Source organism: Oncorhynchus tshawytscha, linkage group LG32 (assembly GCF_018296145.1).
Source record: "Oncorhynchus tshawytscha isolate Ot180627B linkage group LG32, Otsh_v2.0, whole genome shotgun sequence".
Lineage (NCBI taxonomy): Eukaryota > Metazoa > Chordata > Actinopteri > Salmoniformes > Salmonidae > Oncorhynchus > Oncorhynchus tshawytscha.
This window is the reverse complement of record NC_056460.1, coordinates 1,912,658-1,973,605: the sequence shown is the minus strand read 5'-3', so window position 1 is coordinate 1,973,605 and position 60,948 is coordinate 1,912,658. Positions and strand designations below refer to the sequence as shown.

Sequence of the window (60,948 nt, the reverse complement as noted above, 5' to 3'; positions counted from 1 at the left end):
CTCCGTCTCATGCTACCACTAGAGTGAAAGCACCGCCAGCATTCAAAAGTGACCAAAACATCAGCCAGGAAGCATAGGAACTGAGAAGTGGTCTGTGGTCACCACCTGCAGAACCACTCCTTTATTGGGGGTGTCTTGCCAATTGCCTATAATTTACACCTGTTGTCTATTCCATTTGCACAACAGCATGTGAAATGTATGTTCAGTGTTGCTTCCTAAGTGGACAGTTTGATTTCACAGAAGTGTGATTGACTTTGAGTTACATTGTGTTGTTTAAGTGTTCCCTTTATTTTTTTGAGCAGTGTATATCACTTTCAACAGGATTTTTATTTTTTAAATCACTGGAGGATGTCATGAACCATGTAGAATGGCCTTTTAAAAATCGCACATTACTTCAACAACTTCAGAGTTTGTGTCCCTGTTTCATAAGATAGTACTCACTGTATTTACTGGTGTTAATCAGATCTCCAGTCTTCTCTTTTTAGTCCTCCTCTAATGTGACAGTAATCTCCCCCTCTTCATCCTTCATTCCAAAAACGTCTTCATCTTCTTTCACAGTAACATCCTCCTCTACTCTGAAGGCGTCTTTCACTGTAACGTCTTACTCTTCGTCTTTCACGGTAACAGCCTCACCCTCTACTTGTTTTTGTATTGTAACAGCCTCCTCTTCCTCCTCCTCTTTCACGAGAGCTTCTTTCTCCGTCCAGCAGACCTCCTCTTCTTTAGCAGGAGGAGAGTAGCTTAGTGAACTCATGGTCGGGGATAATAGCTAGTTAGCATTAGCGACTAGACTAGTGCTAACTTAACCAGCCAGCTAGTTGACTTACAACGTAAATATTACATGAAATGGGCAGCTAGTTGTTTGCACATAAGTATGTTAAATCATAGTGGCAAATAAACCACTAAATTGTCTAAAGAACTTGAATGTTCCGACTTTGTTGGCTAGCGAGCTACCGAGGTGGCTGCAGTTGTTGAAGAAGCGTTCCGTCCACTAGATTAAACGTCACACTAGAAACATCGCCTGAAAGACACATATCGCCATCTGCTGTCTGGAGGGAGGAAAGGGACAACTTTTTTTCTTCCTTCATTGAATTATAATATTATACAGAAATTCAGGGAAACGTTTTTGTTCTCCATTAAATAAGAATATTATATCAACACGTAACAAAGAGCAAGAAGTGTTGTTTGATTAGTTCAGATTTTTTTTTAATGAGAATTTAAAACAAACTACATTTACTCCACATCTGTATTTCTGATTCAGTCAAATAACTAGATATCAAAATAAGCACCTAGTTATTGATACCCTTGATAAAGATGAGCAAAAATTACTGTATAAAATAAATGAATAAACTTTACCCACTACCAGGATATTTTAGCCCAAAGCCTGGTTCCCTCTCTGCTAGGAGGCTGAAACTTGGCCATATGTGGATCTTCCAGCAAGACACATCAACAAATAAATTGTAAAATGTATAAAATAATATAACTTCCCTTTATTTTGTTGGTGTAACAATACATTATGTAGATGTATATAATGAACAGACTAGGTCTATACTGCTCCTACATGGTGTAACAATTGGAATTGAAATGGTGAAGCATTTGGAAAGTATTAAAACCCCTTCACTTTTCCATTTTTTTCTGACATTACCATGGCAGCCTTATTCTAAAATGGATTTTTTTTAAATAATTAAATACTCAATCTACACATGGTACCCCATAATGACAAACAAAAACACATTTTTAGATTTTTTTTCTAATTTATTAAAATATACTGAGAAATCATATTTACATAAGTATTCAGACCGTTTACTACGTACTTTGTTGAAACACCTTTGGCAGCAATTACAGCCTTGAGTCTTCTTGGGTATGACGCTACAAACTTGGCACACCTGTATTTGGGGAGTTTTTACCATTCTTCTCTGCAGATATTCTCAAGATTTGTCAGGTTGGATGGGGAGCTGTAGATGTATAGTACTGTTCAAAAGTTTGGGGTCACTTAGAAATGTCATTGTTTTTGAAAGAAAAGCACATTTTATGTAAACATTGTGTGGTCCTTCTTGTTCTTTAACAAAGCTTTTGTAAACAGTGTGTCACGCAATGACCTGAGTATTCTTTGTTTTCTTTATATATTTTGGTTAGGTCAGGGTGTGACATGGGTGATGTATGTGTTTTTGAACTGTCTAGGGTTTTTTATAGGTTTATGGGGTTGTTTACCATCTAGGTGTTTATGTATGTCTATGTGATGTTGCATGTTTGCACTCAGTATTTATAGCGGTCATGTTTGTTTTGATATGTTGTTTGTTTGTTTAGTGTACTTCGTGTTTGTTTTCATCTATCATTAAAAGGATGTATTCACATCACGCTTTGGTCTCCTCAATATGACGATCGTGACAGAATAACCCACCAATAATGGACCAAGCAGCGTGGTAACGGCCAGCAGGAGCAGCGGCAAAGAACGCAGGACTCGTGGACTTGGGAGGAGATTCTGGACAGCGAAGGACCCTGGGCACAGCCAGGGGAATATCACCGTCCCAAAGCAGAGCTGGAGGCAGCGAAAGCAGGCACCGTGTTATGAGGTGGAGCGCACTGTGTCCCAGGTGCGTGTGCATAGCCCGGTTCGGTACATTCCAGCTCCTCGTATCGGCCGGGCTAGAGTGGGCATCGAGCCAGGTGCCATGAAGCCGGCTCTACGCATCTGGTCTCCAGTGCGTCTCCTCGGGCCGGCCTCCATGGCACCAGCCTTACGCATGGTGTCCCCGGTTCGCCAGCACAGCCCAGTGCGGGCTATTCCACCTCGCCGCACTGGTCTGGCTACGGGGAGCATTCAACCAGGTAAGGTTGAGCAGGGTCGGTGCTCAAGATCTCCAGTGCGCCTTCACGGTCCGTTCTATCCGGTGCCACCTCCACGCACTAGCCCTCCGGTGGCAGCCCCCCGCACCAGGCTGTCTCTCCGTCTCATCCCTACAGGTGCTCCCGCCTGTCCAGTGCTGCCAGAGTCTCCCGTCTGTCCTGAGCCGCCAGAGTCTCCCGTCTGTCCTGAGCCGACAGCCAGCCAGGAGCTGCCAGAGCCGGCAGTCAGCCAGGAGCTGCCAGAGCCGCCAGTCAGCCAGGAGCTGCCAGAGTCGCCAGTCAGCCAGGAGCTGCCAGAGCCGCCAGTCAGCCAGGAGCTGCCAGAGCCATCAGCTAGCCAGGAGCTGCCAGAACCGTCAACCAGCCAGGAGCTGCCAGAGCCGTCAGCCAGCCAGAAGCTGCCAGAGCCGTCAGCCAACCAGGAGCTGCCAGAGCTGCCTGTCACGCCGACGATGCTGGAATCTCCCTCCTGTCCGTAGCTGCCAGAGCCGCTCCTCAGTCCAGAGGCGCCTTTCCGTCCAGTGGCGCTCTCTACGATGATCTTCAGTTCGGGCCCCCCTGCGAGGGTCCAGCTCCAGAGGCGCCACCTAAGTGGGCCAAGACTGAGGTAGAGCGGGGTCCACGTTCCGCACCCGAGCCGCCGCCGTGAAAAAGGCCCACCCGGACCCTCCCCTTTTGATTAGGTTTTTGCGGCCAGAGTCCGGAGAGAGAGAGGAACCTTTGTGGGGGGGGTTAGGTTTTTTGTCTAGGGTCTTTCTGTCTAGGGTTTTTTGTAGGTTTATGGGGTTGTTTACCATCTAGGTGTTTATGTATGTCTATGGTTGCCTAGATTGGTTCTCAATTAGAGGCAGCTGTTTATCGTTGTCTCTGATTGGGAACCATATTTAGGCAGCCATCCTCTTTGGGTATTTCGTGGGTTATTGTCTATGTTAGCACTCAGTTTTGATAGCGGTCACGTTCGTCTTGTTATTTTGTTTGTTTGGTTAGTGTACTTCGTGTTTTTTCATCTTTCATTTTAAAAAATGTATTCACATCACGCTGCGCTTTGGTCTCCTCACTATGACGTTCGTGACACAGTGTTTTTTCATGCAGCAATTCAACCATGAAGGCGTGATTCACGCAGTCTCTCCTCCTTCACATCTGACTCCTGATGATCAACCTCCTGATGATCAACCTCCTCCTTCACATCTGACTCCTGATGATCAACCTCCTCCTTCACATCTGACTCCTGATGATCAACTTCCTCCTTCACATCTGACTCCTGATGATCAACCTCCTCCTTCACATCTGACTCCTGATGATCAACCTCCTCCTTCACATCTGACTCCTGATGATCAACTTCCTCCTTCACATCTGACTCCTGATGATCAACCTCCTCCTTCACATCTGACTCCTGATGATCAACCTCCTCCTTCACATCTGACTCCTGATGATCAACCTCCTCCTTCACATCTGACTCCAGTGATCAATCCAGAGCATCTTCTTTCTTGGGGGAATCCCGATGGACGACGTCATCCAATAGGCCGTCATCACCACCACCTCCCACAAGTTAATAGTCATTTAGGTTATCAATAGGAAGAACATTAGCAATATGTCCTGTCTGGTAACTTGTCTAGTTCAATGGATTTATATTGGCAGGTAAACAGGGAGAAACCCCATTAATAAAAACTCTGTTGTATCTTAAACTGCGGAAAAACTTTTGGAAGTCTTTAACTGTATCAAAGTCTGTGGCCTGTGATGTTGGGACAAATGATAGTCCCTTATTATACAAGAGACAAAATTCACAAATTCTACAGCACAACGGCAGAGTCATGTCTTCAGTGTAAAATTAACAATGACTCAATAATCCTTCTGGGAATGTTAAAACGTCCAAAAGTTATGGGAGGTGTTAGAAAGTTGGCTGTCAGAAGTACTGTTATACAATGTAAAATTACTTTTAATCTGTCTGTCTGTATATTTCAAGACATGACATTTGAGTGTGCAGTGAGATACCCCAGAGTTGGACGATACTTTTCTCGTCAATCATCTTAAATACTATACTTAATTAAAACCTGGAAATCAACTGATCCTCTGTTGTTAATTCAATAGAAAGGTCAAATGCTTTATCTAAAAGTTGAAAGTGACGGAGAGAAATAAAATGGTGCTGATGCGGGCGCTGGAGATGGAGGTGTGTTCTAGTGTGCCTGTGCAGGTGTGATGTAGTTAATGGAGGTGTGTTCTAGTGGGTCTGGGCAGGTGTGATGTAGTTAATGGAGATGGGTGTGTGTTCTAGTGGGTCTGGGCAGGTGTGATATAGTTAATGGAGAGGGAGGTGTGTTCTAGTGGGTCTGGGCAGGTGTGATGTAGTTAATGGAGATGGAGGTGTGTTCTAGTGTGCCTGTGCAGGTGTGATGTAGTTAATGGAGGTGTGTTCTAGTGGGTCTGGGCAGGTGTGATGTAGTTAATGGAGAGGGAGGTGTGTTCTAGTGGGTCTGGGCAGGTGTGATGTAGTTAATGGAGATGGGTGTGTGTTCTAGTGGGTCTGGGCAGGTGTGATGTAGTTAATGGAGATGGGGGTGTGTTGACAAAATTACATTTTTAATTTTTTCTTTACTCAAGTTGAAAAAAGTTCAAATAGTTTTTTAGGGGTGTAGGGTGGAAGCTGTCTCCGCGTATGAGGGAATTACTGTCAGTGGTCGTCCTGTATAGGTCTGTGTTAAAGCCACCCCCTTCCCTCTTAATAAAAATGTCCAGGTAACTTGTTCATGCTCATCAAAGGTGAGGATGAATTTCAGATGTTCACTGCTTGTATTGATGATGGAGTGGAATCGATGAAGTTCCTCTGCTGTCCCCTGGAATAGAAGGAACACGTCATCAATGAAGACTTTTTCAGAGCCTGATGAGGTGCTAGAATGGATTGTTAGGGCTGACATTCACATTCTTCTCAAACAACCCCACATACAGATTGGCATAATTAGATGCTATTTTTTAAACTACAATGACCATAATGACCTACTTGTCTTGTCTGTGTTCCTTTTACACCTGCTATGTAAAAGAGACAGAATAATGCACAATGGTCAATGCTATCTGGAATCCTTGGGACATCCCTACCCTAAACCCTAACCTTAACCCCTACCTTAAACCTTTTAAAAGTCAACTTCAACGGGCTAGGGACGTCCCAAGGATGTATCTCTACCTGCAAATACATGATCTAAGTGATTGATAGTTGGTATTCCGCAGTCATAAAGCCTTATTTCCTTGAATGAACTACTAAAATAGTGATTTTGTCAGACAGCATAGACGGCAGCTCTAAACTTTGAGTGACTGATCCATTCATCCTTCCATCCCTCCTCAGCCTTCCTGTCCTCTGAAGAGGACAGAGTGAGGGTGGAGCTGAGTCAGAGAGCTGTTGAGGGACTGGTTAGGAAGAACACTTCTACAGCCAGAGAGGTGAGAGGTCACACATGGTTTAGATGGTAAATATTTATGTCCCCTTAGCAGTTCATCACGTTAGCAAAAGGGAAAGGTTCCATTATCTATGATTATTTACATTAGTGCAAATTGTCCACTGATGTGGGTGTAGTTTCTCACTTCTTTTGGTTGTATGAAAGTTAATTTCCCCTCAGGCACAAACATTTGTTCTTTGATATTATGAAGGTAATTTGTGTAGAATGTACTTTTCCCCACTCATTCACCCCATCTCTTTACGTTGCTTATTTATATTCAGTGGCCTGACTGCATCCAGACTGTCAAAGGCCCATCCTGGTAGATCTGAACCTAATGCAGCTTGGAGTGATCAGATGACAGAAGTCACATTTAGGTGCCAGGTGTAACTGAGGCCATAGATGCTCCATATACATTACTTTTGAGTGTTTTTTATAATATGACTAAATGTGTTTCTTTCTGTGTTGCAGGGGCAGTCAAGAAATGGAACAGCAAGGCCACAGAACATGACATAAGCAGAACTGGGGAGACCACCTCAAGCCCCTGGTAGAGCTGGGGGTGGTGTTTACCATTCCACCACGCCTTCAGCAGGCTGGAAAAGTGTGATTGATACCATTTTTCATACTAAGATGGACCAAGAGTCTGTTGATTGGTCAGTCAATAGGTTAATTTGTTTTGCAATATGTTCAAATCAAATCAAGCTTTATTTATACAGCACATTTCAGACAGGGATGCAACACAATGTCTTCACTAGAAAAAAAACAATGAAAATACAGAAATATTTAGTACACAACATAAGAAGATAAAAAACAAGGTTAACAACTTAAAGACTAATGAGCATCCTAAAAAACTGCCATTGATTAAAATGTTAAAATATCCAAATCAAAATATAAGCTTGTTTTTTAGGAGGGATTCTGAAATGTGGGATGTCCAATGAAAGTTGACTAGGGACAACAACTGGGACTTAAAAGACACCCACCATGAGACCCACTAAATCTGCCCAAGAAGAGGCACCCAAAAGAAAAACCCACAAACTTAAAGACAGGAAGCAAACCAAAAAGGTTGAGCAACTAAAGGTGCTGACTCTCCACATCTATCAAGACAACTGGGCCAGACACTCTTAAATAGAATCTGGACCAGCTCAGGTGAAACACCTTCCCACTAATGAGATGGACAAGCCAGCACAGGTGTAACACATACTGACTAACGAGGTGACACCAATCAGTGCGTTAATTTGAAGAATTAGCTAGCTACATTTTGAAGTGTTGCATTTTGATTCAAGTGGGTCACCAATGTTTTAAGTGGAACACAACTATTTTTTTGTTACTCACTTTTTGTTAAATCACCTAAATAGTTTCATTTCAGAGCCTGGATTTTTCCCCTGAGGCTAAAATCAATAGAACAGGTGGTAAACGTTTAGGGTTCAACATTGTGACGTCATTAAAATACTCCTACTACAATGTTAAAACATTCTACATTGTGACATCTTTAAATACTCCTACTACAATGTTAAAACATTCTACCTTGTGACATCATTAAAATACTCCTACTACAATGTTAAAACATTCTACATTGTGACATCTTTAAATACTCCTACTACAATGTTAAAACATTCTACCTTGTGACATCATTAAAATACTCCTACTACAATGTTAAAACATTCTACATTGTGACATCTTTAAATACTCCTACTACAATGTTAAAACATTCTACCTTGTGACATTAAAATACTCCTACTACAATGTTAAAACATTCTATATTGTGAAATTAATTCATTGATATCATGAAACAACTCCTTTATGTATTTTCTGATGTTTAGTCAGAGATCTTTTATCAGATTATCTCTTCCCACATCGATATCACAAGATATTTCTCTCCTGTGTGTGTTCTCTGGTGTGACACCAGGCTGTTAAGCAAAGTAAAACTCTTCCCTCATTGAGTACAGCTATAAGGATTCTGTCCTGTGTGTCTTCTCTGGTGCAAAGTAAGCTGGCAAGATGTAGTAAAACCCTTCCCACATTTACTACAGCTATACGGTTTCTCTCCTGTGTGTGTCCGCTTGTGTATATTCAGGCTGTCTGGCCGTGAAAAACTCTTCCCACATTGATCACAGATATAAGGTTTCTCTCCAGTGTGTGTTCTCTTGTGTAAAGTCAGCTGGCTAGATGTAGTAAAACTCTTCCCACATTGACTACAGTTATAAGGTTTCTCTCCTGTGTGTGTTCTCTGGTGTGTTGTCAAACATCCAGATGTACCAAAACTCTTCCCACATTGACTACAGTTATAAGGTTTCTCTCCTGTGTGTGTTCTCTGGTGTGTCTTCAGACATCCAGATGTACCAAAACTCTTCCCACATTGATCACATTTAAAAACTTTCTCTCCTGTGTGTGTCCGCTGGTGAACTATCATGCTGTTTAGCTGAGTGAAACTCTTCCCACATTGGTTACAGCTATGTGGTTTCTCTCCTGTGTGTGTTCTTTGGTGTATCTTTAAATAACTAGATGTAGAAAATCTCTTTCCACATTGATCACAGCTATAAGATTTATCTCCTGTGTGTGTCCGCTGGTGTACTATGAGGCTGTTAAGGTGAGTAAAACTCTTTCCACATTGATCACAGCTATAAGGTTTCTCTCCAGTGTGTATTCTCTGGTGTGATTTCAGGGTTTGTAGACGAATAAAACTCTTCCCACATTGATTACAGCTATATGGCTTCTCTCCTGTATGTGTTCTCTGGTGTATAGTTAGATAGCTAGATGTAGAAAAACTTTTCCCACATCGATTACAGCTATACGGTTTCTCTCCTGAATGTCCCCGCTGGTGTACCATCAGGCTGTTTAGCTGAGTAAAACTCTTCCCACATTGATCACAGCCATAAGGTTTCTCTCCAGTGTGAATTCTCTGGTGTGATTTTAGCGTTTGTAGACGAATAAAACTCTTCCCACAGTGATCACAGCCAAAAGGTTTCTCTCCAGTGTGAATTCTTTTATGTATTTTAAGGTCAACTGAAGAATTGAATATTTTCCCACAGTCAGAGCAGCAGTGAGTTTTTTTCCCTGTAGGTCTCTGCTGGTGTTTCTTGAGGAGTTCTGATCTGGAGAGACTTTTCTCTGCCTTGTCAGCATCATGATGTTGTTGAGGATCCCCAGAGGATCCACGATAGTCCCGTCTCAATCCTGTGTGTATCACAAAGTCAGACAGATGGTTAAATGCCCACAACAGCAGAAGTCCACTGTTTCAGGTAAAAGGTGATGCCCAGAGCATTCCCATGAGGTTGAACAACAATTGATGTCTGTTAAATTTGACAATTAAGACAGTCAAGTTAGCAACAAAAGTCATTTTGTCTTGTTTTCACATTAGTAGTAACTAGAAATAAGTTATTAAAGTTGTTGAAATCCTAACAGGCTCGCGTGCGCTCGCATTGCAAAATAAAATTAGAAATCTATATTATTCAATTATTGCACCCACACTGCTTGCACGTGCCAACGAGCATCTGCGTTGCTAAGGGCTAAAATAGAAGTCAGTTCTATTTGTGACGCAGATCGCGCTGCAAGTCCTGCCTCTCCCATCTCCTCATTGGTTTATAGAAGCAGGTACCCACGTGCCATCTCCTCATTGGTTATACCCACATGGGTGACTGAAAGACGAACGTGGTGGTAATGCACCTAATTTATGAAAGTTGCCAATCGTAATATAAAGTCAAGAGAAGAAAAAGTCTGGAAGGAAGAGAGATGACAAGAAACAATTCGGTTGACCATTTAAGTTTGGATTAATTGGTGGAGTAGAGGACCTTGTGCATTTCAGGTAAAATAACAACTCAATGTATCCCAGGACAAATTAGCTAGCAACAGCAAGCTAACTAAATAGGACAAATTAGCTAGCAAGTGCAAGCCAGCTAGCTAAATTGTCATAAATGTCTAATGCTTTTCGACGTGTCCCCAAATTAATATAATTGGTTCAGAGTTTGTTTTGATATTTTAACCTACATGTCGTGATCGTGTTTGGTGTGAGGGGACAAAATACAGGTATGCACGATGGCGCGCAGCCAGTTTGGGTTCCGTGAAACAGTGCGGCAAAAAACTTTTGGTCTCCGATATAGGCCCCTTTCTGTGTTTGCTAAAATTGGCGCACGATGGTGATGCAAATGCAATTTGGTTGAAGAAACTCCTCCCTGTTAATGAGGAAACCGCTAGTTATGGATGTAGTATATCTGCATGGGCCAAAAATGGTGAGCTTAGATTTAAGTTTTCACAATGTATTCTGAATATTACAGCACACTATCAGCGCAAGATCAGGACTGCAACTCAAGGAAACTCACATTCAGCTCTGTGTCTATTCACTAATTCACCACTGTGGGGGAAAACTCAGGGGGTCATCATTGGCTGACTGCAAAAATAGCCTCCATTTTCAGGTTGCTTATGAGTGCATTTCACACTACTTCGGATTATAATTATATGGCTCGCTTGAATCTCCTGCTTAATACGTTTGTGTTGTCACAAATCAACTGCTTTACACTTAAAAAACACTTCAACCAGTAAAACGCTCTTTGGCTAGCTTTGCCATCAGCATGACAATGAGGGTTTGTACACTAAGTGTTTAACAAATTAACCCATAGTTTCACCTAACAATAACATAGACCTACTGTAGGACGCATAACGCCACCTAACAATAACATAGACCTACTGTAGGACCCATAACTTCCCCTAACAATAACATAGACCTACTGTAGGACCCATAACGTCACCTAACAATAACATAGACCTACTGTAGGACCCATAACTTCCCCTAACAATAACATAGACCTACTGTAGGACCCATAACTTCACCTAACAATAACATAGACCCACTGTAGGGCCCATAACGTCACCTAACAGTAACATACACCCACTGTAGGACCCATAACTTTACCTAACAACAACATAGACCTACTGCAGGACCCATAACTTCCCCAAACAATAATATAGACCTACTGTAGGACCCATAACTTTACCTAACAACAACATAGACCTACTGCAGGACCCATAACTTCCCCAAACAATAATATAGACCTACTGTACGACCCATAACTTTACCTAACAACAACATAGACCTACTGCAGGACCCATAACGTCACCTAACAACATAGACCTACTGCAGGACCCATAACGTCACCTAACAATAACATAGACCTACTGTAGGACCCATAATGTCAACTGACAATAACATAGACCTACTGTAGGACCCATAACTTCACCTAACAACAACATAGAACGAGGACTTTAAATCATTTAATATTTCAGGTGAAACATGGAATCTAAAATGTATTTGTCATGACATTTCATAACCTGATCACCAGATAATTTTGTGAATAATCCCACTAGGGTACTCTGTAATGTGTTGTCATTCTAAATGCCCTGAATTAAGGAAAAAAGCTATGTGTGTTGTACAATAGCCTATCCATCAAGGAACAGTTCTCTACACATTAAGAGCAAAGTATCTCTGTTTTCACTAACGAGACCCTACTATAAATCAAACAGACAATAACACATTATTAACACCAATTTGTTAGGGATGTTGGATCCAACGTGGAGCACGGCATAACTGTCTTTACCACAGTAATGAATGAAGAAGCACTTCATGCACTGTTGTTGCATGTCGTGATGTTTGTCATTTGACTGGCATTCAGAAAATGATTTCCTGGATCAGCTGATGATAGTTGAACATGTGACTAACTAAACAGCTACAGTATTAAGAATGATGTAATTATTGAAGAACCGCATTGATGACAGCATCAATTTGGGTGTTGTCAATAAAGTTAAGGTGACTCTCGGTTAGAACCATTGGATTTAGCAAACTCTGAAATTATTTAGGATTTCTGTGCCAATGAAAACTGTTTTCCCAGCGTAACATAAGGAGACAATAAATGTTACGTAGTTAGAGAGCATTTCAGAGATCTGAATACAAAAAACTGTACTAACAGGACAATAACCTAAACCACAAGGCCAAATCTACACTGGAGGATGATCCTTCCGCAAGTTCACCTACGGAAACCTTGTTACGACTTTTACTTCACCTAGATAGTCAAGTTTGATCGTCTTCTCGGCGCTCCGCCAGGGCCGTTGACATTGAATTTTCCTGAGTGGCCTAGTTACAGTTTGGACTTAAATCGTCTTGAAAGTCTCTTGCAATACTTGAAAATGTCTTTTTAGCAATGATCAACAACCAACTTGACAGAACAGGAAGGATTTAAAAAATAATAATTAATATTCACATGAAGATCAGTCACCTATTGGATGACATCACGACTTCCCATCAAGCCAACTACTTGAAGGCCTTACTATGACATCACTCACTCCTTTTTTTTGTATTACCTTTATTTAACTAGGCAAGTCAGTTAAGAACAAATTCTTATTTTCAATGACGGCCTAGAACAACCTTGTCAGCTCAGGGATTTGAACTTGCAACCTTCCGGTTACTAGTCCAACGCTCTAACCACTAGGCTACCCTGCCGCCCCTTCTAGTCTGCAGTTGTCAAAAAAACAAAAACATTTTGCTCAAAACATTCATTTATTTCCCTTTAGTGTGTTTCTACTTTACTGTATTTATATATCACTTTTCAACAGTAAAATGTGAAACATCCCTGGGGGACGTCATGAACAATTCAAAAACATATTCAAGTGTAGAACGCCCTTTTAAAAATCGCACACTAGTTCAACAATTGCAGAGTTTGTATCCCTGTTTAAGATAGTACTCACTGTATTTACTGGTGTTAATCAGATCTCCAGTCTGCTCTTCTTCGTCTTCCTCAAGTGTGACAGTAATCTCCCCCTCTTCATCCGTTATTCCAAAAACTTCTTCATCTTCTACTCCAAAAACGGCATCATCCTCCTCCTCTTTCACTCTGAACGCGTCTTTCATTGTAACGTCGTTCTCTTCGTCTTTCACGGTAACAGCCTCACCCTCTACTTGTTTCTGTATTGTAACAGCCTCCTCTTCCTCCTCCTCTTTCACGAGAGTTTCTTTCTCCGTCCAGCAGACCACCGCTTCTTCAGCAGGAGGAGAGTAGTTTAGTGAACTCATGGTCGGGGATAATAGCTAGTTAGCATTAGCGACTAGACTAATGCTAACTTAACCAGCCAGCTAGTTGACTTACAACGTAAATATTAATTAAATGGGGTAGCTAGTTGTTTACACATAAGTATGTTTAAATCATAGTGGCAAATTAAACCACGAAATGGTCTAAAGAACTTGAATGTTCCGACTTTGTTGGCTAGCGAGCTACCGAGGTGGCTGCAGATGTTGAAGAAGCGTTCCGTCCACTAGATTAAACGTCACACTAGAAACATCGCCTGAAAGACACATATCGCCGTCTGCTGTCTGGAGGGAGTAAACCCAGTTGAGGAGGGAAAACTTTTTTTTCTTCTTCATTTAATTATAAATATATAATTAATAATTATAAATTATAAATCAGTTTCGGGAAACGTTTTTTCCTCTCCATTAAATAAGAATATTATATCAACACGTACAACGAGCAACAAGTGTTGTTTGATTAGGTCAGATGTTTTTTACTCCACATCTGTATTTCTGATTCAGTCAAATAACTAGATATCAAAATGATCACCTAGTTATTGATACCCTTGATAAATATGAGCAGAAATGTATGTATAAAATAAATAAATCAACTTTACCCACTACCAGATATTTTAGCCCAAAACCTGGTTCCCTCTCTGCTAGGAGGCTGAAACTTGGCCACAAATGGATCTTCCAGCAAGACACATCAAGATCCACAAAGAAACGGTTAATTGGGCACAAAATCAAAATTTTCAATGGCCATCTCAGTCTTCGGACTTGAACTCCATTGAAAACCTGTGGTTTGAATTGAACAGGGCAGTCCATAAGCGCAGACAAAAGAAATCAAGGACCTGGAGAGATTCTGTATGTTGGAATGGTCTAAGATCCCACCCAATGTGTTCTCTAATCTCATAAAACATTTCAGTGCCGTTATCCTCCCGAGGGGAGGGTGCTGGAGTATTGAAAAGAAAAGATGGGTGGCAATAATTCAGACCCCTACCTTTTGAGAATTACATGTTAAACTATATCTCTTTCTCTGAGCAATTGTATCAGTATATAATAATATAATTTCCTTTATTTGTTTTTACATACAATATAGCTCAGTATTTGAATTCTGTACTTTATAAAGTCATTTTTGCTCATCTTTATCATGGGTGTCAACAATTTTTCCACCAATTTGTACCTCCATACTGCTGCTACATGGTGTAACGATACATCATGTAGATGTATATAATGAACAGACTAGGTCTATACTGCTCCTACATGGTGTAACAATACATCATGTAGATGTATATAATGAACAGACTAGGTCTATACTGCTCCTACATGGTGGACCAATACATCATGTAGATGTATATAATGAACAGACTAGGTCTATACTGCTCCTACATGGTGTAACAATACATCATGTAGATGTATATAATGAACAGACTAGGTCTATACTGCTCCTACATGGTGTTACAAAATAATTCAAATCTACATTTAACTCAACTGCGTTACCCACTCCAGTCAGCAGGTGGCAGTCTGGGAATTTAAGGCAATGCTGTTAGTGTAACATATAATCTAGTGGACCGAATGCTTCTTTCAACAGCAGCAACAGTTAGTCAGCCACCTCGGTCGCTTGCTAGACAACATAGCTGAACCAATACAGCTCTTTAGACGCTTTAGTTGATATTAGCCACTGTGTTTTAAACCCACTTCTGTCGTCTAGTTAGTTATCCGATTAAATTTCAAATTTACCGTGTTGTCATTCGTCAGCTAGCGGGCTGGTTAAGTTAGCATTAGCCTAGCTAGCTAACATCCTCGACCATGAGGTCACTAAGCTACTCTCCTCCTGCTAAAGAAGATGAGGTCTGCTGGATGGAGAAAGAGGAGGATATCACAGTCAAACAAGAAGTGGAGGGTGAGGCTGTTACTGTGAAAGAATCGGAAGATACGTTCAGAGTGAAAGAGGAGGAGGATGTTCCAGTAAAAGGAGAGGAGGATGCAGTTTTTGGAGTGAAAGAGGAGGAGGGGGAGATGACTGCCACATCCAAAAAGGAGGAGGAAGAAGAGGAGGAAACTGGATACCTGGTCCCGGTTTCCCAAACGCATCTTAAGGCATCCAATGGTTCCAACGGTAACTTAACCGTAAGATGGTTTTGAGAAACCGTTCACTGATTTACACTAGTAAGTACTGTCTTAAATACAGAGGCACAAACTCTGCAGTTGTTGAACTGATGTGTGGTGTTAAAGTGGAAATCTGCAATTGCTACATCCATATTGTGACTCTTAAATTATTTATTTATAGCCATTGATTCTTGCAGAATATAACACATGCCTCATGAGCTTAGTTCAACTGTTGTACCCCATCAGAACCCCAAATAAGCTTTTTTTTAAACAATGTAAATCAACACTGTATAGCCTGAACATGGTTAAAACTATAATGTTGATATCATGGGTGGACAGTCCTTGCATCCATAGGTCTGTCTATGAATTTTGAAAGTAGTTAATTTTCTCCAACCCCATCATCATCTTATCACCAAAACAGTGGTGGGATGACAGATTTGTTATTTTTGAACTGCAGATTGGTTAGTTGTGTGGATTTTTTAAACAGCAACAAAACGGCTGCCCAGAGACTTGGTTTGGTAAACAGCTGAGGGATGGGGGAAGGAGAAGTGTAACCACTCTCAAATTAATGGAGAACGCTATTGGTAACTGAGCTAAACGACTACCGCCCCGTAGCACTCACTTCCGTCATCATGAAGTGCTTTGAGAGACTAGTCAAGGACCATATCACCTCCACCCTACCTGACACCCTAGACCCACTCCAATTTGCTTACCGCCCAAATAGGTCCACAGACGATGCAATCTCAACCACACTGCACACTGCCCTAACCCATCTGGACAAGAGGAATACGTGTGAGAATGCTGTTCATTGACTACAGCTCGGCATTTAACACCATAGTGCCCTCCAAGCTCGTCATCAAGCTCGAGACCCTGGGTCTCGACCCCGCCCTGTGCAACTGGGTACTGGACTTCCTGACGGGCCGCCCCCCAGGTGGTGAGGGTAGGCAACAACATCTCCACCCCGCTGATCCTCAACACTGGGGCCCCACAAGGGTGCGTTCTGGGCCCTCTCCTGTACTCCCTGTTCACCCATGACTGCGTGGCCATGCACGCCTCCAACTCAATCATCAAGTTTGCGGACGACACAACAGTGGTAGGCTTGATTACCAACAACGACGAGACGGCCTACAGGGAGGAGGTGAGGGCCCTCAGAGTGTGGTGTCAGGAAAATAACCTCACACTCAACGTCAACAAAACTAAGGAGATGATTGTGGACTTCAGGTAACAGCAGAGGGAACACCCCCCTATCCACATCGATGGAACAGTAGTAGAGAGGGTAGTAAGTTTTAAGTTCCTCGGCGTACACATCACAGACAAACTGAATTGGTCCACCCACACAGACAGCATCGTGAAGAAGGCGCAGCAGCGCCTCTTCAACCTCAGAAGGCTGAAGAAATTCGGCTTGTCACCAAAAGCACTCACAAACTTCTACAGATGCACAATCGAGAGCATCCTGTCGGGCTGTATCACCGCCTGGTACGGCAACTGCTCCGCCCACAACCGTAAGGCTCTCCAGAGGGTAGGGAGGTCTGCACAACGCATCACCAGGGGCAAACTACCTGCCCTCCAGGACACCTACACAACCCGATGTCACAGGAAGGCCATAAAGATCATCAAGGACAACAACCACCCGAGCCACTGCCTGTTCACCCCGCTATCATCCAGAAGGCGAGGTCAGTACAGGTGCATCAAAGCTGGGACCGAGAGACTGAAAAACAGCTTCTATCTCAAGGCCATCAGACTGTTAAACAGCCACCACTAACATTGAGTGGCTGCTGCCAACACACTGACTCAACTCCAGCCACTTTAATAATGGGAATTGATGGGAAATGATGTAAAATATATCACTAGCCACTTTAAACAATGCTACCTAATATAATGTTTACATACCCTACATTATTCATCTCATATGTATACGTATATACTATACTCTATATCATCTACTGCATCTTTATGTAATACATGTATCACTAGCCACTTTAACTATGCCACTTTGTTTACATACTCATCTCATATGTATATACTGCACTCAATACCATCTACTGTATCTTGCCTATGCTGCTCTGTACCATCACTCATTCATATATCTTTATGTACATATTCTTTATCCCCTTACACTTGTGTCTATAAGGTAGTAGTTTTGGAATTGTTAGCTAGATTACTTGTTGGTTATTACTGCATTGTTGGTTATTACTGCATTGTCGGAACTAGAAGCACAAGCATTTCACTACACTCGCATTAACATCTGCTAACCATGTGTATGTGACAAATAAAATTTGATTTGATTTATTGTAGAAACCGTAACCCAATACCTAGCGACCTCGTCAAGAAGTTCAGACATCTTGGCGTAACAGTTATAAGGTGTTGACTTGACAGTCGCTGGACACAGGTTTGAGTTAAGCTCAGGGCTACCCCCTGAATTCACTACACTATAAATACAAGGACTGGCCATCCATGATGTCATAATGTGTAAGGGTTTTCCTGTGGTGAAGGAGAAGCGGACCAAAATGCAGCCTGGTGGTTATTCATGTTCTTTAATAAAGAAACTAGACATGAAATAACCAACAAAACAATAAATGTGTGAAAACCTAAACAGTCCTATCTGGTACAAACACAGAGACAGGAACAATCACCCACAAACACACAGTGAAACCCAGGCTACCTAAGTATGATTCTCAATCAGAGACAATTTTTCCTTTGGGTGCCACATTATCTGAGTTTTTAAATAAATTTTATCGGCAAACACACCCAATGTGATATAAAATTAGACCTAGAACCGTTAGAACTAGACATCAGAAGATAACCAGTTTAGCTACCAGCATTTATATTGTTAGCCACTGCTGCCTTTAACAGAAATCCCAATGACACCTGCCTCTGATTGAGAACCATACTAGGCCGAAACATAGAAATACCCCAAAACATAGAAAAACAAACAGACTGCCCACCCAAATCACGCCCTGACCATACTAAAATAAATACAAAACAAAGGAAATAAAGGTCAGAATGTGACTTAATGATAGTTTAACCAGGTTTCTAGGCTATATAGTATATTCTAGAATTCATCCATGATGTCATAATGATAGGGTGACGCTGGGCCAATTGTGCACCACCCTACGGGATTCCCAATCACGGCCGGTTGTGATACAGCCTGGATTTGAACCCGGGTGTCTGTAGTGATGCCTCAAGCGGGACTGCTCTTAAATGCAAGTAAAACTAAATGCATCTCCTAAATGGTCTGACTTATAATATGTGGACAACTACAAATACCTAGGTGTCTGGCTAGACTGTAAACTCTCCTTCCAGACTCATATTAAGCATCTCCAATCCAAAATGTAATCTAGAATCGGCTTCCTATTTCGCAACAAAGCCTCCTTCACTCACGCTGCCAAACATACCCTCGTAAAACTGACTATCCTACCGATCCTTGACTTTGGCGATGTTATTTTCAAAATAGCCTCCAACACTCTACACAGCAAACTGGATGCAGTCTATCACAGTGTCGTCCGTTTTTTCACCAAAGCCCCATATACCACCCACCACTGTGACCTGTATGCTCCCGTCGGCTCCCTCTCTACATATTCGTCGCCAAACCCACTGGCTCCAGGTCATCTATACGTTTTTGCTAGGTAAAGCTCTGCCGTAACACAGCTCACTGGTCACCATAGCAACACCCACCCATATCACGCGCTCCAGCAGGTATATCTCACTGGTCATCCCCAAAGCCAACACTTCCTTTGGCCGCCTTTCCTTCCAGTTCTCTGCTGCCAATGACTGGAACGAATTGGAAAAATCGCTGAAGTTGGAGACCTATATCTCCCTCACTAACTTTAAGCATCAGCTATCTGAGCAGCTTACCAATCGCTGCAGCTGTACACAGCCCATCTGTAAATAGCTCATCCAATAGATCATCCAACTACCTACCTCATCCACATGATTTTATTTAAGTTAATTTGCTAAATTGTAATTACCAAGTTACTATGGCCTATTTGCCTTACATCACTCCATTTGCACACACTGTATATAGATATATCTGTTGTGTTATTGACTGTACATTTGTTTATCCCACATGTAACTCTGTTGTTTGTGTCACACTGCTTTTCTTTATCTTGGCCAGGTCGCAGTTGTAAATGAGAACTTGTTCTCAACTGGCCTATCTGGTGAAGTAAAAATTAATTTAAAAAAATCTTTACTTTATTGACAACATCAAATGGATACTGTTATTAATGTGGTTCTTCAATAATTACACATTCTTAATACTGTAGCTGTTTAGTTACAGTCACATGTTCAACTATCATCAGCTGATCCAGGAAATCATTTTCTGAATGCCAGTCAAATGACAAACATCATGACATAGGTGACGTTGGGGTCCTACAGTAGGTCTATGTTGTTGTTGTTAGGTAAAGTTATGGGCCCAACAGTAGGTCTATGTTGTTGTTAGGTGAAGTTATGGGTCCTACAGTAGGTCTATGTTGTTGTTAGGTGAAGTTATGGGTCCTACAGTAGGTCTATGTAATTGTTAGGTGACGTTATGGGCCAATTTGGCAAACACTTAGTTTACAAACCCTCATTGTCAGGCTGATGGAAAAGCTAGCCAAAGAGTATTTTCCTGGTTGAAGTGTTTTTTAAATATAAAGCAGTTGACTTGCGATGATGACACAAACATTATATTAAGCAGGACATTCAAACGAGCCTTACAATTATAATCCAAAGTAGTGTGAAATGCACTCGTAAGCAACCTGTAAATGGAGGTTACTCCCCTGAGTTTTCCCCCATTCACATTCAGAAAACATTGTGAAAAACTAATATCTTTGTTCACCATTTTTGCTGCAGGCAGATAAACTACATCCATAACTATCGGTTTCCTCATTAGCAGGGAGGAGTTTCTACAACTAAATTGCATGTGCATCGCCCTCGTGCTGCAATTTTAGCAAACACAGAAAGGGGCCTATATTGGAGACAAAGGTCTTCTGGCACACTGCTTAGAGTTTCAACAACATGAATAACTTATTTCTAGCCTACAATCATCGATGTCACTACTAATGTGAAAACAAGACCAAATATGATTATTCTTGCTCATTTTAAGACAATTGTCTAATTATTTTTACATTCATTTTTACATTCATTAGTCCACTTTTATAAAAAGTGCACTAGAGTTCTAGAGCTTGTGAGTTCGGATTGTGTAAAGAAAATTTTGAAAATTAATAATATTGTTTATTATTATTTAGAAATACGTGTTAATTGTTTATATTATGTGTTTATATTTTTGAAGGTGAAGCATTGTCGTTGATTATAATGGAAGTTGGAAGTGGAAATGGAAGTTGTTTTCTGTTGGTGGTGAGAAAACTCGTCCATCAAAAATATAGGATATATTGTCTTAAAGGGGAAGGTTTTACAGGCTTTGGTTTTTACATTTATGTTTTGAGGTTGGACTTTATTTAGCACGTATAGCTCGTTAGCACGTAGGGAGCACTGATTGGTGTCACCTCGTTAGTCAGTATGTGTTACACCTGTGCTGGCTTGTCCATCTCGTTAGTGGGAAGGTGTGTCATGGAAATTTCCTCTATTTACCAAATCATGAGAGCAAACCACACACAAGTCAGAGTTAGTTATCAAAGTCCATCTTTAATTATATGAGCTCTATCACAACCCTGTGACTCTCAGATCAATTCAGTGTCTATCAATGAATTCTCTGAGAGTTCCTTACACATTGCAGCTGATATCCTTTAATAGCAAAAAACACACATAGTCAGACAGCATAGACATAATAAATCGTTCAGCTTTGTCTCCTAAACTATGTTATTTTCTCAAACTCAGAACCATAAACCAATTCTCCATATCAACAGGCATATATCAAATCCATCCTATCTTGACAAGATCACAGAGACACACTGACTGGCACACAGACATTGTGGAGCCAAGAGATACACACTTCACTTCTCCCCTCTCTCCGGCCCAAGCAACTTAGTCTTGACATAGAACAGATACTGCAACCCCGCCACAGTATTATACAAAAACAACATTCTGATGAGAAGTAACTTACAAACATATGATGAATATAAAACATCTTACCTATGTTACCAACCAATTCTGATTATTCCCCAACAGGTGTTTCACCTGAGCTGGTCCAGGTTCTATTTAAGAGTGTCTGGCCCAGTGCTCCAGTTGTTTTGATAGATGTGGAGAGTCAACACCTTTAGTTGCTCCACCTTTTTGGTTTTACTTCCCGTTTTTAAGTTTGTTGTGGGTTTTTCTTTTGTTTGTCGCTTCTTGGGCAGATTTAGTGGGTTTCATGGTGGGTGACTTTTATATCCCAATTGTTGTTACTAGTCAACTTTCAGTGGATACTGAGAGAAAATTTGCAAGATTATTTATAATACTTTTATTGCATCAAATGGTTGTTTTATTGCAACAGAATAGAGGGTTCTTATAACTATTGTGTCTGTGTGTTCTACTGAGGATGGGCCTCTGGGAGAAAACACTGATAGGAGATTTACAATGTCTTTTGGGTGATAAAACCTAACGAGACCGGATTCCAGAGCATGAGTTAATGTTTCTGTTCTATATGGTACCAGGGGGAGATGACCGCAGGGCCAGACCCTGGTCTCTACACAAAGAGTACTGTTTTTACAGCAGATACTGTCTGCTGAAAATTATAAGTATCTTTCATACAAATCTTAATCTTGTGACCCGTTCTATACATCTGTTGTTTATCATGTAGATTGAAAAGGGTATATCTTGGCTATGCAAGACCTTTGTGCTTTTGTCTCGTGGCTCTCAACGAATCATCTGGGGGTGATTCGTCGACCAGCCATCATTATTGTAGAACACTCAATTAATTAACATTATATGTGTGCGTTGTATTGACCTGCTCCCTTATTAATAAGTGAATAACGATTTAGTTTCAGAATAACTCTGACTTGTGTGATAAGTTTGTCTCCTCATTTGATAAATATATATAAATGATGTACAATAAAAACAACATACATTAAAAATGAATCATAGGTAAACTAACAATATTGTAGACTTGATGCTAAATACAGATGTTTCAGCTTTGGTGTGTATATCGTATCCACTTAGTTATGTTAGGAAGTTTGCCATCTTTATGACCGGCCCTGGTAACTTCACCCCAACTTCTCTTATCCCCAGAACACAGTAACTTATCAACATAAGTGTTTTTCTGACATTTTGGGGAAAATTACAAATTCAGCCCTAGCAGAGCCCCAAGTCCCATGGGGACGTCCTCGAGGCGTGGATGTTCTCCCCATCAAAGGCCAGCGGGATTTCACTCTCGTGGTGAAATGGATTTCCACTGATGTGCCAGAAAGGAGTGAAGAGCAGTGAAATCTGTGCCAACAGAAAGTAAGAAAAGATTAATACACATAGAATTAACAAAGAACATACATAGCTGTGGTTTTATATAAGCATGCACACCTATGTTTATGAAGAAACAGATGATTGGGGTAGTGGCATACCTTGTCACGAACATACAGGCCACGCGGGTCCTCATTGAAGAGGTTGGGCAAAAGCAGAATCACTGCTGTGGTCTCCAGTCCTAGTAAAGTAAAGCAATGATCTTACTACAGTTGCTAATTTGATTTAAAAAATACATTAGAGAAAGGGAAGGAATAAGAGCAATTACCTCTTCTGTACTGTCCTTCAGGGACTGTCAAGATGGCAGGATGATGTCCTCACCCCTGCCTCACCTCTCCCTCTGATTGTCCTTTATTTCTCTTTTTGTCTATATCCATTCCATGGACTTGATTCATTTCTGAGAAGATCTGAAAAGATAATATGCACACATTTGTATCCTAATAGATTTCAGTTTGTATTGACTGCTATGTAGGTTAAATGTACACTTCAAATGCAGCTGTCCTACAACATATCTGTACCTTCTTCTTGATCCTAATTGCATTGTGTCCATGTCCTGCCCTATAAGAATTTCAAAGGAAGAGAAAATGTGTCAAAGAATAGTCTTGCAAGCATTAAAAAAAATATATATATATATATTAAATACATATTGAAAGATAAATATTGAAAGATAAATGGCATCAACATACAATTGAATTCAAAATAGAAGAACATATTGGAGAAAGCACTAGCCAATACAGTACTGCCATACAGTAACAGTACACCCATACAGTAACAGTACTGCCATACAGGCCTAATATCACATTTCAAGATATCTTTGTACACAAATTGTTCAATATTTTATCACTTGAAAGATTATACGCAACATTTTGCTGCGTGGCAATACTGTGTTTGGATTCTGAAGGGCATTTATACAAAAGAGGTAGTCTAGACACTGTATTAATACCACCATGCATTTGAATCCCATCTACAGCTTCCATCTAAGATATTAATTTCCCTCCACAAGGGGGAGTACATGTAACGTTTCCAAAATGGGATAGTATTGTCCATGTAAGGTTTCCAAAATGGGATAGTGTTCTCCATTTAACGTTTCCAAAATGGGATAGTATTGTACATGTAACGCTTCCTAAATGGAATAGTATTGTCCATGTAACATTTCCAAAATGGGATAGTATTGTCCATGTAACGTTATGACCCCTTGTGAGTTTATAGTATTGCATGCTGTAGCATGCTATATAAAGAGGAAGACCTCCATTGACGATTCAGTTTGTTGTAACATCTCGTCTGGACAGGTCACCGTCGTTAGTTAGTTAGTTAGTTAATGTTAGCTAGTTAGTTAGTTAATGTTAGCTAGTTTATTCTCACAATAGTGAGAACGGCTCTAGATTGTAAACTTACATTAATGAAGTGTAATGCCATGTTGGCTTTATGGAAACGATATACAATATATGGGAAAGAATATAGTTCAGGGAAATAATCCAAACCTGGTAGTGCCTAGTTAGGACATAACTTTATCTAGCTAGATAACGGTACTGTACTGTAGCTCATACAACGCCGACGGTCAAACCCGGCTATCTAATATTTACCTTAATTAACTATAGTAACGTTATGGCAGCTATTCACAGAAAAACACCATTGTCTTCGTTATTCATTATTAGTATGTTATATTATTATTATATAAATTATTTCGAGACATACTCAGAGCCAAACATCAACCCAAACTTAACCTTTTTATCTTGTTGTCGCATCCAAACTTGTCACCATCGTTTTCAGTTGTAATTGCGAAGTTCCCGGAAGAAGTCCAGCAACAACGGAGGTTCCTCGATGAACCCACCTTCTAACAAGTTCTTTGAAGAACCTTTTGGGGCTGTTTTCATTGACCAAGAACCCTACGGTTCTTAGGGGATCTGAGAACAATTCCAGTTGAACCCTTCATTTTTAGAGTTGTAGTCGGCTCTATTTACTCTCAGATTCAAAACATGATGATTAGCATCAAGGATCATGTCAGCTGCTGCTGCTCCAATACAGTATGAGGTGAGACGGTGAACTGATGTTGATCTGGGCAGTCAGTCATTCATTCTGTACTTCGAGTCTGGTCTATCGTTGTTGGTATTGAAAAAGCCTACTGCACATTGTGGTGGAAAATCTAACCAATCAGGAGAGACTTTGTTATTTCTTCATACAATCAACCTTTATTTGATAAGAATTTCAATAATGTAGCTGGTCAGTCCTACACTCTGAGGTGGAAGGCCGAGAGCTCGATGACACAAGGAGTTCAGAAGTCTTATATAGTCAAACTATCTTGTGCATATAGAAAACACGTGATCTTGGTATGTGTCCGTGTGTGGAGAACGAGACACAGACTAACTGAATTGTTCGTCTCGTTCTGTAGCAACAGCTAGTTATTCTAGTTTACCAGTGAGGTGTCAAAACAACAGGAAATCACTCTAGACACAGTTCCTCTGAAGTAGATCAAAGGTTCCCTGAATTGGGGCAAGCAAGCTCCTTTGGCCTGTCTGCCGAGAGGGTGTATGGTTGCACACCCAGACAAACAACACATTAGAATTCATATAAACTTAAAGAGGCTAACATCGATTTTTCCCTCACAACATTGCACAGAGATAAATCAGATCCAGTCTGAACTGTGTGAACTAGTAGTGTGTTGTAGTTTCTCTAGAGATCAATCAGATCCAGTCTGAACTGTGTGAACTAGTAGTGTGTTGTAGTTTCTCTTGAGATAAATCAGACCCAGAATGAACTGTGTGATGTTGTAGTTTCCAACAGGCCAATATTCTACATAGTTTAGCGCATAAAACGTTGTAATTAACTACAATGACCAAAATCCACTGCGCGCCTACTTGTCTTGTCTATGTTTCTTTTACACCTGAGTTAAGTTGTAAATAAAGAGTAAAAACTCAGACGATAAGTAAAGCTCAAACCAAGTTTATTCACCCACTGAGTCACAGCTGCATAAGACCAAGACACAAGCGCTGGTATTTAACCCTTTATGCTGAGTCTCCTCCTTACTGGTATTTAACCCATTATGCTGATTCTCCTCCTTACTGGTATTTAACCCATTATGCTGATTCTCCTCCTTACTGGTATTTAACCCTTTATGCTGAGTCTCCTCCCTACTGGTATTTAACCCTTTATGCTGAGTCTCCTCCTTACTGGTATTTAACCCTTTATGCTGAGTCTCCTCCTTACACCTCTGTTGCTAGGCAGAACTGTTGTTGCCTAAATTCCTCCCTCCTCACGGCTGTCCTGTTGACTTGTTCCAGACTGTGGCCCTTCTACTCCCACCTCACGGCTGTCCTGTTGACTTGTACCAGACTTTGGCTGACAGACATTTTGACAGAATGTAAACGTTCTACATTCCACTCTCTCAAACAGTGACATGAATAAGGGTATTTAATATTTTCAATTTCAGAAGTCAGAACCCATCACCTGCTATGTAAAAGATACAGAAGAATGCACAACGGTCAATGCTATCCGGGATCCTTGGGACATCCCTACCCTTAACCCCTACCTTAACCATTTTTAAATGTCAATTTTGACGGGCTAGGGACGTCCCAAGGATGTATCTCTACCTGAAAATACATGATCTAAGTGATTGATTGTTGGTATTCAGCGGTCATAAAGTCTCATTTACTTTAATAAACTACTAAAATAGTGATTTTGTCAGACAGCATAGACAGCAGCTCTACACTTTATTGACTGACTGATCCATTCATCCTTCCATCCCCGCTCAGCCTTCCTTTCCTCTGAAGACCCAGTGAGGGTGGAGCTCAGTCAGAGAGCTGTTGAGGGACTGGTGAGGAAGAACACTTCTATAGCCAGAGAGGTGAGAGGTCACACCAAAATGGTAAATATTTACAGTATATCACAAAATGAGGGAGTGTGAGAAAGATGACACCAAATTTAACACATCTGCTCCCCATTCACACCTGAGACCTTGTAACACTAACGAGTCACATGACACCGGGGAGGGAAAATGGCTAATTGGGCCCAATTTGGACATTTTCACTTAGGGGTGTACTCACTTTTGTTGCAAGCGATTGAGACATTAATGGCTGTGTGTTGAGTTATTTTGTGGGGACAGCAAATTTACACTGTTATACAAGCTGTACACTCACTACTTTACATTGTAGCAAAGTATCATTTCTTTAGTGTTGTCACATGAAAAGATATACTCAAATATTTACAAAAATGTGAGGGGTGTACTCACTTTTGTGATATACTGTATGTCCCCTTAGCGGTTCATCACGTCAGCAAAAGGGAATATGTTCCATCATCTATGTTTATTTACATTAGTGCAAGTTATTCACTGATATTGGTGTAATTTCTCACCCCTTTTGGCTGTATGAAAGTTAATTTCCCCTCAGACACAAACATTTGTACTTTGATATTATGAAGGTAATTTGTGTCACTTACTTTTCACCCCATCTCTTTACATTGAATATTTATATTCAGTGGCCTGACTGCATCCAGACTGTCATAGGCCCATCCTGGTAGATCTGAACCTAATGCAGCTTAGAGTGATCGGATGACAAAAGTCACATTTGGGTGCCAGGTGTAACTGAGGCCATAGATGCTCCATTTCCATTACTTTGAGTGTTTTATATAATATGACTGAATGTGTTTCTTTCTGTGTTGCAGGGGCAGTCAAGACATGGATTAGCAAGGCCACAGAACATAACATAAGCAGAGCTGTGGGAGACCACCTCAAGCCCCTGGTAGAGCCAGGGGTGGTGTTTACCACTCCACCACACCTTCAGCAGGCTGGACAAGTGGGATTGATCTGGTTGATCCATTTGTTTGTTTCTGTTTTCAGTAGTTGAATCCTTTGACGTATTGTTGATTTAAACTTCTTTCATTTTCAACAAATGAACTGGGTTGGTTGAAAAGTGATACTTAATGTACATACCATGCACTATATTGACAAAGTGGAAGATACTGTTTTTCGTACATATTTGTAAATTGGTTTAGCAAGAGTCTGTTGGTCGGTCATTGGGTTAATTTGTTTTGTAATATGTTATCAAAACAAGCTTTATTTATACAGCACATTTCATACATGGATGCAATGCAATGGCTTCACAGGAAAAAATGAAAATAAACAATTATTTACCAATCAAACATAAGTGGATAAAAAAACAAGATTAACAACTGAAAGACTGAGCATTCTTTGGAAATACCATCGATTAAAATAGTAAGAATTGGATGCAATCTTGAAGCTTGTTTTAACTCCATTGTTTGTGTTTCTCAGCAAGAAAACCAAAAATGTCCCTTACATAGAAGAGGGATCTAACAAAGAGTCATTGACAACAACCAAAACTACAGGTGTGGTTTTAGGAGGGGTTCTGAAAGACACTATGGGGGTGTACACTGAAAGTTAACTAGTAACAACAACTGGGACATAAAAGACACCCACCAAATCTGCCCAAGAAGAGTCAAACAAAAGAAAAACCCACACCAAACTTAAAGACAGGAAGAAAACCAAAAAGGTGTTGACTCTCCATATCTATCAAAACAACTGGAGCACTGGGCCAGACACTCTTAAATAGAACCTGGACCAGCTCAGGTGAAACACCTTCCCACTAACGAGATGGACAAGCCAGCACAGGTGTAACACATACTGACTAACGAGGTGACACCAATCAGTGTGTCCTACGTGCTAAAAACCAAAGCCTGTAACACCTTCCCCCTTAGGACAACAAATATATCCTATATTTTTCTATTTCACATTATAATCAACTATAAACTGGCTGTCAAAAATTAAAAACATGAAGAAAAAAAATTCCCCCACGAGCTTCTAGAACTCTCCTCTTCCTAAAACTCACTAGCTTCCAGAACTCTCCTCTTCCTAAAACTCACTAGCTTCCAGAACTCTCCTCTTCCTAAAAACTCACTAGCTTCTGTTTCTCTCGTCCCCTTGGAAGGAGCCCAAACAAAACTCATCTCCAATACAGAAAAACATGCAGTCAAAATAAATTGTGATCCATGGCAACCCACTGGCTAAATGCAAAACACAAATATTTTTAACTGCCTACCCTTGAGACAATCAGCAACCAAGTTGTCCTTACCACGGACATGTCTGATTTCAAGAGGAAACTCCTGCAATATCCGTAGTAACTTTCCACATCACTGCAGAACTTCTCTCTCTCTTTTTAGGATTCACTCGATAGGCATGTTGTTGGATCTGGGCCCAGTCCCCAATGTCATGCTCTAGTACATTTGGGTTGGTACATCTGAGAATGAACCCTGATATTCTAAAAGCAGGGCAACAATGTCAATATAATTGTACCCAAAAATTGTCAGTTGGTTGCACAAATAATGACTAAATGTTACATGAACTGTAAATATGAATTATCAAAACCAAATATACACCCCTTTGTTAATATGTGTTGGCAATAATTAACTTAATGGTGAGGCATGGATTAATAAAACATGTATCTTTTGTCAGGCTGAATGTTTGAAATATGAGGTGATTTGAGTCATGCTTCTTCAGTAGTGGAATAAAGACAATTAGCACTTGAATGTTGTCAAGAAATACTTGAATGATGAAAGATGGTTAATAAAATTGATTATAGACCAATTCATTATACTGCATCCATGTGTATTTATTTATTTTAACCTTTATTTAACAGGAACCGAAAGGTTGCTGGATTGAATCCCGAGCTGACAAGGTAAAAATCTGTCATTCTGCACCTGAACAAGGCAGTTAACCCACTGTTCCCCGGTAGATCATCATTGTAAATAAGTCAGTTAAGAACAACTTCTGGCTTACAATGACGGCCCAACGCACTAACCACTAGGCTACCTGCAAGTAAGTTGAAATTATTTTCAAGTCACTGAAAAAACTACCAGAAAATACATATTTTCAACCGAACACATATTGGACATCAGGCATAGTCTTCTTTTCAACACTTTTTCAATTACATTTTGCTAGGTGGGATAGCGCAATGTCAAAACACAGTGTTAACGTGTCCAAATCAATAACCAATATGCAGAAACAGTTTGGGATGAATTGAAAACTTAAACATAAAATGTACTATGTACACAAACATCTGCCACAATAATCATATTACTTGTATTTTTTTAAACAAGCACCGTATAAACTGCACAAGCACCAAAAACACTGTTGCTTTGACAAGTAGCAATAAATCCATGATTTTGATTAGGTTGTATGTGTTCTTGAAATTAACACAACTAAAAAAAAACACATGGAAATGGGAGATATCTTTAACCTCACTGGTTAGAGGAGAACCTGCAGAAGACAGTCAGCTACATTTTGGTGTGATGCATTTCAATTTAGGGATCACTAAACAAAGGAACACAACACTTATTTGTCATCACTCATCGATATCATATTGAAATCAACTGTGCAAAAGGAGGGAGATGAGGTTGCACGTCCTGTTAAAACTAACAGCTCAAAAACTACACGGAATCTGGGAATAATGTAAACATCACTGGTTAGAGGACAATTTGTAGAAAACAGCTCGCTACATTTTGAAGTGTTACATTTTGATTCCAGTGGGTCACCAACGTGGTAAGTGTAACACAACACAACTATCGAATCAGAGTCTGGATTTTCCCCTGAGGCTAATATCCATATCATGTTGAAATCAATTGATAAAGGGGCAAACATTTAGGCTTCAACATTGTGACATTATTAAAATACTCCTTCTACAATGTTAAAACATTTTACATTGTGACATGAATTCATTGATATCATGAAACAACTCCTTCATGTATGTACTTTCTGATATTTGATCTGTGATCTTTTATCAGATTATCTCTGGTCACAGCTAAGATATTTCTCTCCTGTATGTGTTCTCTGTTGTTGTACCAGGCTGTTTGACTGAATAAAACTCTTCCCACATAGATTAGAGCCATACGATTTGCTGGTGTACTGTCAGACCCGTAGATGAAACAAAACTCTTACCACATTGATTAGAGCTATACGATTTCTCTCCTGTGTGTGTTCTCTGGTGTACTGTCAGATCACCAGATTGAACAAAACTCTTCCCACATTGAGTACAGCAAAAAAGGTTTCTCTCCTGTGTGTGTTCTCTGGTGTATCTTCAGATGGCTAGATTGAACAAAACTCTTCCCACATTGATCACAGCTAAAGGATTAAAGGATAGGATTTCGCTCCTGTGTGTGTTCTCTGGTGTGGTCAGGTTACAGGAGACCACAACCATACAGTTTCTCTCACACCCCCAACAGAGGAGGAGAGATCTAGGGGTCTGAAGATGTGGGGGTTTTATGACCCCTCACACCGATGGTAAATCTTAGGCCACAGACAACATTCCTTTGTCCTCTCACTATGGAGAACCAGCCGCAGAACATTAAAAATGCAATAAAAAGACTTTGGAACAATGATTTCCGTCAGCCACAATGGTGGTCATGACGATAGATGGAATATGGAAATATGTCATTTTTGTTTTGTTATTATAGGTTAGTAGATTACGTTATTACAAAAACATTGTAACTGTAAGAGTTTTCCTAGGATACTCTTGATGTTTATACATTGGACGTTGTGTGGAAAATGTCCAAATCAAAGAGAATGTTTTGGTAAAGACGAAATGTGAAGTTAGTTGTCTAAAATTGGATTTGAGTAAAATCTAGACCATGCCTCTTGACTTGGTACGCCCAGAGAATAGCCCTAAAGGCGGTTACGCCCACTTCTGACCCGAGGGTATAAGACCTGTGAGGCAGAATGAACAGATCAGACTAAGTGACCCAAGCTGCAGCCAAGGTCTAAAAAGTCAACGAACCCAAAACTCAACCCAAGGTTGAAGACAAAGACATATTTTTCTACCCATGCTACTGATGAGTAGCTGTGTCTCAGCGGGTGAATTCAAGCCGGACCACCTAACCTCCACTCTCCATCAAATCGTGGTATCTACACTGTTTCACTCCTATGCTGTGAGCCCTGAGCTACAGATCTGAAGACTCCTCCCAGAGCAAGGGCGAGGAATCAGACCAAATGGACACTGACATCGTGAGGACGACCAGAGAGTTGCGCCGGAGAAGTGCGTCATTGAGAAGCCTAAACGACCCACGCGGAGCTTCGCATCTGAGACCCCCCACAGGTAATTACATTATATTCTGATCCATAAGAGCGGCAGTTTGGGGCAAGGCTAGGGTTAAAATAAGCACAGCTGACAAATGCACCCAAATGTATATTTCTCTCGTGTACTTTCTCTTTATATTCTGATCCATAAGAGCGGCAGTTTGGGGCAAGGCTAGGGTTAAAATAAGCACAGCTGACAAATGCACCCAAATGTATATTTCTCTTGTGTACTTTCTCTTTTTCTCTCTCTTTTAAATCCCCATTTTGGGTAACACGCGCCATAGTGTGTTGGCCCATTATACTAAGTTCTAATCAATAACCTAGAATGTGTTTTTGGTGTATGTGTATCTTTTATCATCATTTTAGCTTTCTAGTAAATAAATACTCAACTAAGATTGGTGTGGTACGAACTCATTGGTGAGACCCGGGTCCGTGCAGATTCCCGGATTGTACAACGTTCAGAATGAGATTGTAAAGGAAACTGATTAATTAGCGACTGTTGTAAAATCAATATTCTGATGTTCTTTGAGTTAATTTGGGAAATAGAAACTCAATAAAACTAATTTTCCCATGGTGCCCCCAGGTTAATGAGTTAATAATCGCTTGATTCATTTAATCACACAATTAGAAACATTTAATCATTCAATGAGCAACAGTTGTCACATTAACTAATGCAACGTCACGACAGTTCTCTGGTGTGATATCAGGATGCCTAGTTGAGTAAAACTCTTCCCACATTGAGTACAGCTATAAGGTTTCTCACCTGTGTGTGTTCTCTGGTGTGATATCAGGCTGCTTAGCTGAGTAAAACTCTTCCCACATTGATCACAGCTATATGATTTCTCTCCTGTGTGTGTTCTCTGGTGTATCTTCAGATGTCTATATTTTACAAAACTCTTCCCACATTGATCACAGCCGTAAGATTTCTCTCCGGTGTGGATTCTCTGATGAATTTTAATGCCTGATGAGGAGGTGAATCTCTTCCCACAGTCAGAGCAGCAGTGAGTTCTCTTCCCTGTGGATCTCCGCTGGTGTTTCTTGAGGTGTTCTGATCTGGAGAGACTCTTCTCTGCCTCGTCAGCATCATGAGGTTGTTGAGGCTCCCCAGAGGTTCCACGATAGTCCCGTCTCTCTCCTGTGTGAAAGACAAAGTCAGACAGATGGTTAAAGGACCACAACAGCAGAAATCCACTGTTTATTTAAGGTAAAAGGTGATGCCTGAAGTAGATTACATCCTACTATATAAATGATCCTGTTTTCTAATGCAATATAGCTCTCTTAATCACAACAGTAGTATGTAAATATATAGATGGATTAAATGCAAGGAAGTGGTCAGCACATGTTCCTATAGTTGGAAGAAGCAGAAGGCCCTGACAAGTGCACAGGATAAACTGAGCCTGCCCCACAACAAGATCAAAACAGAATCCCTGACAAGGTGGGCCTGCCCCTCAACAAGCTCATCCCAGAATCCCTGACAAGGTGGGCCTGCCCTTCAACAAGCTCATCACAGAATCCCTGACAAGTTGGGCCTGCCCCTCAACAAGCTCATCACAGAATCCCTGACAAGGTGGGCCTGCCCCTTAGCAAGCTCATCACAGAATCCTCGACAAGGTGGGCCTGCACCTCAACAAGCTCATCACAGAATCCCTGACAAGGTGGGGATCTCCACTGCAGATAATGGAAACAGTCCTGGAGCAGGAAAAGGCCGTCACACAAGTCCTGGCAGCAGACAACAACACAGCACCTTGCACCCTCCTGGCAAGACATTGAGGTCTTTGAATACAACGACTTATCAACAGCTGTAATAATTTGACCCCCACGGGAAATCTACACTGCAGTTATAGAAAGACCCATTTTCTATATAACCATTGATACAGTGTAGACATTGTTAATGTTGTAAATGACTATTGTAGCTGGAAACTGCTGTTTTTTTAAATGGAATATCTACATAGGCGTACAGAGGCCCATTATCAGCAACCATCACTCCGGTGTTCCAATGGCATGTTGTGTTAGCTAATCCAAGTTTATCATTTTAAAAGACTAATTGATCATTAGAAAATCCTAGTTGAGTATCTGGAGCATCCGCATTAGTGGGTTCAATTACATGCTCAAAATGGCCAGAAACAAATAACTTTCTTCTGGAACACGTCAGTCTATTCTTGTTCTGAGAAATTAAGGCTATTCCATGGGAGAAATTGCCAAGAAGCTGAAGATCGTGTACAACGCTGTGAACTACTCCCTTCAGAGAACAGCACAAACGAGCTCTAAGAAGTGTTGGATTCAGGGTAAACTTTGAACATTGAGATATTAAAGACATGATAGATCAGACACAGAGTATATAAAGGAGTGAGATCTGTAGAAAGACAGAGTGGCTGTGGAATGTGCTGGGTGGACGGGAGAGAGTCACAGGAGTGTGATAAATGATACGAGAGGACATCTGTGGATTAGGCGAAAGAGGGGTTGAGGTCAGATCCTCTGAAGGGAGAAATAATGGTTTATTATCCTATTACCTTCTTCCTGTGGAACCAGAAGATGTAAGGATTAGAGAGAAGGAGGAGTGTCCAAAGTGGGGTATATATACTTTTTGTCTGAATAACAGCTGTAAAGACCCTTTGGGAAGAATTAAACTTGGTTAAGCTTCTCTGGTGCCCGTGAGGTATTTACTCTGAAAAATTTGAACCTAACATCAGAATAGAAAGAGGAGTGGAAGGCCCCGGTGCACAACTGAGCAAGAGGACAAGTACATTAGAGTGTCTAGTTTGAGAAACAGACACCTCAAGTCATCAACTGGCAGCTTTATCAAATAGTACTTGCAAAACACCAGTCTCAACGTCAACAGTGAAGAAGGAGACTCGGGGATGCTGGCCTTCTAGGCAGAGTTGCAAAGAAAAATACATATTTCTGTCCAGTGTCTGTGTTGTTTTGCCCATCTTAATCTTTAATTTTTATTGGCCAGTCTGAGATATGGCTTTTTCTTTGCAGCATCTCGGAGTCGCCTCTTCACTGTTGACGTTGAGACTGGTGTTTTGAGGGTACCATTTAATGAAGCTGTCAGTTGAGCACTTTTCTTTCAAAAACAAGGACATTTCTAAGTGACCCCAAACTTTTGAACGGTAGTGTAACTTATAAATGTCTCAAATATTCAACTGTATTACCCCATCAGAAACCAAAACATTGCATAACTCCACTGTATAGCCTTGAAACCTGGTTAAACTATCATTTTGACATCATGGATGGCCAGTCCTTGTATTCATAGGGTAGTGAATTCAGGGGGTAGCCCAGAGCTGAACTCAAACCTGGGTCCAGCGACTGTCAAGCCAACACCTTATAACTGTTACGCCAAGATGTCTGAACCTCTTGCCGAGGTCGCTAGATTTTGGGTTACGGTTGCTACAATAGCTTTCTCCATGAATTTGAGAACGGTAACAGTTCCCCAGAAAAATCTGCAGTTGAAACAATAACAAAGATCTAATTCCACCACTGTTTTGGTCATAAAAAGATGATGGGGCTGGAGAAATGTAACTACTCTCAAATTCATAGACAGACCTATGGATGCAAGGACTGACCATCCATGATATCAACATTATAGTTTTAAAACTTGTTGAGGATAGGGGGCAGTATTTTCACTTTGGATGAATTGCGTGCCCATAGTGAACTGCATCAAACTCTGTCCTAGATTGCTAATATATGCATATTATTATTACTATTGGATACAAAACACTCTGAAGTTTCTAAAACCGTTTGAATTATGTCTGTGAGTATAACAGAACTCATAGGGCAGGCAATCTTCCAAACAAGAAGTGAAATTCTGAAAGTTGGGGCAACTTTGACGTCATCGCCCCCTCCTTTCCCAACAAGATATGGATCTGGAAGCACTTCCTACGCCTTCCACTAGATGTCCTCATTCAGTAGAAAGTGGAATGGAGCATTTGCTGTGAGTGCTACCGCTGTTCCATTTAGCTCCAGATGAAAACGTATGATCCGGTTGGAACGTTATTGGATATATATGATAATAACATCCTGAAGATTGATTCTCTACTTAGTTTGACCAGTTTATTCGACCTGGAATATATCTTTTGGAAGTTTTCGTGCGAGTTATCTTGGACCAGCAGTCAATTTTTGGGCACGTGAGCTGAAAGTGCTAGCAAATGCAGCTACTTGGACACTAGTATTGGACATTATGGAACAAAACAACAATTTATTGTGGAACTAGGACTCCTTGCACTACATTCTGATGAAAGATCATCAAAGGTAAGGGAATATTTATGTTGTAATTTCGTATTTTTGTTGACTCCAACATGGCGGTTACGTCTGAGCGCCGTCTCAGATTATTGCAATGTTAGGGTTTTTCCGTAACGTTTTTAAAAACTCTGACACAGCGTTTGCATTAAGAACCAGTGTATCTTTAATTATATGTAGAACATGTATTTTTAGTCAAAGTTTATGATGAGTATTTCTGTTATCTGGCGTAGTTTTCTATAATTCCTCCGGATATTTTGGAGGAATTTCTGAACATGGCGTCAATGTAAACCGAGATTTGTGGATATAACAATGCATATTATCGAACAAAACATAAATGTACTGTGTAACATGTCATATGACTGTCATCTGATGAAGATTTTCAAAAGGTTAGTGATTCATTTTATCTCTAATCCTGCTTTTGTGACTATCTTTGGCTGAAAAAAATGGCTGCGCTTTTTATTTGATTTGGTGGTGGTCTAACATAAATATATATGTTGTGTTTTCGCTGTAAAACATTTTAAAAATCTGACATGATGGGTAGATGAACAATATGTTTATCTTTCATTTGAGGTATTGGACTTGTTAATGTGTGAAAGTTAAATCATTCTAAATAATATTTTTGAATTCCCTGTGCCACCTTTTCAGCTGAACGGGGGGGGAGGGGTGGAGTTCCCTAAGGGGAACACCTTGCCCCAACTTAACCATGTTGAGGCTACAGTGTTGGTTTACATTGTTTCTAAACATAGGAGTGAAAAAAATATTATTGTGGGTTCTGATTGGGTACAACAGTTGAACTAAGCTCATGTGTTCAATTCTTCAAGAATTGATGGCTATAAATAAACAAATTTAAAAGTCTAAATATGAATGTAGCTATTGCAGATTTCCCCTTTAACACCACACATTAGTTCAACAACTGCAGAGTTTGTGCCTCTGTTTTTAAGACTATTTTTAAGCCTCCTCCCTAAGTTTGTTTTATTCACTGCTTTACACACTCCACCAACCCTGATGTCCTAGTCGTGTCTGAATCATTAATTACGAAGGCCACCAAAATTCCTGAAATTTCCATCCCCAACTACAACATCTTCTGACAAGATAGAACTGCCAAAGGGGGCGAAGTTGCAATCTACTGCAGAGATAGCCTGCAGAGTTCTGTCATACTATCCAGGTCTGTACCCAAACAATTCGAGCTTCTACTTTTAAAAATCCACCTTTCCAGAAACAAGTCTCTCACCATTGCCGCTTGTTATTGACCCCCTTCAGCCCCGATCTGTGCCCTGGAAACAATATGTGAATTGATTGTCCCCCATCTATCTTCAGAGTTAGTACCGTTAGGTGACCTAAACTGAGATGTGCTTAACACCCCGGCCGTCCTACAATCTAAGCTAGATGCCCTCAATCTCACACAAATTATTAAAGGACCTACCAGGTACAACCCTAAATCCGTAACCATGGGCACCCTCTTAGATATCATCCTGACCAACTTGTTGCCCTCTAAATACACCTCTGCTGTCTTCAACCAGGATCTTAGCAATCACTGCCTGAATGCGTGATGGGTCCGCAGTTAAACGAACACCCCTCATCACTGGCAAAAGCTCCCTAAAACACTTCAACGAACAGGCCTTTCTAATCAATCTGGCCCGGGGAGCCTGGAAGGACATTACCTCATCCCGTCAGTAGAGGATGCCTGGTTGCTCTTCAAAAGTGCTTTCCATGCCATCTTAAATAAGCATGCCCCATCCAAAAAATGTAGAACTAATAACAGATTTAACCCTTGGTTCACCCCAGACTTGACTGCGTTCTGTATTAGCATCGAATAGCTCCCGCGATATGCAACTTTTCATGGAAGTCATGAACCAATATACTCAGTCAGATAGGAAAGCTAAGGCTAGCTTTTTCAAACAGAAATTTGCATCTTGTAGCACTAATTCCAAAAAGTTTTGGGACACTGTAAAGTCCATGGAGAATAAGAGCACCTCCTCCCAGCTGCCCACTGCATTGAGGCTAGGAAACACTGTCCCCTAAAAATCTACGATAATCGATCATTTCAATAAGCATTTTTCTACGGCTGGCCATGCTTTCCACCTGGCTACCCCTACCCCGGCCAACAGCTCAGGACCCGCTGCAGCAACCTGCCCAAGCCCCCCCCGCTTCTCCTTCACCCAAATCCAAACAGCTGATGCTCTGAAAGAGTTGCAAAATCTGGATCCCTACAAATCAGCTGGGCAAGACAATCTGGACCCTCTCTTTCTAAAATTATACTCCGAAATCGTTGCAACCCCTATTACTAGCCTGTTCAACCTCTCTTTTGTATCGTCTGAGATCCCCAAAGATTGGAAAGCTGCCGCGGTCATACCACTCTTCAATGGGGGAGACACTCTAGACCCAAACTGTTACAGACCTATATCCATCCTGCCCTGCTTTTCTAAAATCTTCAAAAGGCGAGTTAACAAAACAGGTCACCAACTATTTCTAATCCCACCGTACGTTTTCCACATCTCCAATCTGGTTTCCGAGCTGGTCATGAGTGCACCTCAGCCACGCTCAAGATCCTAAATGATATCATAACCGCCATCGATAAAAGACAGTACTGTGCAGCCGTATTCATCGACCTGGCCAAGGCTTTCGACTCTGTCGAGTGGTGTGGGGGCTGTGCTTTGGCAAAGTGGGAGGGGTTATATTCTTCCTGTTTGGCCCTGTCCGGGGGTATCATCGGATGGGGCCACAGTGTCTCCAGTTTCAACTGTTCTGCCTGCGGCTATGGAAACCTGACCTGTTCACCAGACGTGCTACCTGTCCCAGACCTGCTGTTTTCAACTCTCTAGAGACAGCAGGAGTGGTAGAGATACTCTTAATGATTGGCTATGAACAGCCAACTGACATTTCCTCCTGAGGTGCTGACTTGCTGCACCCTCGACAACTACTGTGAATATTATTATTTGACCATGCTGGTAATTTATGAACATTTGAACATCTTGGCCATGTTCTGTTATAATCTTCACCCGGCACAGCCAGAAGAGGACTGGCCACTCCTCATAGCCTGGTTCCTCTCTAGGTGTCTTCCTAGGTATTAGCTAGGCACCGTGTTTTTCCTAGCCACCGTGCTTCTACACCTGCATTGCTTGCTGTTTGGGTTTTTCGGCTGGGTTTCTGTACAGCACTTTGAGATATCAGCTGATGTAAGAGGGGCTATATAAATACATTTGATTTGATAACCACATTCTTATCTCAATAGCCTTGGTTTCCAATTTACTTCCTCGCCTGGTTCTCCAACTACTTCTCTGATAGAGTTCGGTGTGTCAAATCGGAGGGCCTGTCTCTATGGGAGTGCCACAGGGTTTGATTCCTGGGCCGACTCTTTTCTCTGTATTTAACAATGATGTCGCTCTTGCTGCTGGTGATTCTCTGATCCACCTCTACGCAGACGACACCATTCTGTATACATCTAGCCCTTCTTTGGACACTGTGTTAACAATAGAGGTCGACCGATTAATCGGAATGGCCGATTAATTCGGGCCGATTTCAAGTTTTTATAACAATCGGAAATCGGTATTTTTGGGCGCCGATTTGCCGTTTTTTAACACCTTTATTTAATCTTTATTTAACTAGGCAAGTCAGTTAAGAACACATTCTTATTTTCAATGACGGCCTAGGAACGTTGGGTTAAATGCCTCGTTCAGGGGCAGAAAGACAGATTTTCACCTTGTCAGCTCGGGGGATCCAATCTTGCAACCGTACAGTTAACTAGTCCAACGCAAAAACGACCTGCCTCTCTCTCGATGCACTCCACAAGGAGACTGCCTGTTACGCAAATGCAGTAAGCCAAGGTAAGTTGCTAGCTAGCATTAAACTTATCTTATAAAAAACAATCAATCATAATCACTAGTTAACTACACATGGTTGATGATATTACTAGATATTATCTAGCGTGTCCTGTGTTGCATATAATCTGACTGAGCATACAAGTATCTAAGTATCTGACTGAATGGTGGTAGGCAGAAGCAGGCATGTAAACATTCATTCAAACAGCACTTTCGTGCGTTTTGCCAGCAGCTCTTCATTGTGCGTCAAGCATTGCGCTGTTTATGACTTCAAACCTATCAACTCCCAAGATGAGGCTGGTGTGACCGAAGTGAAAAGCTGGCTAGTTAGCTAATAGCGTTTCAAACTTCACTCGCTCTGAGCCTTGGGGTGGTTGTTTCCCTTGCTCTGCATGGGTAATTCAATGTGGTGGCTGTTGTTGTTGTGTTGCTGGTTCGAGCACAGGGAGGAGCGAGGAGAGGGACGGAAGCTATACTGTTACACTGGCAATATTAAAGTGCCTATAAGAACATCCAATAGTCAAAGGTTAATGAAATACAAATGGTATAGAAGGAAATAGTTATATAATAACTACAACCTAAAACTTCTTACCTGGGAATATTGAAGACTCATGTTAAAAAGAACCACCAGCTTTCATATGTTGTCATGTTCTGAGCAAGGAACTGAAACGTTAGCTTTCTTACATAGCACATATTGCACTTTTACGTTCTTCTCCAACACTGTTTTTGCATTATTTAAACCAAATTGAACATGTTTCATTATCCATTATCTACTTGAAGCTAAATTGATGTTATTTATGTATTATATTAAGTTTAAAATAAGTGTTAATTCAGTATTGTTGTAATTGTCATTATTACAAATACAAAAAAAAAAATGAAATCGGCCTATTAATCGGTATCAGCTTTTTTGGTCCTCCAATAATTGGTATCGGTATTGAAAAATCATAATCTGTCGACCTCTAGTTAACAATCCTCCAAACGAGCCTCAATGCCATACAACAACACCCCTTTGAGCCCCAAATCAAATCAAATTGTATTTGTCACATACACATGGTTAGCAGATGTTAATGCGAGTGTAGCGAAATGCTTGTGCTTCTAGTTCCGACAATGCAGTAATAACCAACGAGTAATCTAACTAACAATTCCAAAACTACTACCTTATACACAAAGTGTAAAGGAATAAAGAATATGTACATAAAGATATATGAATGAGTGATGGTACAGAGCGGCAGTAGATGCAGTAGATGGTATCGAGTACAGTATATACATATTAGATGAGTATGTAAACAAAGTGGCATAGTTTAAAGTGGCTATTGATACATTTATTACATAAAGATGCAGTAGATGATATAGAGTACAGTATATACGTATACATATGAGATAAATAATGTAGGGTATGTAAACATTATATTAAGTAGAATTGTTCAAAGTGGCTAGTGATATATTTTACATCAATTCCCTCCAACTGCTTTTAAATGCTAGTAAAGCTAAATGCATGCTCTTCAACTGATTGTTGCCCGCACCCGCCCAGCATCACTACTCTAGACAGTTCTGACAACTACAAATACCTAGGTGTCTGATTAGACTGTAAACTCTCCTTCCAGACTCACATTAAGCATCTACAATCCAAAATTAAATCCACAATCGGTTACCTATTTCACAACAAAGCCTCCTTCACTCATGCTGCCAAACATACCCTCGTAAAACTGACTATCCTACCGATCCTTGACTTCGGCGATGTAATTGACAAAATAGCCTCCAACACTCTACTCAGCAAACTGGATGCAGTCTATCACAGTGCCATCCGTTTTGTCACCAAAGCCCCATGTACCACCCACCATTGCGACCTGTATGCTCTCGTTGCCTGGCCCTCACTACATATTCATCGCCAAACCCACTGGCTCCAGGTAATCTATAAGTCCTTGCTAGGTAAAGCCCCGCCTCATCTCAGCTCACTGGTCACCATAGTAACACCCACCCGTAGCACACGCTCCAGCAGGTATATTTCACAGGACATGGAGTCTTACATCTCCCTCTGTAACTTTAAGCATCAGCTGTCAGAACAGCTTACTGATCACTGTACCTGTACACAACCAATCTGTAAACAGCACACCCAACAACCTCATCCCCATATTGTTATTTATCCTCTTGCACCCCAGTAGCTCTACTTGCAAATCATCATCTGCACATCTGTCACTCCACCGTTAAAATGCTAAATTGTAATTATTATATATATTATTATTTTGCCTCTGTTGGCCTATGTATTGCCTTACCTCCCGACTCTTCTACATTTGCACACACTGTACATAGATATTTCTATTGTGTAATTGACTGTACGTTTGTTTATGTGTAACTCTGTGTTGTTTGTGTCGCACAGCTTTGCTTTATCTTGACCAGATTGCAGTTGTAAATGAGAACTTGGTCTTAACTGGCCTACCTGGTTAAATAAAGGTGAAATTAATAAAATACATTTTAAAAAAGACAGTACTTACTAGTGTTAACCAGGGCCAGCTCATCGTTAGAACCATAGAATGCCTTAACATGCCTTTGGGAAACCGAGCCCAGATATCCAGTGTCCTCCTCTTCATATTCTTCTTCCAATGTGACAGTCATCTCCCCCTCCTCCACTCCAAAAACGGCTTCCTCCTCTTTCTCTTCCTCCTCTTCTTTTACTGTAACATCCTCTTCTTTCACTCTGAATGCGTCTTCCTCTTCTTTCACTGAAACGTCTTTCTCTTCTTCTTTCACTTTAACATCCTCACCCTCTACTTGTTTTTGTATTGTGACATCCTCTTCCTCCTCTTTCACGACAACGTTTAGCCACAGACCCTCTTTCTCCGTCCAGCAGACGTCCTCTTCTTTTGCAGGACGAGAGTAGTTTAGTGAGCTCATGGTCGGGAATGTTAGCTAGCTATGCTAATGCTAACTTAACCAGCCCGCTAGCTGACTAATAACAACACCGTAAATATGATATTAAATCGGATAACTAACTATACAACAGAAGAGGGTTTAAAACACAGTGGTTAATATTCACGAAAGCATCTAAAGAGCTTTATTGGTTCGGCTATTTTGTCTAGCTAGCTACCGAGGTGTCTGACTAACTGTTGCTGATGTTGAAAGAAGCGTTCCGTCCACTAGATTATACGTCACACCAGCAGCATTGCCTTAAAGTCACACTTCGCCATCTGCTGACTGGAGTGGGTAACACAGTTGAGTATAAAATGTATATCTAATTTTCAGACAAAAAGTTAAAGTGAGTTTTTTACTCACCAGTGTAACAACACGGTGTGGTTAAAGACTTAGTAACTGAATTGTAGTCATTCTGACTGACATCTGGAATCTATTATAGATTTGGGGGATTTTGCCATGATTTTATGTCTCTGCTCTTTTTCTAACTGGTCTCCATTAGTTGGGCTCCAGCTCACTGACCATAGCTAGTTGGCTAAATAGCTAATGTTAGCTGACTGGCTAAGATAACTGCATATAGCTAACATTCTTTGATATTTGGTTAGATGGCGTTATGTATTTCCAAAACATTGGTTTACTTCAATCACTCAAGTCATGAGTGGAAATGATTGGTTTAATTTGAAGCTCTACATTTGAAGTTATTTCTGTTGTAGTTTACATCAAAGGTAATAGGCTGGTCCTCCATATTACTTCACACCTGACATTATCATTCTTCTGAATTCTGATTGGTTTTATGTAACAACTCCAAAAATAGAACTGTGAGGTGTAACTTTGCAATTGGACTTGAAACATTTTTGGGGAAAATTGAAAACCTAAACATAAAATGGGCTATGTACACAAACATCTGCCAAAATAATCATATTACTTGGATATTTCAAACAAGCTCCTTGTAAACTGCACAACACCAAAAACGCTGTTGTTTTGACAATAGCAATAAATCACTGATATCGATCGGGGGGGATTCGTTTCAACAGCATGGACAACCTAACTTTAAAAACACATGGAAAGTGGAGATATCTCTTACCTCACTGATTAGAGGACAACCTGCAGAAGACAGTCAGCTACATTTTGGAGTGATGCATTTAAATGTAGGGGTCGCTAAACAAAGGAACACAACACTTATTTGTCATAACTCATCGATATCATGTTGATATCAGGTGTGAGAGGAGGGAGATGAGGGTGCACGTTCTGTTAAAACTAACAGTTCAAAAATCACATGGAATTTGGGAAAAATGTGTACATCACTGGTTAGAGGACAATTTGAAGAAAACAGCTAGCTACATTTTAAAGTGTTGCATTTTGATTCCAGATTCAAGATTCAATGAGTAAAACTCTTCCGACACTGAGTACAGCTATAAGACTTCTCTCCTGTGTGTGTTCTCTGGTGTGATATCAGGTCGGTTGAATGAGTAAAACTCTTCCCACATTGAGTACAGCTAAAAGGTTTCTCTTCTGTGTGTGTTCCCTGGTGTGATATCAGGGTGGCTGACTGAGAAAAACTAAAAGCTAAAAGGTTTCTCCCTGTGTGTATTCTCTGGTGTGCTTTTAAATGTCCTGAAGAAACAAAACTCTTCCCACAGTCAGAACAGCAGTGGGATATCTTCCTGTGGGTCTCTGCTGGTGTTTCTTGAAGTGTTCTAATGTGGAGAGACTTTTCTCTGCCTCGTCACAATCATGAGGTTGTTGAGGCTCCCCAGAGGATCCACGATAGTCACTTCTACGTGAACACCAAAGTCAGGCAGATGGTTAAAGGGGAACCGATAGTTATGGATGTAGTATATATGCCTGGAGCAAAAATGGTGATCAAAGACTTTAGTTTTTCACAATATATTCTGAATGTGAATGGGGGAAAACTCAGGGAAGTAACCTCCATTTCCAGGTTGCTTATGAGAGTATTTCACACTACTTTGGATTATAACTGTAAGGCTCATTTGAATGTTCTGCTTAAAATAATGTTTGTGTCATCATCACAAATCAACCACTTTGTATTTAAAAACACTTCAACCAGTAAAATGCTATTTTTGCTAGAGTTTCCATCAGCCTGACAAAAGGGTTTGTACACTAAGTGTTTGCCAAATTTGCCCATAACTTCACCTAACAGCAGCATAGACCTACTGTAGGACCAATAACTTCACCTAACAACAACATAGACCTAGGACTATAAATCCTTTAATATGTCAGGTGAAACATGGAAACTAAAATGTCTTTGTCATGACATTTCATAACCTGATAACCAGATCATTTTGTGAATAATCCCACTAGGCTACTCTGTAATATGTTGTCATTCTCAATGTCCTGCATAAAAGGAAAATAGCTCTGTGTTTTGTACAGTAGCCTATCCATCAAGGAACAGTTCTCCAGACATTAAGAGCTAAGTATCTCTGTGTGCAAACTGACTAACGAGCCTCTACTGTAAATCAAGCAGACAATAACACATTATAAACATCAATTTGTTAGGGATGTTGGATCCAACGTGGAGCACGACATAACTGTATTTACCCGAGTAATGAATGAAGAAGCACTTTGGTTATTGTTGCATGTCGTGATGTTTGTCATTCAGAAAATGATTTCCTGGATCAGCTGATGATAGTTGAACATGTGACTGTAACTAAATTGCTACAGTATTAAGACTGATGTGTAATTATTGAAGAACCGTGTTAATGACAGGATCCATTTGGGTGTTGTCAATAAAGTTAAGGTGACTCTCGGTTAGAACCATTGGATTTAGCAAACTCTGAAATGATTTAGGATTTCTGTGCCCATGAAAACTGTTTTCCCAGCGTAACATAAGGAGACACTAAATGTTACGTAGTTAGAGTGCATTTCAGAGATCTGAATACAAAAAACTGTCCCACAGCAAGATCCAGTATTTAAGTTGAAGTTCATCATTTGACAAGCTTAACGTTATGACTATAACTACTGTTCCCTGAAGGAGGGAAACTAGGTACAACATACTATTAAATCCATGCCTCGCTGGAAGCCACGCCTTCCACAGGTAATGAGCATGAGGCTCTGATTTATTCCTTAAATTTAATACCGCTCTTCACCATCCCAGGAAAGGGTGGATTCAAACAGGTGATGTACCTCATTTCCCTCCTTCAGGGAAGAGTAATTATAGTCAAAGTTACATTTGGGGATGTCTGATGGTATTTCTGATTGTCTTAATGCACCACCACTAATGAGTTGGAGCTTCTCAAAATATTTTTTTCTTAATCTCAAACAGCAAGTAAACAAAGTCTAATCAAAATCAATTGTGAATGACAATAGTTCCTCAAAGTATTTTCGTAAAATATTCCCAGGTCTCGCCCCTTCGATAACCACTCAGCATAAAAGGGAAAAATGTAATGCTCTGATCCAATGGAAATGTCATAAAATACCAGATTGCTTCTTATCCTTTACATACAGTGCCTTGCGAAAGTATTCGGCCCCCTTGAACTTCGCAACCTTTTGCCACATTTCAGGCTTCAAACAAAGATATAAAACTGTATTTTTTGTGAAGAATCAACAACAAGTGGGACACAATCATGAAGTGGAACAACATTTATTGGATATTTCAAACTTTTTTAACAAATCAAAAACTGAAAAATTGGGCGTGCAAAATTATTCAGCCCCCTTAAGTTAATACTTTGTAGCGCCACCTTTTGCTGCGATTACAGCTGTAAGTCGCTTGGGGTATGTCTCTATCAGTTTTGCACATCGAGAGACTGAAATTTTTTCCCATTCCTCCTTGCAAAACAGCTCGAGCTCAGTGAGGTTGGATGGAGAGCATTTGTGAACAGCAGTTTTCAGTTCTTTCCACAGATTCTCGATTGGATTCAGGTCTGGACTTTGACTTGGCCATTCTAACACCTGGATATGTTTATTTTTGAACCATTCCATTGTAGATTTTGCTTTATGTTTTGGATCATTGTCTTCTTGGAAGACAAATCTCCATCCCAGTCTCAGGTCTTTTGCAGTCTCCATCAGGTTTTTTTCCAGAATGGTCCTGTATTTGGCTCCATCCATCTTCCCATCAATTTTAACCATCTTCCCTGTCCCTGCTGAAGAAAAGCAGGCCCAAACCATGATGCTGCCACCACCATGTTTGACAGTGGGGATGGTATGTTCAGGGTGATGAGCTGTGTTGCTTTTACGCCAAACATAACGTTTTGCATTGTTGCCAAAAAGTTCAATTTTGGTTTCATCTGACCAGAGCACCTTCTTCCACATGTTTGGTGTGTCTCCCAGGTGGCTTGTGGCAAACTTTAAACTACACTTTTTATGGATATCTTTAATAAATGGCTTTCTTCTTGCCACTCTTCCATAAAGGCCAGATTTGTGCAATATACGACTGATTGTTGTCCTATGGACAGAGTCTCCCACCTCAGCTGTAGATCTCCGCAGTTCATCCAGAGTGATCATGGGCCTCTTGGCTGCATCTCTGATCAGTCTTCTCCTTGTATGAGCTGAAAGTTTAGAGGGACGGCCAGGTCTTGGTAGATTTGCAGTGGTCTGATACTCCTTCCATTTCAATATTATCACTTGCACAGTGCTCCTTGGGATGTTTAAAGCTTGGGAAATCTTTTTGTATCCAAATCCGGCTTTAAACTTCTTCACAACAGTATCTCGGACCTGCCTGGTGTGTTCCTTGTTCTTCATCATGCTCTCTGCGCTTTTAACAGACCTCTGAGACTATCACAGTGCAGGTGCATTTATACGGAGACTTGATTACACACAGGTGGATTGTATTTATCATCATTAGTCATTTAGGTCAACATTGGATCATTCAGAGATCCTCACTGAACTTCTGGAGAGAGTTTGCTGCACTGAAAGTAAAGGGGCTGAATAATTTTGCACGCCCAATTTTTCAGTTTTTGATTTGTTAAAAAGTTTGAAATATCCAATAAATGTCGTTCCACTTCATGATTTTGTCCCACTTGTTGATTCTTCACAAAAAATCGTTTTATATCTTTATGTTTGAAGCCTGAAATGTGGCAAAAGGTCGCAAAGTTCAAGGGGGCCGAATACTTTCGCAAGGCACTGTAAATAGCCGACAGCTGTGTCGGTCCCAAACTCACTGGCCGGGAAACTCTGAGGGCCCAGAATATTTTATACAATGTTGCAAGCTTGCTATCATGAGTTTCGGGCCAACCCAGTTGATAAAATGTTTAAAGTTCATTGTAGACAGATCATGTGCAGCCAATGTGATTTATAGGATATTTATTTTTATCAGGATATTTTCTACCTGCAGGCTGCAATGTTTTTATTCGTTGGCTTTATGTCAGCTATTTTTACATAGTTGGCAATGGCAATAAAAGTTACTTTTAGATTTGTATAATTTTCATTTAGATTTAGATATAATATAGATTAATCACAGACAATGATTTTGAGATACTATTATAAATTAAATTATTCTGTTCCACAAAAATGAGCATATGAAAATCATAACTTGCACGCAGATTTGTAGAAATGGTAAAATAAATTGGCACTCCAAATGGAACAAGTTTGACGACCGCTGGTGTAGTGTATTACTGAAAACTTCAGGAGCATAACGGCAGAATTTACGAAGTCCAGCAGCAGAGGGAGGAGGAGAGTTTTTCTACTTCTGGTTAGGTTATATTGATGAATGGCTCCCTTGAGTAATTTGTGTATCTGTAATTATTTATTAATCAAACAGCATGCTTAAATGCCCTAGACAAGTTATGCACATATAGTTGATTTATTTTAAACATGGGGTGATTGGTAGAAAGAACAGATGACTCTTGGTTGACCAAGATTTATTTTAGTTGGTGACAGCACTAAAACATGATTTTGAGGCTCCTGAGTGGCACAGCGGTCTAAGACACTGCATCTCAGTGCTTGAGGCATCATTAGACACCCTGGTTCAAATCTAGGCTGTGTCACAACCGGCCTTGATTGGGAGTCCAATAGGGTGGCGCAGGGTGGCGCTCTTTTCTCTGTATTTAACAATGATGTCGCTCTTGCTGCTGGTGATTCTCTGATCCACCTCTACGCAGACGACACCATTCTGTATACATCTAGCCCTTCTTTGGACACTGTGTTAACAATAGAGGTCGACCGATTAATCGGAATGGCCGATTAATTCGGGCCGATTTCAAGTTTTTATAACAATCGGAAATCGGTATTTTTGGGCGCCGATTTGCCATTTTTTAACACCTTTATTTAATCTTTATTTAACTAGGCAAGTCAGTTAAGAACACATTCTTATTTTCAATGACGGCCTAGGAACGTTGGGTTAAATGCCTCGTTCAGGGGCAGAAAGACAGATTTTCACCTTGTCAGCTCGGGGGATCCAATCTTGCAACCGTACAGTTAACTCGTCCAACGCAAAAACGACCTGCCTCTCTCTCGATGCACTCCACAAGGAGACTGCCTGTTACGCAAATGCAGTAAGCCAAGGTAAGTTGCTAGCTAGCATTAAACTTATCTTATAAAAAACAATCAATCATAATCACTAGTTAACTACACATGGTTGATGATATTACTAGATATTATCTAGCGTGTCCTGTGTTGCATATAATCTGACTGAGCATACAAGTATCTAAGTATCTGACTGAATGGTGGTAGGCAGAAGCAGGCATGTAAACATTCATTCAAACAGCACTTTCGTGCGTTTTGCCAGCAGCTCTTCATTGTGCGTCAAGCATTGCGCTGTTTATGACTTCAAACCTATCAACTCCCGAGATGAGGCTGGTGTGACCGAAGTGAAAAGCTGGCTAGTTAGCTAATAGCGTTTCAAACTTCACTCGCTCTGAGCCTTGGGGTGGTTGTTTCCCTTGCTCTGCATGGGTAATTCAATGTGGTGGCTGTTGTTGTTGTGTTGCTGGTTCGAGCACAGGGAGGAGCGAGGAGAGGGACGGAAGCTATACTGTTACACTGGCAATATTAAAGTGCCTATAAGAACATCCAATAGTCAAAGGTTAATGAAATACAAATGGTATAGAAGGAAATAGTTATATAATAACTACAACCTAAAACTTCTTACCTGGGAATATTGAAGACTCATGTTAAAAAGAACCACCAGCTTTCATATGTTGTCATGTTCTGAGCAAGGAACTGAAACGTTAGCTTTCTTACATAGCACATATTGCACTTTTACGTTCTTCTCCAACACTGTTTTTGCATTATTTAAACCAAATTGAACATGTTTCATTATCCATTATCTACTTGAAGCTAAATTGATGTTATTTATGTATTATATTAAGTTTAAAATAAGTGTTAATTCAGTATTGTTGTAATTGTCATTATTACAAATACAAAAAAAAAATGAAATCGGCCTATTAATCGGTATCAGCTTTTTTGGTCCTCCAATAATTGGTATCGGTATTGAAAAATCATAATCTGTCGACCTCTAGTTAACAATCCTCCAAACGAGCCTCAATGCCATACAACACCCCTTTGTAGCCCCAAATCAAATCAAATTGTATTTGTCACATACACATGGTTAGCAGATGTTAATGCGAGTGTAGCGAAATGCTTGTGCTTCTAGTTCCGACAATGCAGTAATAACCAACGAGTAATCTAACTAACAATTCCAAAACTACTACCTTATACACACAAGTGTAAAGGAATAAAGAATATGTACATAAAGATATATGAATGAGTGATGGTACAGAGCGGCAGTAGATGCAGTAGATGGTATCGAGTACAGTATATACATATTAGATGAGTATGTAAACAAAGTGGCATAGTTTAAAGTGGCTATTGATACATTTATTACATAAAGATGCAGTAGATGATATAGAGTACAGTATATACGTATACATATGAGATAAATAATGTAGGGTATGTAAACATTATATTAAGTAGAATTGTTCAAAGTGGCTAGTGATATATTTTACATCAATTCCCTCCAACTGCTTTTAAATGCTAGTAAAGCTAAATGCATGCTCTTCAACTGATTGTTGCCCGCACCCGCCCAGCATCACTACTCTAGACAGTTCTGACAACTACAAATACCTAGGTGTCTGATTAGACTGTAAACTCTCCTTCCAGACTCACATTAAGCATCTACAATCCAAAATTAAATCCACAATCGGTTACCTATTTCACAACAAAGCCTCCTTCACTCATGCTGCCAAACATACCCTCGTAAAACTGACTATCCTACCGATCCTTGACTTCGGCGATGTAATTGACAAAATAGCCTCCAACACTCTACTCAGCAAACTGGATGCAGTCTATCACAGTGCCATCCGTTTTGTCACCAAAGCCCCATGTACCACCCACCATTGCGACCTGTATGCTCTCGTTGCCTGGCCCTCACTACATATTCATCGCCAAACCCACTGGCTCCAGGTAATCTATAAGTCCTTGCTAGGTAAAGCCCCGCCTCATCTCAGCTCACTGGTCACCATAGTAACACCCACCCGTAGCACACGCTCCAGCAGGTATATTTCACAGGACATGGAGTCTTACATCTCCCTCTGTAACTTTAAGCATCAGCTGTCAGAACAGCTTACTGATCACTGTACCTGTACACAACCAATCTGTAAACAGCACACCCAACAACCTCATCCCCATATTGTTATTTATCCTCTTGCACCCCAGTAGCTCTACTTGCAAATCATCATCTGCACATCTGTCACTCCACCGTTAAAATGCTAAATTGTAATTATTATATATATTATTATTTTGCCTCTGTTGGCCTATGTATTGCCTTACCTCCCGACTCTTCTACATTTGCACACACTGTACATAGATATTTCTATTGTGTAATTGACTGTACGTTTGTTTATGTGTAACTCTGTGTTGTTTGTGTCGCACAGCTTTGCTTTATCTTGACCAGATTGCAGTTGTAAATGAGAACTTGGTCTTAACTGGCCTACCTGGTTAAATAAAGGTGAAATTAATAAAATACATTTTAAAAAAGACAGTACTTACTAGTGTTAACCAGGGCCAGCTCATCGTTAGAACCATAGAATGCCTTAACATGCCTTTGGGAAACCGAGCCCAGATATCCAGTGTCCTCCTCTTCATATTCTTCTTCCAATGTGACAGTCATCTCCCCTCCTCCACTCCAAAAACGGCTTCCTCCTCTTTCTCTTCCTCCTCTTCTTTTACTGTAACATCCTCTTCTTTCACTCTGAATGCGTCTTCCTCTTCTTTCACTGAAACGTCTTTCTCTTCTTCTTTCACTTTAACATCCTCACCCTCTACTTGTTTTTGTATTGTGACATCCTCTTCCTCCTCTTTCACGACAACGTTTAGCCACAGACCCTCTTTCTCCGTCCAGCAGACGTCCTCTTCTTTTGCAGGACGAGAGTAGTTTAGTGAGCTCATGGTCGGGAATGTTAGCTAGCTATGCTAATGCTAACTTAACCAGCCCGCTAGCTGACTAATAACAACACCGTAAATATGATATTAAATCGGATAACTAACTATACAACAGAAGAGGGTTTAAAACACAGTGGTTAATATTCACGAAAGCATCTAAAGAGCTTTATTGGTTCGGCTATTTTGTCTAGCTAGCTACCGAGGTGTCTGACTAACTGTTGCTGATGTTGAAAGAAGCGTTCCGTCCACTAGATTATACGTCACACCAGCAGCATTGCCTTAAAGTCACACTTCGCCATCTGCTGACTGGAGTGGGTAACACAGTTGAGTATAAAATGTATATCTAATTTTCAGACAAAAAGTTAAAGTGAGTTTTTTACTCACCAGTGTAACAACACGGTGTGGTTAAAGACTTAGTAACTGAATTGTAGTCATTCTGACTGACATCTGGAATCTATTATAGATTTGGGGGATTTTGCCATGATTTTATGTCTCTGCTCTTTTTCTAACTGGTCTCCATTAGTTGGGCTCCAGCTCACTGACCATAGCTAGTTGGCTAAATAGCTAATGTTAGCTGACTGGCTAAGATAACTGCATATAGCTAACATTCTTTGATATTTGGTTAGATGGCGTTATGTATTTCCAAAACATTGGTTTACTTCAATCACTCAAGTCATGAGTGGAAATGATTGGTTTAATTTGAAGCTCTACATTTGAAGTTATTTCTGTTGTAGTTTACATCAAAGGTAATAGGCTGGTCCTCCATATTACTTCACACCTGACATTATCATTCTTCTGAATTCTGATTGGTTTTATGTAACAACTCCAAAAATAGAACTGTGAGGTGTAACTTTGCAATTGGACTTGAAACATTTTTGGGGAAAATTGAAAACCTAAACATAAAATGGGCTATGTACACAAACATCTGCCAAAATAATCATATTACTTGGATATTTCAAACAAGCTCCTTGTAAACTGCACAACACCAAAAACGCTGTTGTTTTGACAATAGCAATAAATCACTGATATCGATCGGGGGGGATTCGTTTCAACAGCATGGACAACCTAACTTTTAAAAACACATGGAAAGTGGAGATATCTCTTACCTCACTGATTAGAGGACAACCTGCAGAAGACAGTCAGCTACATTTTGGAGTGATGCATTTAAATGTAGGGGTCGCTAAACAAAGGAACACAACACTTATTTGTCATAACTCATCGATATCATGTTGATATCAGGTGTGCGAGAGGAGGGAGATGAGGGTGCACGTTCTGTTAAAACTAACAGTTCAAAAATCACATGGAATTTGGGAAAAATGTGTACATCACTGGTTAGAGGACAATTTGAAGAAAACAGCTAGCTACATTTTAAAGTGTTGCATTTTGATTCCAGATTCAAGATTCAATGAGTAAAACTCTTCCGACACTGAGTACAGCTATAAGACTTCTCTCCTGTGTGTGTTCTCTGGTGTGATATCAGGTCGGTTGAATGAGTAAAACTCTTCCCACATTGAGTACAGCTAAAAGGTTTCTCTTCTGTGTGTGTTCCCTGGTGTGATATCAGGGTGGCTGACTGAGAAAAACTAAAAGCTAAAAGGTTTCTCCCTGTGTGTATTCTCTGGTGTGCTTTTAAATGTCCTGAAGAAACAAAACTCTTCCCACAGTCAGAACAGCAGTGGGATATCTTCCCTGTGGGTCTCTGCTGGTGTTTCTTGAAGTGTTCTAATGTGGAGAGACTTTTCTCTGCCTCGTCACAATCATGAGGTTGTTGAGGCTCCCCAGAGGATCCACGATAGTCACTTCTACGTGAACACCAAAGTCAGGCAGATGGTTAAAGGGGAACCGATAGTTATGGATGTAGTATATATGCCTGGAGCAAAAATGGTGATCAAAGACTTTAGTTTTTCACAATATATTCTGAATGTGAATGGGGGAAAACTCAGGGAAGTAACCTCCATTTCCAGGTTGCTTATGAGAGTATTTCACACTACTTTGGATTATAACTGTAAGGCTCATTTGAATGTTCTGCTTAAAATAATGTTTGTGTCATCATCACAAATCAACCACTTTGTATTTAAAAAACACTTCAACCAGTAAAATGCTATTTTTGCTAGAGTTTCCATCAGCCTGACAAAAAGGGTTTGTACACTAAGTGTTTGCCAAATTTGCCCATAACTTCACCTAACAGCAGCATAGACCTACTGTAGGACCAATAACTTCACCTAACAACAACATAGACCTAGGACTATAAATCCTTTAATATGTCAGGTGAAACATGGAAACTAAAATGTCTTTGTCATGACATTTCATAACCTGATAACCAGATCATTTTGTGAATAATCCCACTAGGCTACTCTGTAATATGTTGTCATTCTCAATGTCCTGCATAAAAGGAAAATAGCTCTGTGTTTTGTACAGTAGCCTATCCATCAAGGAACAGTTCTCCAGACATTAAGAGCTAAGTATCTCTGTGTGCAAACTGACTAACGAGCCTCTACTGTAAATCAAGCAGACAATAACACATTATAAACATCAATTTGTTAGGGATGTTGGATCCAACGTGGAGCACGACATAACTGTATTTACCCGAGTAATGAATGAAGAAGCACTTTGGTTATTGTTGCATGTCGTGATGTTTGTCATTCAGAAAATGATTTCCTGGATCAGCTGATGATAGTTGAACATGTGACTGTAACTAAATTGCTACAGTATTAAGACTGATGTGTAATTATTGAAGAACCGCGTTAATGACAGGATCCATTTGGGTGTTGTCAATAAAGTTAAGGTGACTCTCGGTTAGAACCATTGGATTTAGCAAACTCTGAAATGATTTAGGATTTCTGTGCCCATGAAAACTGTTTTCCCAGCGTAACATAAGGAGACACTAAATGTTACGTAGTTAGAGTGCATTTCAGAGATCTGAATACAAAAAACTGTCCCACAGCAAGATCCAGTATTTAAGTTGAAGTTCATCATTTGACAAGCTTAACGTTATGACTATAACTACTGTTCCCTGAAGGAGGGAAACTAGGTACAACATACTATTAAATCCATGCCTCGCTGGAAGCCACGCCTTCCACAGGTAATGAGCATGAGGCTCTGATTTATTCCTTAAATTTAATACCGCTCTTCACCATCCCAGGAAAGGGTGGATTCAAACAGGTGATGTACCTCATTTCCCTCCTTCAGGGAAGAGTAATTATAGTCAAAGTTACATTTGGGGATGTCTGATGGTATTTCTGATTGTCTTAATGCACCACCACTAATGAGTTGGAGCTTCTCAAAATATTTTTTTCTTAATCTCAAACAGCAAGTAAACAAAGTCTAATCAAAATCAATTGTGAATGACAATAGTTCCTCAAAGTATTTTCGTAAAATATTCCCAGGTCTCGCCCCTTCGATAACCACTCAGCATAAAAGGGAAAAATGTAATGCTCTGATCCAATGGAAATGTCATAAAATACCAGATTGCTTCTTATCCTTTACATACAGTGCCTTGCGAAAGTATTCGGCCCCCTTGAACTTCGCGACCTTTTGCCACATTTCAGGCTTCAAACAAAGATATAAAACTGTATTTTTTTGTGAAGAATCAACAACAAGTGGGACACAATCATGAAGTGGAACAACATTTATTGGATATTTCAAACTTTTTTAACAAATCAAAAACTGAAAAATTGGGCGTGCAAAATTATTCAGCCCCCTTAAGTTAATACTTTGTAGCGCCACCTTTTGCTGCGATTACAGCTGTAAGTCGCTTGGGGTATGTCTCTATCAGTTTTGCACATCGAGAGACTGAAATTTTTTCCCATTCCTCCTTGCAAAACAGCTCGAGCTCAGTGAGGTTGGATGGAGAGCATTTGTGAACAGCAGTTTTCAGTTCTTTCCACAGATTCTCGATTGGATTCAGGTCTGGACTTTGACTTGGCCATTCTAACACCTGGATATGTTTATTTTTGAACCATTCCATTGTAGATTTTGCTTTATGTTTTGGATCATTGTCTTCTTGGAAGACAAATCTCCATCCCAGTCTCAGGTCTTTTGCAGTCTCCATCAGGTTTTTTCCAGAATGGTCCTGTATTTGGCTCCATCCATCTTCCCATCAATTTTAACCATCTTCCCTGTCCCTGCTGAAGAAAAGCAGGCCCAAACCATGATGCTGCCACCACCATGTTTGACAGTGGGGATGGTATGTTCAGGGTGATGAGCTGTGTTGCTTTTACGCCAAACATAACGTTTTGCATTGTTGCCAAAAAGTTCAATTTTGGTTTCATCTGACCAGAGCACCTTCTTCCACATGTTTGGTGTGTCTCCCAGGTGGCTTGTGGCAAACTTTAAACTACACTTTTTATGGATATCTTTAATAAATGGCTTGTTTCTCAAATGATTTTCTTCTTGCCACTCTTCCATAAAGGCCAGATTTGTGCAATATACGACTGATTGTTGTCCTATGGACAGAGTCTCCCACCTCAGCTGTAGATCTCCGCAGTTCATCCAGAGTGATCATGGGCCTCTTGGCTGCATCTCTGATCAGTCTTCTCCTTGTATGAGCTGAAAGTTTAGAGGGACGGCCAGGTCTTGGTAGATTTGCAGTGGTCTGATACTCCTTCCATTTCAATATTATCACTTGCACAGTGCTCCTTGGGATGTTTAAAGCTTGGGAAATCTTTTTGTATCCAAATCCGGCTTTAAACTTCTTCACAACAGTATCTCGGACCTGCCTGGTGTGTTCCTTGTTCTTCATCATGCTCTCTGCGCTTTTAACAGACCTCTGAGACTATCACAGTGCAGGTGCATTTATACGGAGACTTGATTACACACAGGTGGATTGTATTTATCATCATTAGTCATTTAGGTCAACATTGGATCATTCAGAGATCCTCACTGAACTTCTGGAGAGAGTTTGCTGCACTGAAAGTAAAGGGGCTGAATAATTTTGCACGCCCAATTTTTCAGTTTTTGATTTGTTAAAAAAGTTTGAAATATCCAATAAATGTCGTTCCACTTCATGATTTTGTCCCACTTGTTGATTCTTCACAAAAAATCGTTTTATATCTTTATGTTTGAAGCCTGAAATGTGGCAAAAGGTCGCAAAGTTCAAGGGGGCCGAATACTTTCGCAAGGCACTGTAAATAGCCGACAGCTGTGTCGGTCCCAAACTCACTGGCCGGGAAACTCTGAGGGCCCAGAATATTTTATACAATGTTGCAAGCTTGCTATCATGAGTTTCGGGCCAACCCAGTTGATAAAATGTTTAAAGTTCATTGTAGACAGATCATGTGCAGCCAATGTGATTTATAGGATATTTATTTTTATCAGGATATTTTCTACCTGCAGGCTGCAATGTTTTTATTCGTTGGCTTTATGTCAGCTATTTTTACATAGTTGGCAATGGCAATAAAAGTTACTTTTAGATTTGTATAATTTTCATTTAGATTTAGATATAATATAGATTAATCACAGACAATGATTTTGAGATACTATTATAAATTAAATTATTCTGTTCCACAAAAATGAGCATAATGAAAATCATAACTTGCACGCAGATTTGTAGAAATGGTAAAATAAATTGGCACTCCAAATGGAACAAGTTTGACGACCGCTGGTGTAGTGTATTACTGAAAACTTCAGGAGCATAACGGCAGAATTTACGAAGTCCAGCAGCAGAGGGAGGAGGAGAGTTTTTCTACTTCTGGTTAGGTTATATTGATGAATGGCTCCCTTGAGTAATTTGTGTATCTGTAATTATTTATTAATCAAACAGCATGCTTAAATGCCCTAGACAAGTTATGCACATATAGTTGATTTATTTTAAACATGGGGTGATTGGTAGAAAGAACAGATGACTCTTGGTTGACCAAGATTTATTTTAGTTGGTGACAGCACTAAAACATGATTTTGAGGCTCCTGAGTGGCACAGCGGTCTAAGACACTGCATCTCAGTGCTTGAGGCATCATTAGACACCCTGGTTCAAATCTAGGCTGTGTCACAACCGGCCTTGATTGGGAGTCCAATAGGGTGGCGCACAATTGGCCCAGTGCTGTACAGGGTAGGCAGTCATTGTTAATAAGAATTTGTTCTTAAATGACTTGCCTAGTTAAATAAAGGTTACATTTAAAAAAAAAATAGTTTTATGACAAACCATTTTCTACAAATCAATCAAGGCACCAACTTTGAGAAGATTTTAAAACAAAAGTTTGAAACCAAATCATGAATGTAATTGAATCTAGGTATGTTTCGCCTTCAATGTAATAGCAAGAAAATAAATTGGCTGAATATTATACAATGACTTATCAACAGCTGTAACAATTCAACCTCCACAGGAAATCTACACTGGTAATTATAGAATATACTATATATCCTAGAAACCTGGTTAAACTATCATTATGACATCATGGATGAATTCTAGAATATACTATATAGCCTAGAAACCTGGTTAAACTATCATTATGACATCATGGATCAATCTAGACCCCCTCTTTAAAATTATCTGCCGAAATTGTTGCAACCCCTATTACTAGCCTGTTCAACCTCTTTCATTTCATCTGAGATACCCAAAGATTGGAAAGCTGCCGCGGTCATCCCCCTCTTCAAAGGGGGAGACACTCTAGACCCAAACTGCTACAGATCTATCCTACCCTGTCTTGCTCAGATCTTCAAAAGCCAAGTTAACAAACAGATTACTGACCATTTCGAATCCCACTGTACCTTCTCCGCTATGCAATCTGGTTTCAGAGCTGGTCATAGGTGCACCTCAGCCACGCTCAAGGTCCTAAACGACATCATAACCGCCATCGATAAGAGACATTACTGTGCAGCCGTATTCATCGACCTGGCCAAGGCTTTCGACTCTGTCAATCACAACATTCTAATTCAAATCAAATTTATTTATATAGCCCTTCGTACATCAGCTGATATCTCAAAGTGCTGTACAGAAACCAAGCCTAAAACCCCAAACAGCAAGCAATGCAGGTGTTGAAGCACGTTGGCTAGGAAACACTCCCTAGAAAGGCCAAAACCTAGGAAGAAACCTAGAGAGGAACCAGGCTATGAAGGGTGGCCAGTCCTCTTCTGGCTGTGCCGGGTGGAGATTACAACAGAACATGGCCAAGATGTTCAAATGTTCATAAATGACCAGCATGGTCAAATCATAGGTCTGGGACAGGTAGCACATCCGGTGAACAGGTCAGGATTCCATAGCTGCAGGCAGAACAGTTGAAACTGGACCAGCAGCACAGCCAGGTGGACTGGGGACAGCAAGGAGTCATCATGCCAGGTAGTCCTGAGGCATGGTCCTAGGGCTCAGGTCCTCCGAGAGAGAGAAAGAGAGAAAGAGAGAATTAGAGAGAGCATACTTAAATTCACACAGGACACCGGATAAGACAGGAGAAGTACTCCAGATATAACAAACTGACCCTAGCCCCCCGACATATAAACTACTGCAGCATAAATACTGGAGGCTGAGACAGGAGGGGTCAGGAGACACTGTGGCCCCATCCGATGATACCCCCGGACAGGGCCAAACAGGAAGGATATAATCCCACCCACTTTGTCAAAGCACAGCCCCCACACCACTAGAGGGATATCTTCAACCACCAACTTACCATCCTGAGACAAGGCCGAGTATAGCCCACAAAGACCTCCGCCACGGCACAACCCAAGGGGGTTTGGCAGACTCGGCAGCCTTGGTTTCTCAAATGATTGCCTCGCCTGGTTTACCAACTACTTCTCTGATAGAGTTCAGTGTGTCAAATCGGAGGGCCTGTTGTCCAGACCTCTGACAGTCTCTATGGGTGTGCCACAGGGTTCAATTCTCGGTCCGACTCTCTTTTCTGTATACATCAATGATGTTGCTCTTGCTGCTGGTGATTCTCTGATCCACCTCTACGCAGACGACACCATTCTGTGTAATTCTGGCCCCTATTTGGACACTGTTAACTTACCTCCAGACGAGCTTCAATGCCATTACAACTCTCCTTCCGTGGCCTCCAACTGCTTTTAAACGCAAGTAAAACTAAAAGCATTTCCAATCCAAAACTATATCGCAACAAAGCATCCTTCACTCATGCTGCCAAACATACCCTCGTTAAACTGACCATCCTACCGATCCTCGACTTCGGTGATGTCATCTATAAAATAGCCTCCAACACTCTACTCAACAAACTGGATGCAGTCTATCACAGTGCCATCCGTTTTGTCACCAAAGCCCCATACACTACCCACCATTGCGACCTGTACGCTCTCGTTGGTTGGCCCTCGCTTCATACTCGTCGCCAAACCCACTGGCTACAGGTTATATACAAGTCTCTGCTAGTGTAACAGTTTTCTTGAGGTGAAGGAGAGGCGGACCAAAATGCAGCGTGGTTTCTATTCATGGTTCTTTAATAAAGACTACACATGAACAAACTAACAAAACAATGAATGTGAGAAAACCTAAACAGCCTATCTGGTGAAAACAGAGACAGGAACAATCACCCACAAACACACAGTGAAACCCAGGCTACCTAAGTATGATTCTCAATCAGAGACAACTAATGACACCTGCCTCTGATTGAGAACCATACTAGGCCGAAACATAGAAAAATCATAGAAAAACAAACATAGACTGCCCACCCCAGCTCTCGCCCTGACCATACTAAATAATGACAAAACAAAGGAAATAAAGGTCAGAACGTGACAGCTAGGTAAAGCTCCGCCTTATCTCAGCTCACTGGTCACCATAGCTATATTGTAAATACTTTGCCACCATGGCCTATTTATTTCCTTAACTTATC

At 40.6% G+C, this 60,948-nt stretch overlaps 2 protein-coding genes and 1 long non-coding RNA gene across 4 annotated transcripts; all 3 read right to left on the bottom strand.

Moving 5' to 3' along the window:
• Positions 1 to 5,391: 5,391 nt before the first annotated feature.
• Positions 5,392 to 13,580, bottom strand: LOC112229987 (oocyte zinc finger protein XlCOF22-like). Of its 2 annotated transcripts, none has more exons than XM_042310845.1 (2): positions 13,002 to 13,580; positions 5,392 to 5,678 (listed from the first exon to the last, which is right to left on the bottom strand). In XM_042310845.1, the coding sequence occupies exons 1-2, from the start codon at positions 13,324 to 13,326 to the stop codon at positions 5,626 to 5,628; spliced, it is 378 nt and encodes a 125-aa protein (XP_042166779.1). In that variant the 5' UTR covers positions 13,327 to 13,580; the 3' UTR covers positions 5,392 to 5,625. The 2 variants fall into 2 exon arrangements, with proteins under 2 accessions (XP_042166779.1, XP_024251942.2); XM_024396174.2 differs by lacking the exon at positions 5,392 to 5,678 and adding an exon at positions 7,989 to 9,443.
• Positions 13,581 to 21,526: 7,946 nt separating this feature from the next.
• Positions 21,527 to 23,357, bottom strand: LOC112229988. The gene is made up of 4 exons (XR_002950245.2): positions 23,316 to 23,357; positions 23,066 to 23,204; positions 22,899 to 22,978; positions 21,527 to 22,770 (listed from the first exon to the last, which is right to left on the bottom strand). It is a non-coding gene; the product is annotated as an uncharacterized LOC112229988 (long non-coding RNA).
• A 4,447-nt stretch (positions 23,358 to 27,804) lies between these two features.
• Positions 27,805 to 43,087, bottom strand: LOC121841593 (zinc finger protein 436-like). The gene is made up of 2 exons (XM_042310870.1): positions 42,426 to 43,087; positions 27,805 to 33,008 (listed from the first exon to the last, which is right to left on the bottom strand). Exons 1-2 carry the CDS (start codon positions 42,823 to 42,825, stop codon positions 32,542 to 32,544), a joined length of 867 nt encoding a protein of 288 aa, XP_042166804.1. The 5' UTR covers positions 42,826 to 43,087; the 3' UTR covers positions 27,805 to 32,541.
• Between the last annotated feature and the right edge of the window lie 17,861 nt (positions 43,088 to 60,948).

Coding starts and splice junctions, on each gene's coding strand:
- LOC112229987 (XM_024396174.2), bottom strand. CDS start 13,326: ATGAGTTCACTAAACTACTCTCCTCCTGCTGAAGAAGCGGTGGTCTGC. Junction 9,444..13,001: donor GATTAACACCAGTAAATACA/GTGAGTACTATC, acceptor TGATACACACAG/GATTGAGACGGGACTATCGT.
- LOC121841593 (XM_042310870.1), bottom strand. CDS start 42,825: ATGAGCTCACTAAACTACTCTCGTCCTGCAAAAGAAGAGGACGTCTGC. Junction 33,009..42,425: donor GCTGGCCCTGGTTAACACTA/GTAAGTACTGTC, acceptor TCTTTCACACAG/GAGAGAGACGGGACTATCGT.